Here is a 72,089-nt window from a genome sequence, read left to right as displayed (position 1 = left end):
CTTCGTGAAATGAAATGAACTACATCAATTAATAATTATGCGGCAATTAAGGTGCAAATGGTTATGATTTTCAAGAATTACCAAGTCATGAATAGTTCTTTGATTTTGTTTTTCAATTATTCTTGAAAGAGACAAGATTAAGATACTCCAGACCACATCTTTCGGTGTAGCGGAGAATGTTGTTTGTAGTGGTTGAGAAACTTCTACAATGTCAATGGTTCAAGAAAGCATTTGAGAAGAATGAAAAGTCTAATCCTTCGATCAAAGATTGAATTCATATCTACAAGGAGAGAAATATATGGTAAGAAAATTTGAAGTATAAGGAAAAAAATTCAGAACATAATAATTAATTTGAGAGTTAATGCATATGTTGGACCCTAAAAGTGACTCAGGTTACTTAAAATTTAATTAAACCTCTGAAGGATTAAATTATTTTCAAATTTGACTTAAGCTACTTATATTGTCACTTTAAGAGATTAAATTGTATATTAACACTTATTTTTAATTTTCAGTTGATATGCTATTATTAATAATTATAAAAATAACAATTTATTTGGTTAATATGTTAACTTAGAGTTCTACCTTTATTTTAATTTTTTGTTTTGATCATTTAACTTTTTATTTTCATTTAGAATACCCTAAACTGACTTTATCTCTTTTGCTGCTAACACTAATAAACAAGGTAAACTGTTGAATACCAAAATTAGAGGATTAGAACAAAAAAAAAATAGATAAGTTTATTACAGGAATTAATTAAATGGCGTTAATAAAAAAAATTACAATTCAAATGTGTGAGAGGATTAAATTGAAAGAAAAATATTAGAGAATCAAAGTGCAAAGTTGAATAAAATTAGAGAAATAAAATGCTAACTTTATCAAGTTTTATTTTTTCTAAATTTAGTGAAACATGAAAATAATATTGATCGAAAAATACTTTTAATGTAAGAAACATAATGCACATAAGATAGTTATTATTATCAATACAAATAACCACAAGAGAACATAAAAATAAACATTACCATAACTTTTTATATTTGACAATTTTTTCGTGACATTTCTTTTGTCACATTTTAAGGAGTAATCTAAAGTCTGGTTAGGTGAATTATTATATATAGGCAGGATTTTCTCATATTAGTATAAGTTTAATGCAAAATTTAAATTAAATGTAAAAAATTGTAAGCTTATATTAATATAAAAAATCATTTCTCATATATATATAGGTTCTCACATTTAAGGTGCATTGATTGCATTTGTGGATTTTTAATAAAAATATTAATTACACAAAATTTCATTTATTATTTTCAAAATGACAAAATGAAATATTATAAAAACAATTGGTGAGAAAGGTAAAAAAATAGAAAAATAAGATATTAAAAAAGGTGTCCATATATATATATATATATTATTTGCCTCATAAACAATAAAATTTGGGCGCAAAATAAGTTTGACGACAAACTTCTTCAGATACAATAAATACTTTTGAGAATAATTTGCACTTTTAAAATTTAAGCCATGGCATCGATTGTATTTATAAAATGATAATTTTAACTTTATCCAACGCGTAGCAAAATTAAATGCAAATGAATTTATGAATGAAATATAAATTAAGCGTGTTTTGTGCACGAAAACTTACCTTATTTATACACATTTATTGATCTATTTATGAAGAGTCATGTTAATTCATGTTAATTCAATTGATGTTATTTAATAAAGGTTACACTATTTTAAATGATATCTATTCAATGAATAGTTTCACTTCTTTATTTGGTATATTATATGAAAATTATTTTTATTTTAATTTATATATTTAATGAATAGATATCATTTTAATTATATTTATTCATGCACAAATAGTTGCATATTTCACTCAATACCAATTTATTTAAAGACTTACCTTTTAATTTACATATTTACGCCAATCTTTATATTAAATCAAGAGAACTTTTCAATATGAATCAAGAAATTTTTTTATTTAAATAAATTATTACAAGCTTTCATTTTAAACCAAGAAATACAACCCTTATTCATGTTTAATTTTGCTTTTTTAACAAAGTATTGCAATTTATTTTATTTTTTCAGAAAAGCTAGTTTCATTAGCATATATAATACCCAAAAGTCTCCGGCTCCCATGGTCAAAACCTGAAGAGAACCCAACCTTGGTGTGTATTTTAATCAGCTAGCGCCTGGGATTCAAGTTGGCCCAAGTTTAACTTGTCGCTGAGACCGAGAGAGAGAGAGAGAGAGGAGGCTATCCTTTGAAAATGGTGAATGAATGTAACTAAAGTTTCTTAGAGTACTTGTCATATGTGGTATGGACATGGCGGTAGATGTGTTTCCAAGGACAGCATCAAAATCCAGGAAGACACACTCTTTGTCTGTTGGTGGAAGAAGACAACACAAATGTGGACAAACACACACAAAAAGAAGGAAACGAAGTTTCCCAACCTTGGATTTCAGCTTCTGTTTGTGCTCTCCAATCATTTCCCTCCTCGTACATTTCCTCCTTGTTGGTTCTACCCTTTGTCTTGTTCATTCTTCTGAATTGGGTACCCACCCAATTGCCAATCAAACTTTTCGCCCAAACGAAGAGTTGAACAAATTAAAGACCATAAGAAACCGTCTTCAGCAAATCAATAAGCCTGCTGTTAAGACAATTCAGGTTTGTGAAAATTATGTACTTTTTTTCTTTCTTTCCAATATTCATTCACCTTGTTTTTTGGACCATGATTTATGCGCTTGTGACTTGTGTTTTGTTTTGTTATGTTGTGTTCCTTTTGGCAGAGTCCTGATGGTGATATAATAGACTGTGTGGTGTCTCATAAGCAACCAGCTTTTGATCATCCTCTACTCAAAGGACAGAAACCATTGGTATTTTTGTTTTTGGTTCATTGTTTGTTATGCGAAGCTTAATGTGATTTAGCTAAAATGTATGGAATTTTTATGCATGTGAATATATTCAGGATCCTCCGGAAAGACCAAGAGGTCATGACCAAATGGGTGATTTGAGTGAGAATTTTCAGTTGTGGAGCTTATATGGGGAATCATGTCCCGAAGGAACGATTCCAATTAGAAGAACAACAGAACAAGACATGTTAAGAGCTAGCTCTGTTAGCAGATTTGGAAGAAAAAATATAATTAGGCATGTCAGAAGGGACACCAGCAGCAATGGACATGAGGTATGAACTTCAGAGCTATCATCATAGAAAGCAACACAAACTCACATGCTCTTATCTCTCTTTTGTTTTTCTCTTTTTCTCAAACAAAGTAAAGTCAGAAATAAACAATCAACTGGACAGAAACCAATAAGGAAAATTGGTAAAGCAAGCATGTGTCAGTTGAATATTTCATTTTTCATCATATGCTATTGGAAGTTAATACAATTTAAACACTTCAAGCTCTCTTTTTACCCCTATTTTAAATGTGTTAGTCTTCCAAACTATGAAACTCAACATAGTGATGAACTTCTCTTTATCCTTCACAAAAACATAAACAATGTCTATCCTTTTTTTAAAAAATATGTATATTCTTTATTTGACCGTGAAACATCATCTTTTTTCTAATTTTAGATATGACAGAATTTTATGTTTTTCACACTCACTAAGTTAATTAATTTCACTTGCTCTTCTTTATGAGAAATTTTATTTTGTCCTAATATTGCAGTTTACAAATCTTCGTACTCACAAAAAAAAGTGGCGCATGCCCTCTAAAGAAAAAAAAAGTAAAAACTAATTAATATTTTTCAAATGACACGTCACGCTTTTTGTGAGTAAGAGGATCTATAGACTAAAATAGCAGAAGGATATAACATTTCCATTTATTTATTTATGTCTGTGCTCAAACAATCTTTATCTTGTATAGAAACACAATATAACTTTGAACTTGATTTCTTCTATGAATCTTATTGCATGCATCTTGAAAAAGATTATGAACTAACAAAGGGTTACAATTGCGGCACACTGCACAGCATGCGGTTGGCTATGTGACAGAAGATCAGTACTATGGAGCAAAGGCTAGCATAAACGTGTGGGCACCCCTTGTGGAAAACCAATATGAATTCAGCTTGTCTCAAATGTGGGTCATTTCTGGTTCATTTGGGGATGATCTCAACACCATTGAAGCTGGTTGGCAGGCATGTTAATGTCATTACTTCACCTTATTTAATTATTTCATTTACTTTGTACCATTGTTTTCCTCTTTCTCTATGTTTCAACATTTTTCTTAAATGCATTCTATTTGGTTACGCATTCAAAAGGCAGTTAGCATATTCAACTACCTACCTCTCATTTTCATACATGTATTTAATTTTGTATTTTAGCCAATCAAGCTAATTTCAAGTAATTTTCTATGCAGGTCAGCCCGGAGCTATATGGGGACAGCTACCCTAGATTCTTTACTTATTGGACGGTATGTAAATTTATTGAAGGAAAGGAGGTGGAAAAGTATTCTACGTATTATCATCTTTGCTTCATGTGCAAGATACCCAGTAATAAAATTTTTATTCAAAAGCAATAGTAATGATAATAAATAATTATTGTAGTAGTAATTGTTGTTGTCATTATTTTATCTGCAGACCGATGCATATCAAGCAACTGGGTGTTACAATTTACTGTGCTCAGGCTTTGTTCAAACCAACAGTAAAATTGCAATTGGAGCAGCAATCTCTCCAACTTCTTCATATAATGGTGGGCAATTTGATATTAGCTTGCTTATATGGAAGGTATTTTTCTGCTCACTTTACCAAATTGACCTTGGAAAATTTTGGAGAATAGGATAGATACATCTCTCTCCATGTTCCTTTTGTTGTTGTTTTTTGTTTTTTGTTTTGGTTACTTTTGTCTTTCTTTCTTCTTTTTCTTTTTACTATTTCTTTTAGACAGTTACAGGCAGTTTTTACTGTTGAGGAGGAAAGTTAAGGTTTGTCACACTAGTCATATAAAACTATTTAAGGATTCACGTTCTCGATTTACAGTAATCTCCTTGCAAGAAAATATATGTTTTACACAAGATCAACTTATGGGTCCCATCTATGAGATAAACATTTGATCTTGATGATAGGAGACTGACGTCTACCATTTGATTTGAATACTCTTTCAAGTCAAGCAAAATATATGCAAATCTCGTAGTCAAAGTCTTAAAGGAGCTTAAAACAATAAGGAAAATCTAAACTGAAAAGATGGTCAATGGTGGGGGCATGGGGCTCTCCACAATTTTGGAAGCCTCTTAATGCCATCGAATTTTGTTGTATAGATTATAAAAGAAGCAAAGGCAAGTTTCGTATAAAATTTGTTTAAAAAATTTTGAGTTTTTTTTATTTTTTATTCTTAACATTTCAATAAGTAATATGATTTTAATCATGAAAAATTAAAAATATGCTTTTTATAATATTTTAGAAACCAAAATTTATACAGACCAGAACAAAACCAAAAAAAAATCATATTTTTAACGACTAAAAAAATACTTAACCTATATTGACACGACAATAATTTAATTTAAAAATGTAAATCAATGACAGACAAAAAGGGAAAAACAAAATTATGGTGCAAAAGTTTTTCTTCAGTGTCCCGTCTTAGTTAATATGTGCACCACTTCACTCACTTTACTACTTTGGAAGATTACACGCGTGCACTGGGTGTATACGAATAATGTACTGTAACTCCTTATGCTTTACTCCTTTTAAGATTCTTTTCCTTTTTCCAATTAAAGAGCTTATATTTCTGAACTCATCGCCTTTTCTTCTCCTCTAATTTTCTATTAATTTGATTAAATCCCAACATTTTGAGTATTTCATTCACCACCTTTCTTGCTCCTCTTTTTGACCTGGCCAACATCAACATGTTGCTGTTAATAATAATTGTGTCTATGTTTGAGTAGCTTTGCTTGGTCATACTCCTTCGTTCATGTTTTTATTTATTTATTTACACTTTAACGATTTGGTTCTGATCACTTTTCATTATCATTTTATAGCATTCAAGAATAAGTAATGCTTTTTTTTACAATTTTATCCTTAATAATGATATTTATTTGAAGGTTTCCTTTGTTTCATTTTTTGGGCAGGATCCAAAGCATGGGAATTGGTGGCTGGAATTTGGATCTGGGATCCTAGTTGGTTACTGGCCATCCTTCCTGTTCAGCCACTTAGGGGATCATGCAAGTATGATACAATTTGGTGGAGAAATAGTGAATTCAGGGTCATCAGGGTCTCACACTTCCACCCAAATGGGTAGTGGACATTTTGCTGAGGAGGGTTTTGCAAAAGCTTCATATTTTAGGAATTTGCAAGTTGTGGATTGGGATAACAACTTGATTCCCTTGTCAAATCTCAGGGTTCTAGCAGATCACCCTAATTGTTATGACATACAAGGAGGGGTTAATAATGCTTGGGGGAATTATTTTTACTATGGTGGACCTGGCAGAAATGTAAAGTGTCCCTAAGGAAATTAATTAATGATATAGAATTATAGATAGAGGTGAACCCTCTTTTTTAGTCTTTCTTTTTGTCATTTATGGGTTTGGGTGATTTGGGTTTTCTTCTCTCTATCTCATTCACATGGGTCATTTATTCTTATATTTAAATTAAAGTTCTTATTTGTTGATTTTTTATTTTATTTTATTTTGACAAGCAGGTCATCTATTGAACAACCATTACCACCTCGACTCTTTGTATATCTTGAAAGAGAAATAGTAAAAATATTTTACCTTTTCTTGCTATCCCTTCCCTGCCCAAATCCTCCAACAGAACTCATGTACTTCCTCCTCAGAATCAGAATCCTTTTTCTGGATATATTTCAATTAGTTATAATGATACCTTCAAAGGTTTTCATATAATTTTCCATCGATGAATCTTGCAAACTACAATGTCAAGGACTAAGAAAATATTAGAATATAGAACCATACTATTTATTTTCCGTGTGCCTTTTTGATAAAAATGTTATATGATCTCTTAAAAAATGACTTCATAGATTTTAATTTTGACAATACTGATTGGTATGAATAACTTCTTGTGAAAATTATATCAATTACTTTTTACCCAAAGGGAAGATTTTGTTTAAAAGATGCAAAAAAATGTATTTAAGAGAGAAGTAAAAGGTTATTTGAAGAAAGAAAATTTTCACTTTCATGTATTTGACAAAAACAAATTTTGCACCAATTAATATTTTCCTTAATTTACATGCGACGCAGCTTTTTTGGGACATGTAATCAAACATGACAGGTCCCTATTGTATTTGGTATATGAAGGAAAAGTTATTAATATTTAATTGAAACTAAACACCAACTGAGTTTACGGCGGAAAGTTAAATTTTAATGTGGCATTTAATACATTAAACAAAGGTTGGGTATTAAATTATTTCAAGAGTAATTTGACAAATGTATTTTAATAATTTTTTATAAATATTAAAATTTATTAATTTAATACTTCTTCCCATCTTTTTAATAAAAAAATAAAATACTAAATCACTAAAATAAAAATAATAATTAAATCAGTTATACTATTATAAATATAAATTTTATTTAAAATATTTATGATATTAAATAATGTTGTTGATGATTTATATATTTAATGACACTAATTAAATAAAAGTATTAAAAAAATTAGCAATTAATATATCTCAACCTTTATCCTATATTTCTTAAGATTAAAAAAATATTATATTTTACTCCTTATAAAAAGAATTGGAGTAATTAAATTAAATTTCTTTACTATCCAGACATATATCAACTAGAAAAAGTTCTTTCAATTTAATCTATAATCTTAAATTTGAATATAATTGAAAAGAGATCTTTATCGTTTATAATAATTTTACTTGATTCAATAAGTTTAAGTTACTTTGGTGAAAGATACTTACAGTGTAGAATAAAAAATTAATTTATTTAAATATTAAATTTTAAAAAAATATAAAATATTATGTAAATTAAAAATTATTTATTTATTTATCAAATAACTTTATTTTAAAGGTTAGTATATAATTTTAAAATATAAATAAATATTAATTATATAATTATATAATTTTTAGCATCTAATTCATGTAAAACTTAATATACATTATCAATATAAACATATAATCTTATTCTAAGTTAAATTTAATAAGATTTAATATCTATAAAGAGTCATTAAATAAAATAACTCTTATCAAAATTAAAGTAATATTATATTGACACTCAATTTGAATGTTTATACTAAATACTTTATATAATTATAATATAACTGCTTTTTAATTTATATAGTGTCTAACGTATACATTTAAACTGAGTGTTAAAATAATATAATTTATTATTCGCAATAAATTATTAATAAATTTTTATAAAAACATAGCTAATTCATTCTCTTGTGTATATATTCTCTGTTAAACTTTAAAATACTAAAATTTTATCTTAATTTACATATAAAATAGAAATTAAAAACTAAAATAATAATTTAAATTTAAATATTTTATTTAATTTATTTAAAAAAATAATTAATGAAAAATATTTTTTTTATTTTATATTTTTATTTTCTTTTTCATACATAAATATTTATTTAAAATTACCTGCACTCAAAAAAATTATTTATTTTATTTTTCATACAAAAATATTTAGGCAAAATTATACTTTTCATCCCTTAACTTTAGGGTAAAATTTAATTTAATCCTCTAAGTTTTTTTTTGTTCAATTTAGTCTTCTAAATTTTATTTTTTTCCCATCTTAGTCATTTCTGTGACAATTGTTAGAGAATGTAACAGAAGCATCCTATGTGGCACTAACGGCCACTACCAGAAAAGCGCCATAGACGGCCATTTTTATCTGTCTGTAATACAGACGACTTTACAGACAAGTTTGTGGAATTATTTTTTTAAAATTTACTTAAAAATCTGCCGGTAATGGTCGTCTGTAGTTTGCCTACCATTTGGCGTGAAATAATATAGACAGGTTGTAATTTGAAAATGGGAGAGAAATTTGAAGCTGGAGTTACAGACGGAAAAATATGTCTATAAATATTGCCCTTTTTGACTGACTTTTCATCTAGCAATTTACAGACGAAGATCGTATGATGTATTTTATAGACTTAAAATTTCTAAGATAGAGTTGTAGGATTGAAGATTGTATGAAGGGCGTAGAGGTCCTTCTCTAAACTTGATTATTGCGTGCTGTGGGATTGTTTGTGTTTGTGAAGTTTGTAGAATATGCATGTTGTGGAGTTATAAGGGGATGTGCTCTAGAACGGTTTAGGATTGTGATGTATTTGTATTTTATGCGTCGATTAATATATTGTTATATAATATATTAGTTATGTGTGGTGAAATTTTGATTTTTGTAAAAAAATGGTAAACAAATGTAAGGAAATTGACATGTACTAGGAGAGATTCTGCCAAATTTTATATTAAAAATTTGTGTAATGTATAATAGAAGGTTGATACAATATTGTGTATTTGTATTAGGTTTATATAGTTCTTGATCCAGATGTTTCTCAGAAATCGTCAGTAGATGTATGATAGGTTGCACCCAAGTCGAGGGAAATAAAACCTGAATTCTTTGAGAGTGTTGAGGAATTCATACTTTTTTGTTGTAATTCACAGCAATTTATCACCAACCAAAAAGTTAAGTGTCCATGTTCTAAGTGCAAGTGTAGAAAGTTTTTGGATATTGATTCAATTAGATATGATTTGTATAAGTTTAGATTTAAACATGATTATTAGATATGGACTGAGCATGGGGAAGTAGTTAATGTGAAAAATCAAGTAGGCGATTCAAATATATTGCAATCAGGGGAGGATGTAGGTAATGTAAGTTGGGAAGAAAGCAATAGTCGTTATCAAGAAATGGTTTATGATGTTGTTGGTCCTACATTTGAAATTTTTTGTGATTTTGAAATTGAACAAGAACCTAATAGAGAGGCTGCAAAGTTTTATAATATTTTAGAAGCAGCAAACAAGTCTTTATGGGATGGGTGTGTGTATTCAGAGTTATCTTTAGCAGTAAGAATGTTAAGCATAAAGTCAAAAGACAATCAAAGTCAAAGTTCATTTGATCAATGGACTACATTAATTAGTAAGCTTAGTCCCTAACCTGACTCAATCCCAAAAGACTTTTACCAAGCAAAAAAATTAGTTTCCAAACTTGGATTAAAAGAAGTCAAAATTGATTGTTGTTTGAAAAGCTGCATGCTGTATTACAAAGATGATGTTGTTTTGACCAATTGCAAATTCTGTGGAGAGCCTAAGTTTAAACCAAGAAGAGGTGGTAGAAGTGGTAAACATAAAGATGTACCACAAACTAGAATGCATTATTTGCTTTTAATTCCTAGGCTAAAAGATTGTATGCGTCTATGAGTTCAACTCCTTACATGACGTGGCATGCTGAAAATAAAAGGAGTGATAGGATAATGACTTATCCATCTCATAGTGAGGCTTGACAACATTTTGATTAAGTGTATTCTGAGTTTGCATCTGATCCTAGAAATGTAAAGTTAGGATTATGTACTGATGGGTTCGCTCCAAATAATCAATTTAATAAACCATATTCTTGTTGACCTATTGTGGTTACACCTTTTAATCTTCCTCCCAAAATGAGCATGAAAAATCCATATTTATTCTTGACTTGTATAATTCCTGGTTCAAAAAATCCAAAGACTAAAATTGATGTATACCTTCAACCTTTGATTGATGAGTTGAAAGAGTTATGGTGTGAGGATGTAGACTTATGACCTATCAAGGAAGCAAAATTTGAATATGAAGGCAACACTGATGTGGACGATAAATGATTTTCCTACTTATGGAATGTTGTCTGGATGAATGACTCAAGGAAAATTAGCATGCCCAATTTGTATGGAGGATAGAAAGGCATTTTCTTTAAAACATGCAGGACCCTCCCATCCGTTTAAATGGTCATCAAGTATGAGATAAAGTTAAACACTTGCCAAAAATAATATAAGTAGGAAAATTCATTAGGTTTCCTAGTTATGAGATGACACATAATTAGACCAAACAAAGTATATTCTGGGAGCTCCAATATTGGAAGGATAACTTAGTTCGTCATTGTTTAGATGTGATGCATGTGAAAAAAAATGTATTTGATAATATGATGAATACTGTAATGGACACTAATCGAACTAAAGATAATGTAAAGGAAGGCAAGATTTAGAAGAATATTGTAGGCGTCCAGAATTGAGATGAAGTAGATGATGAAGATGCATATCAAATTGATGACTCAATCCCTTCACGTGTAATAATAGACACTATTGTCCCTCCAATTTTATCTTCTCTTTTGAATGAAATTGAAATAATTGACCCTCCTACCTAAGCTTCAAGAAATAATGAATGATGACATGACAAAGATAAAGAAGAAAGATTTATGGATGACATTTCATCGAGTGATGATGAAGGTAGTCTTGAACTATCACAGTAAATAAGGTAAATTAAGTAGGTTTGTCAATTTACTATGTTTCCATGATTATTTATTTTGAGTTATCACCAATATTAACCATATTTTATAAAGATTATGGTATTTGTCTCTAAACATATATTGTATTTGATTCAGATATGACAAGTAAAGGTAAGAATGGTGTTGCTCAGCGTCCTGATCATAGCAACACTTCTTCACCCACCCCTCCCACTTCAACCTCCACACCAGTTATAGTGCAAACCTCCCAGGTTAAGGGGCAGGAGCAATTTATCATTGTGCCTAATCTTGGGTATATTGCTCTTCTCCTTCCAGTACAACGAGTTTCACACTCTGCACCGCCTCCTACACAGGCCACACAATCGCCTACTACACAACTGTTGTCCCAACTGTAAGTGGGTAGCAGTCATCATAGACCCAAGCATCATGGAGATTGTTAGAAACTTTGAGATGGGATAGGTCCACCTAGTAAGTTTCCTTCAAAATATGTCTAACATTGCGTATTTTATGTGAATGTTATAACAATTGTTTTATTTTATTGTGTTATCAGTTGGATACCACCATAGAAAGGTCTCTACCAGATCACAGATACCATTAAAAAGATATTTGATACGCCTTACACAAGTTTTGCAAAGGTGCCGAAGGATATAAAGATGGAATAGTTCAAAGAGTGGAAGGTAATAATAATGTATTAATTTTAACTAAGTGTAATTACATATGACTGTTTGTACCTCTTCTAATGAAATTGTGTTTATGTAGAGCAACTTCTCCATTCCCATAGGATGAAAAGATGATTTTCAAGGCTTGGAAGAGTCACACTGCAAAGCGACTAAGACATATGTACACTGTGGCTTGTCAGGACCCTTTTACTGCTGATTGGATAGCACCCAACTTTCTTCATGCTTTCCAGGAATATTAGGGTACATATGAGTTTAAAAATCTCTTTGTAAAGAACAAGACAAACAGGGCATCTAACAAGAGGGGATCATTGCATACTGGTAGCTCTATGACTTTGGTTAGCACTAAGACGAACTTGGTATGTGATTAAAGGTTAAAATTCATTTTACTCTATCTATAATTTCATATTTGAGATTGTGATTTATTTCAAATTGCAGGAGAATTCGTTAAAGAGGCCATCTATGCATGGAGAGTTGTTCAAGGAGACACACACTCACAGGGGAGACAAAAACCTATGGGTTGATACATGATCTCAGGCCACATATGTCAGTCATTCTTATTGATACTATATGTTATTATTAGTGATTTATTAAACAGTTCTCCAGACTAATATCTAATTATCTAAACTAAACTGTAGGATGACTATGTTCAAAGGCTTGAGGAAGCATCTTTTCAGAATCCAGAGTTAGTTGATGAGGATGCTATGTAGTCACTGACAGTGAGTGACCTTTATAAAGGTCGCATTTATGGCATAGGGGCCACTTTATAAACTCTATGTCCACTGCATATGTCACCGGAGATGCCCCTTCTCTTGCACCTGAGGAAGTGGAGGACATGGTCTGCACCTAGGTCCATGCCCTCAATGAAGAACTCCAGAAGCAGAATGAGGAGATGTGGAAGAGTAAGGAAAGTGCATGGAAGAAGAAGTGGGCAAACAAAATGGAGAAGAAGATAGAGATGTAGCATCGAGGATGCAAAGGGAGGTTCAGCAGCAGATGAAGCAACAGCATATGCAGATGCAGCAGATGGATGCATATTTTGAGCTCATGAGAGCAAACAGCTTCACCCCTCTTCCTCCTCCTCCACCATCTCCAGCACTACCGGTTTTCAGCTCTATGCATCATTTTTCTTCTGACTTCTCGTTTGCTGATGATGCTGCTCCTTTGGATGATAAGCATACTGATTATTCATGATGAACACCTATATTTTATTTTTAACATTATTTATTTGGATATTTTTGTCTTCATTTGTAATGACATTTAAATTTTATATTTTATAAATCATTTTTGAATTTTAGATGCCCAATTTGTAGTTTTTATTATGTTTATAAATTGTGATAATCAGGAACAGGCAAAAATAACTATGTATATAAACAAAAAATAACAAAAATAGTAAAATATATCACAGACGGATTACAAAAGGATTCACAATTCGTCTGTAACTCTTTACCGATGAGGATATTACAGACGGTTTATGTCTGTCTGTAAATTCTTCTGTAATTTCAAAAATTGTCTATAATGGTTTAAAAATTCATCTGTAAATTCGTTTATATATGCAGGTTTTGTAGTAGTGGACGTTTATGTTATCCTACCTGGACTTATAAACGGAAGTCTGAATTGGAAGCCATTTCACGTGGAGATTGTAGTTACATGAAACACACTCAGCGAGGAGGGAAATAGTACGGTTACTGTGTTATAAAGGGAAGTTGAGAAATTGAAATAAAAAAATCAATTCATAAAGCAAAATATTGAAAAGCTATCAAGGGTTATTAAACTTTCTTATTGGTAAAAGGTTGAAATTTTGAAGTGGAATCGAACATCAAGGTTATAAGGTATGTTTCTATTTCTAAAATTTATTCTCCACATGTGTTGGGTATATTATTTTATTTGTGTTTTGTGAGGTTATAGGAGTTAGGACATTGTCCAATATTTGAAAGATTTCATCTTTTTGAAATTTAGGTTGTGTTGTTATTACCTTTTTTGAGTCATAGGAGATGGATAAATTTTGCATAGAAGTTTATCATGGTGAAAAGTTTGAAAAGTCACAAAAAATTAAGTATGTTGAGAGGTCAGACAAGTATTGGGACTGCGAAGAAGATTTCTTGAGTTATTTGGTGGAAAAAGTCTTGATATTGGATTGAAGGAACTAAAAGATGATAAATGAGTTATGGAGATGGCCACAATGTCGAAGTATTATGAAAAAGTGGAGTTATATGTAGTATATGCAGTTTCACAAGCTAAGATATGTATGGATGTTCCATTACTTGAATATCTCATGAATGTTGATGCGGTTCAAGTTAGGGAGATGGATGGTGGAAAACAAGTAGCAGAAGAAAATTTTGAAGTGGATAACACAGTTGAAGTGGAACAAGAAAAGATTCAAGTAGAAAAAGAATAGAGGCATGTGGAAGAGAAAGAGGTTCATATGAAACAGAGAGATCATGACCAACCAAAGAAAGTTGATAGTTGTGAAACAAAGAAAAAATCTTCTGCAAAAAGGAAAAAAACTAAGTCAAAAAAAAGGAAAAAAATAGAGAAAATGTCTATCAAAACATCAAGAATAAGTCACAATACAAGGAACAAAATAGTAAGATCAAATGAAAAGAAAACAAGCAAAATAAAAAGAATAAAAGAGAAAAAATAAGCAAAACAACAAGAAAAAGTTAGGAAAAAAATAACCAAAATAACAAGAACAAGCGAGAACAAAAAAAGAGGAAGGCAGCAACTTCATATGTTGAGTTTCATATTGATTCTAGTTCTGATGAAGACTTTGAAGTTGAATCTCAATTTAAGGTTAATTGTACTTCTACTAATCCAATGCCATTTGTTGCGAGCAATGAGGATTTTGATGTTGATGAGGATTACAGCACTGAGGGATTAGAGATTAATGTAGATTCTAATAGGAGCAAGATAGAAATAACTTTAAATTATTTCAGTTGTCATAAAAAATGACTATTTACAAATTGAAAATAGATACATTATTTGCATCTGGAAAATATTTTAAAGAGGCTGTAAAGACATATGTTATTCACTCTGGTAGAAACTTAAAAATTCAAAAGAATGATAATGAAAGAGTGAGAGTGGCGTGTACAGGTGAATGCAAATGGATGGCATTATGTGCCAAGTTACCAAGAGAAAACACTTGGCAATTGAGAAAAATTATTGATGAACACACATACGACAGAGAATATAAGGTGAAGATGTTAAGTTCGGCTTGGTTGAGTAAAACATTATAAGATAGTGTAAGAGAAAATCTCAACATAAAGGTTAATGACATTAAAGAAAAAGTATAGAGAAAGTGGAATATTGGAGTAAGTCCACAACATAAAGAGCAAGGAGGAAAGCAATTGACCTTGTTGATGAGAGTTTTAAAGAGTAATATAAAAGATTGTATGATTATTATCATGAGATGTTAAGGTCAAACCCTGGTTCAACTATAAAGTTGACACTTGAAGAAATTAGTCATGCATTTGAGGAAGGTAAAAATATCCCAAGATAACTTTTTCCCACTTTTCAGAGACTATGTTTGTTTTCAGGCTTACAAGAGGAGTTTTTTAATGTGTAGACCAATCATAGGATTGGATGGCTATTTTCTGAAAGAATATTATTGGTGGACAAAGTTTGGCTATTATAGTTAGGAATCCTAATGAGCAAATGTTGTTATTAACAATTGTTGTTGTCGAAGGTAAAAATAAGGACTCGTGGCAATGATTTTTACACCTACTTATTTTTTATTTAGGAGGTGTGGGAGTATGCAACACAGTGACCTTTATGTGTGACCAACAAAAGGTATTATCATTACATGTCATGGTTCTTTTTACCTGATTCATTATATGCTAGTTAACTTATTGATATGACACTAAATAATTCATATTTCAAGGATTATTGCCAGCCATTGAGGAGTTGCTGCCTAGAGTAGAACAAAGTTCTGTGTCAGGCACTTATATAATAATTTCAGAAAGATATATCCAGGTAAACAAATAAAAGAGCTTATATGGAAGGCAGCAAAAGCAACTTATCCATAAGAATGGGAAAGGCATATGAAAGAAATGAGGAACATCAATGAAGAAACATTCAAGCATCTCCTCAATATTCTTCCAAGATATTGGAGCAAGTCAAGATTTTCTTTCCAATCTAAGATTGATGTGGTGGTAAACAACATGTCTGAAACCTTTATGTTATTTTGGAACATAGAGCAAAGTCTATTGTTATTATGATGGAAGACATAAGGATTTATTTAATGGAAAGGTGGGCTGCTAATAGAAAAAGGCAACATTGTTAATAGGAGAAATACTACCAAATATACAAAAAAGGCTACAAAAACATCAAGTTGAATCAAGATGGTGGTTGTCAAGGTATAACTTTTATGATACTTTAACTTTTTAATACAATTTATTTTAGTCCTCTAAGATCATTTTAATCCTTAATTATTTGAATTGAATTATTTTAGTCCTTTAACTATTTCAAATTGATTCATTTTAGTCCCACATTACAACTTATACTTATTTTCATTTCTGCAAGGTGGTCTGAACAACATATGGTCAAAATCTAACATATTAATTTAAAGGGAGATAAGTTTGTGGTGAACCTTAAACTAAAAGAATGTTCTTGCAAAATATGGACGCTTGCTGGAATACCTTGTTGTCATTCAATTGTTTCCATGAACCATGTCAATATCAATCTTGAAGATTATATTCCTATTTATCATAGGAAACAACATTATGCAGTCGTTTACAAGTCTATCATATATCCAGTAAATTGACCTAATTTGTGAGAATCTACCGACTATCTCGACATTTTACCCCACCAATCAAGAAACAACCTGAGAGGCCAAAAAAGTCAAATAAAGATGCATCTGAGAAGGTTGTTGAAGGAAACAAATTGAGTAGGAAAGGAATGGTTGTTAAATGCAGCAAATGTGGAGTAAGTGGACATATAACAAAGCTATTTGCAAAGTAACACAACCTGTTAGAACAGAGGCATTAGCAAGTCATACTCAAAGTTCAAGCACTTCTCAAGTTCCAATTAATGGTCAAACAAAAAGGAAGATGTGTACTTGAAGACATCAACACAGTTAAATATATTATGTAGGGACAATGTGTTTTTTGGCTTTTTGCTTTACGTTTTGTGCAGTTTGGTTGGAAAGCATATTATGTGAGGCTTGTATTTTATCCTTGTTCTTTTGTTAATCAATTTTTATTCTCAATCCCAGCAAAGATTTCTTATTTTCACATTCATATTTCAAGATAATATATATGTTGAAAATATTATTCCATTAAAGATAGAAGAATCCATAAAAAACAATAACACAACAGCAAGACCATGACTTAATCAAAACACTCTTTCATAGTACATTTACCGAAATTAAGTTCCTAAACAACAGTGGTTTTCTACTAAATAACATAAAAAATAATAACATTACTACTAATACATTAATAAACATACTAATACTTAAAATACAACTTAAAATCTTAATTTTTTTATTGCTAATTTTGAGTAAGTTCTGAAGATGCACAATTCTTCTCCTTTGTCTTAGTACAACAATTTCATTATCTTCAACTTCAAGGTCTTTCCTCTACTTGAAAAACCTACAACTCTCATGAAACTGAAAAATGATACAATAGATTATTAACACAAATTGGTTGAACTTATTTATATACAAATATAAAACTCGATTATTTAATCTTACAAAATTATCTCATAGTTTCTACATCCCAAAAACCCCTTCCCATATTTATTGTTGTAGTTGTTATACGATAAACACTCTTCACACTACAGTAACAAAATGGATAGTCAACTCCTTTGTGAGCAGATGTCGTCATTGAAGATTGTGAGTCCATTAAACCTCCAGCATTTGTTATGTTGTTTTCAAGAGACGTAGAACCTTAAGCCCTAACTCATATAGAAGAAGAAGACACCTAATATAACATTTTTTAATCAATTTTCAAATAAAAATTTCTAAGTATAATTAAATAAATGCCATTAGTATCACATAGAATGTTTCTGTTATGTTCTCTAACGTTTGTCACGAAAAAGACTAACATAAGAAATAAAACAAAATTTAAAAGATTAAATTGAATAAAAAAAAAAGATATAAGATAAAGACGAGAGTCAAGAAACTATATAAGATAAAGACTAATTTTATCAAATATTTATTTAAAATATTTTTACTTGAATTATATGAAATTATCTATCCTAAAAAGTAAAGACGAGAGTCAAGAAACTAAAGACAAGATAGAAAATTCATGAATAGATTAAAAATATTGGTGAAAAGTATAATTAAATTATAAAAAGTATATATTATAGATAGTAAAGAGAGTAACACGCTTTACTTGAGATGAAATTCCATAAGTTTTACTAGATACGGAAAACTAATGCTTAAGGCATTGGTTAATAAACTAAAAGTACAAAATTTTTATTAAAAATATTATTAATATATTCTAGCATAAAATTTTATTTAATTCTATTGTAATTTTTAATAAAATTTGATTTATTACCTTTTAATTAAATATATTTAAGATTGTAACACCTTAATTCCTACTAAGACCCTATCTCATAATAATATAATTTAAGAGTTCTATGAAATGGTGCACCCAAAATAAACGTGAACAAGAGATCATTCAATCAATATTATAGCGAATCTACACGATGATTACAATTTATATCACAGAAAGGTAAACATCATCTTTCAATCCTCACAGTTTATTCGAAGATGAAATCACGGTTATTCATAATCAAATCTCTTCTCATACTACTCAGCACAACTGTATTAACCTACAACATTCTCAATTTAACCGTAAACCAGTTTATTGCACAACTCCAATTAAATTGAGATAATAAACACAACAAAGTACCTTCATTTGAGTCTGTCACTACAAAGTATATATTTTAAATTAGTCCAGCATTTTATCAATATGTTAGTCATTTTCGTCATTCACCTTAAATTTTCCCAGAATGGTCTTATAGAAATAGTAGAGATAAACGCTTAACATCACATACCATTTGGAATAAAATTCTAAAATCAAAACAAGAAGTATGTCGATAAAAAAGAAAGTATATTTATATAAGTCCTCTATCCAAACGATCCAAGGTAAAACTACCTCAAAACAAAAACCCCAAAGTCAGTACTTCAAAAGTAACGATAACAACCTAAAATCCTATGAGCAGTGTTCATCCATGACAAAGTAAAGTAACAATCTACAAATAAAACTCTAATGAAAGGGAATCCTCACTAGGATCGAATTCCATTCCATCAGAATCGGATGAATCGTCTGCAGGCTGAGGCGAGGAGAGGGTGGTAAGTCGTCCGGGTCACTATCGATCCAACCAATGGCAGGAGGTGGTAATTGCGAGGTAGGTGGTGGTGGTGAAGGGCGTCGGGTGGAAGGTCCAGCTTCATTGGAAGGGAGTGCTTGAATACCCCCCTTTTAAATGTGGCTGACGGTTCTAATCATTTGGGGGAGAGAATTGGGGTGTGTGTCTATTCATTTTCTCGAGAGTTTGAAAGTAAGTGAGAGGTAATTAAGGCAATTATGGTGCACTTAACGGTTAGGTGAAAGGTTTTTTGTGGGAGTGAATAAGCATGGTTAATTCCTCAATAAATGATCACTGGAATAAATGTCAAATTGAATCAAATTGGTCAGCTATGATTAAGGGCACGAGAATAGGAAGAGTTTACGTTTTGAGAAGGGATTTGGGCTCCAATCTTTCTTTAATTCTCGACTGCACCATCAATGAGGGAATCTCAATGATTATCACGCAAAAAGTAACAGTTCAACAAAAGAAAAATGGCTGCATCTACTTAGGGTAACTAGGAAATTAATAATCGCATTAAGTGCAATTATTTATGCTCAAAATCTAGGTCATTATGGCCGATTTTTCTCTCCCCTTAATATGCAATAAGCGAAAATCTGGCTACCCTAATTAAGAGAGATGTGTTTGAATAAAATCATAAGGTGTCTTAAAGGAGTAGGGTAGAGATTTTCGTGAGTGCCAAGAATATGAAAAACTGTCTTAATAATGGTCATTGGATCCCTGCTAATCTCGAATTAATCCTAATTAAATGCATAAGAATGTGGAAAGTCTACTCTCGAGAAAAGGATTATAGCTCTATTTTTCAGTTGCACCATAAAATGGAAATTTTTAAATAATGGTCAATCAAAGTGTAACGGTCCAAGGGGTGGCGGCTGCATGTATTTAGGGTAACTTGGAATAATGAAATTTGCATTAAGTGTAGTTAATTTGGGTTAGAATCTAGGCTATCAAAACCGATTCTCTCTCTCTCTCTCTCTCCCCCCATATGTATTAAATGAAATTCAGTCATCAAACTTTAAAGGAATGGAGGTTTACAAAGTGTCTCTTGGGTTCCTTGTTTTGCACGTGGAATCTAAGGCAAAAGGGTGGCTTTCTTTAAGTGGCCATCTTAGTGCGCATGGTACTAGGATAAATGGAAAGTTCATGAACATCCATTACTAGCGCCAAGTGGATATTTAAGATAGGTGAGGAAAAAGCCACACGTGTAGTTCCACTTAATTTAAGAAGGTATATCACACAATCAAATAATATGAATTAAAAGGACAATGTAAACATTAATAATAATAATCAAGAAGTAAAATGGGGTCCACTTATTCGACCCAAAAGACAAATTTCGCCCGAGGGTTAATCTCACTAACCTAGGGTTATTTAAGGTAATTTCATCACATGATCATTACGACCCATGCACATAAAAATACATCAAACATTACTACGAAAGAAAGAAGAAGAAAAAATAACATGCTTTATTGTGCAGCAGGGACTCTAACAATTTAGACAATCATCATAATAATAATAAAAAAAAGAATATTCATAAAAATCAACTAACTACAAAATTATTAAAATGCAACGAGAAACAATCAAAATGATAATAATAGTAGTACTAGTAAAAGCTAATTAACTCGGTCAACCCTAAGTATAGAAACCAAAATTGATACTATTTAGAAACCAAAAATTGGAGATGTTACAAAGATAATATTTGATAAAATAAAAAAAGTTCCATAAATGAGAAAGATTCACATTATTTAATGACTCATAAAATTCATGTAAAAAAATTAAAAATATATTATTTTTTATATCCTAAAAGTAAGAAAAATTAAAATATTAAAAAATGTAATATTTAATAGTATTAAAGTGTTTTATCATAATTTTTAATTAAAAATATTCTTAATAATTGTTTCAAAAGGCAACAATTATTCTAGTAAGAATATTTTAAAATTTATTATTAACATTTTTCATATGCTAATATTATAAAATTGAGGCATAAAAGTTTGAAATCTTCAACCTTAAAAAACAAAAGAAGCTACTATATATTGCTGAAAAATTAAAGCTACCGTTGAATAACTCTTTTCCAGTCAAATTTTTGCGTTCCAAAATATATTATCTGGGAAGAGGAATGGAGATCACAAGTGTCATATTAACGAGTGTAGTTTTAAATTTAACTATTAAAGTATGTAAAAAAATATTATTTAATTAAATTTAATACTATATTAATATAATTTGAATGGATAAGACCCGATGCAATGAAAGTATCATTATAGAATATTCATTTCTCTATGAAAATCGTTACATTGTCGTTCGTTTTTCGTCGTCAATTTTTTCAAACACGCAAACATTTCAGTGATATTTTGTAACTAATATAATTTTATAACATTAAAAAAATTAAATTGAAATAATTAATGTTTAGAAATATTTACTTTAAAAAATCAGAAAAATCTAATATTAAAATCTGAACTTAGTATTTTTTTTTTTTCACTTTTAAACAAATATGCTTTTGAAAGCAACCTTATCTGTGAAAAAATACAATGAACGTGATTTTTCATCCGTAAAATCATAAACCAGAATGTCAATAGCATTTAAATGTGTTATCGTGAATAATAAATGCAAAAATTTACTGACTAAAGATTATTATTATTAAAGTTGAATTAACTTTAAAATTGGATTTAAGCATTTATAAATAAAAAATTTTATAAAAAAATATATAGTTATTGTATAAAAATTTTATTATTATTAGTTATTTATCCTTAACCTTTAGAGTTGAAGTTAAAAAATAATTCTTATTATTATAGCTTAATTAGGATATCAAATTTCAATTTTTGAGAATGTATCTTTCTTGACTCAATTTAGGTTCGTTGAATGTGAATGTACATAAATACATGTATATAATTGTGGTTGCGGATATTATTGTATCTTTGAAATATCTGACAATCTAGCAATGCATTTATCATTGATATAAATTTCATTAACTTGAGTTGTGTTGACTTGTTTGCGATTGAACATCAACAACTCTTTAATATGGAGTAACATATGCATCAGCAAAAAGATTTTTAAGTTTCCAACTTGTATTGAAAAAGCTGAAATATGGGGTGTATGTGCTTTAGATGAACTTGACCAATATGCATTTATCTTGGTAAACGAGATATTAATTCAGATTAATTAACAATTGTATGAAAAAGAGCATAACAAACCGACACAAATGGAGGACATTGTTGCGGTGTCACAGAGCAAAGCCATAATTAGTAGAATAAAACTTGGGCCATTTTGATAAGTACGAGAGCATTCATATTTCGGAGTAGAATTATAGTGCTCGCACGTGAACATGTCCACCTTCATATTTATGTTGGCATTTAATTACCAGTTATCCTCTCCTTAAAGCTTACGTTACTATAGGAACAGCTATCATTGCCCCATTAGCTTATCATTCTTACCAATCGATGGAATAACACTTTTTATACCACTCGGATTCTACTATCATTATCTGTGAGCCACCGCTCTACACACATGTAATCAATCATAGTACTGTTTCTTCACAAAACTCAAACACCACTAAAATATAACAAAAATAATAAAAACTTGTACTTAAATTTTGTCCTAATTATATTCCTCTATGTAGTTATATCAATAATTCTAGCACTGCTCAATGGCTTCAGGTCCTTTCCTTTTCTTTTCTTTTCTTTTCTTTTCTTTTCTTTTTTTTGTCATTTTTGTCGTTCAACTATTGAAATTATTTCAAGATACATTTTATTTTAAAATTATTTATATTTTTTTCAAAAGATTCAGTAGCCAAGATTGTGGTCATTTCCAAAGGAAATGGGGATAGAGGATCCATTTCCCTGCTCAATTGTGAACCATATATGAAGCATTCAGTTATATTCTATGGTGATTACTTTTTACTAATAGTTTTAAACATATAATTTAACAAAACGAAGGGTGAGATTGAGAACTGCACCATGTACAGTTAATTTTTGAACTCTAGAAGATATTGATCCAATTGACTACTATATACTATCTTATCTCTTATGATTATAAGAAATAAATAGTTATTATTGAATACATTAATTATTAATTTTTATATATATTTTTATTTATTGTAAAATTTGTTTTAGTGATATATTTATCTTTAATTTATAATATTATAAATATTTTTAAAAATATAGAAGTAGTAATGAGGGAAAAAAAAATCACGGACGATTAATTATTAATTTACCATGAATGAGTAAAGAAAGAATTGACTTTGAGGGCAATCATAAGTCAGTGACAGTGACCAGATCATTGACAGAAAGCGTCTGACTTATGGGTTTGCGTTTTGGATCTTTCACATTATGGAGCACTTTTTACCAAAATGTTAATCAATAGATATTAATTAAAGAGTTAAAATTAAAACATTTCTATAATTATCAATATATTTTTTTAATATTTTTTATTTTAATTTGTGAATCCCTGTCTAAAACTGTGTGTAAGGGATGAAATTTTTGGACAATGCTTACATGTAGATGTAGATCTGTCAAAACAGCCGCTCGCTCGATACGGGGCTTTTTTGTCCTTTTAGGGTTAATTTAAAAAAAAATTATCTAAAAATGGTTTCATGAGAACAAATTTCCGGTCTGGGGCTGGGAAATCTACGTGGCAAGAGAGTCGTCCTTCTTCTGAACGACACTAATTAAATGAAAAAAAAAGTTAAAATGATTCAAAAACAATCAACGGATGGGGAAGAAAAGGAGACGCGTGTGTAAATCGTAGGAGTATCGGCTGGTGGCTAGGCGTCTTCAGTGTCGGCTACTCCAAAGCTGTCTTCAGTGTCGGCTGGTACAGAGCTATCTTCAGTGTCGGCTGCTTCAGAGGCGACTTTAGTGTCGCCTGCGTCAGGGACGACACAATCGTGATTGGTCCACGTGGCGGTGCAGTTTGACCGTTTGGGCACGGCTCCTTCTTCCTCCTCCTTCTTCTCCGTTAGCGTTTCGTTTCAGTTGCAGAAAGGGAGAAAGGGTCCTGGGAAAAAAATCATAGCATTGCCTACGTTTTTGGGTCTGAGCTTTCAGAAATTGGAAGAAAAAATTAGTAGAAGGTAAAGGAAATAATAAATCAAATATAGTTTAGTTTTTACATATGAGATTGGTTGCATTTTACATTGAGATTATGGTGCAGGGCATTTTCTGGGTGAGTGGGTGGCGGTCGGTGGCGGTCAGTGGAGTTGCTGAAGAAGAAAATATATATTGTGTTCAGTCTAACACAAGTGCACAATTATTTTTTTATTTTAAAATATTTAAAAAACTAATTTCTGTATTTTGTTAGCTAAAATTTTAGATAGTGCTATGAAAAATTGTATAATATAATTGTTATTGTTTTATAATTAGTTGTTTAAAAATGTATTAAATATAAATTATAGTAATCCATAATATGTGTTTAATTATTAAATAACAAGAAATATTTTGATTGTAATAAATAGATAAATTAAGAGGAAAGAAAAATATATATAAATAAATATAGTTAAAAAAAAATAAAAAACATGATAATGAAGAAATATATATTCACATGCAGTAAAAATATTAAATAATAAATGTAAGAGAAATTAATTAAGAATTTTGTTCTTTGCATGATAGATTGCTATATAAAAAAATTTGTTGACACAAAAAATAACGTTAGTAGTAAAAAATTAATATTTAGTTTTTGAATATGTGTAAACACAATATTTTTATTAAAACTATTGATAAAAATAACATATATAGTTATATTATAAATATATATTAAAAAATAAGTTTATTAAAAAATAGCAATAAATAATATAATAAATATATCATCAAATATATTTAAAACATTACATATCTACTTGAAAGTTTATGATTTAAAATTTTAAATAAATAGTATTAAAAATTGTATAATATAATATTAAATATTTATAATTTGTTAGTTAAAGAATGTATTAAATTTAAATTTTAGTAAGTCAATAATATATTTTAATTATAAGATATTAAGATAAATTGTTATAGTAATTAATTGTTAAATGAAAAGGAAAGAAAATTTGATATTAAGATATACAGTTCAAAAAAAAGAAATAAAAAACATAGTAATGAGAAAAAAGTATATGAAATGCAGTAGAATGGGCAAAATTTTATATGACCCTAAAGAAATAATAAATTTTTATGTTTTGATGATAAATTAAGATATAATAAAGAATTTGTGACAAAAAAATATTAGATGTAGTAAGAATAATAATTAGTTTTTTAAATTTAGAGTAAATAAAACATAGTTAATCAGACTTAATTGAGTGCATGTAATTACATTTATAACTATTTATTATAATTATAAATTAATATTTAAAAGTTTTTAAATTGTTAAAATTTATTTAATATAATAATTAAATGAAAGATTTTTTTATGTTAATTTGAAATTTTGTTATTGTTATAGCTAAATAATTGTAATAAAAATTAGGTAGTAATGAAAAATAAGATGATAAACTTATATGTTTATTTAATCTATTCATTTTAATGTACATAATTTCAGTTGAAGTTGACAAATTTTATTTCAGATGGCATCATCTTCATCGCAAAGTAGAGTTTTAAATCCTGGCCCGGAGGATGGTTCATTATTGAGGTATCAGTCTGTTCACGTATCAGAGCATATTTGGGATGGACGTGAGCACCCAGTTTTAAAGGTGAGAAGGAGTCACTTCATACCGGCTGGCATGGAAGGGGTTCCAGTGGAGATACTTCCTTATCTAACCTTAGCTGGATTTGCTGGAGTAGCTCAGTTGGCATGCTTTCCTATTGATCGACATCTTATTACAGCCTTGGTTGAAAGATGGAGGCCAGAGACACATACCTTCCACATGCCTCCTGGAGAGTGTACTATAACTCTTCAGGACATTGCTATTCGGACAGGGCTTCGTATAGATGGAAAGGCAGTAATTGCAGCTGTAGGAAGTGATAAGACACAAATTGTGGAAGATTTGCTTGGTATTAGACCACCTGCTGATGCATTTATGGGGAGTAGTTTGAAGTTGAGTTGGTTGGACCAACACTTTACACATGTTGCAATACATAATCATAATGAACTTCAGCTTACTCGCTTTGCTAGAGCTTATATTCTAAGGCTGATAGGTGGGTTCATGTTGGCTGATCATTCCTCTAGCAGAGTCCCAGTTAGGTACCTTCCATTGCTAGAGGATTTTACTATCACAAGACAGGATAGTTAGGGAGCTACAGCATTGGCATTCCTATACCGAGAGTTATGCATGTCGACCAATATTGAGCGTTCTGGTATTGGAGGATTAACCCCATTACTTATGATGTGGGCATGAGATAAGTTTCCATTTTTACAGTCTAATAATCCTGTCCACACACGACTAGAGCTTCCTTACGGTGCACGATATGTTCTGAATGATTGTATTTTGTCATATATGTATAACTTTTCAAACTCGTGTAACGCTGATTCTGATTTATATGTATGTCTTGCAGGTGGTTAGTGAGTCGAAGTTATGGGAGGGGGAAGAGAGATCTCGCTTACTACAGATATAAGTTTGATCATATGAAACGTGATGAGGTATTTTGTTAATATACGTGGAACAAAACATTTTACTTGACTTATTAATATTTACAACTTTGTTATTCATTTGAGGAACTTTGAAAATACAGCTTGTATGGCAACCGTATAGTATGCAGTTGATGAATTCTTTGCCTGCCATCTGCATTGAAGGAGCGAATATTTGGAGGTCAGTTATGCCACTTATATGTTTTCAAATTTGTGAGTGGCACCAACCTGACCGTGTAATGCGGCAATTTGGGATGGTTCAACATATTCCTCATGCTCCATACCAACCTGACTAGTTACACGACATTACTTTGAGAGGAAAGACTGGTGAGAATTGGTCAACCAAGTTCAGAGGCATAGTGGAGCTATGGGACATGCGACAAGCCTGGGTAATGACTAATGATCCTCAAATTGGGTTGTTAAGTTCTAACTCTGACTATATGAGGTGGTACATTACTCACACCAGACGATAGATGACCAGGGATGCAGCTGTATTTGTATTACTTGTAAGTAATATTAACAGAATTGCACACTATTTGAATAAAATTTGATTTCACATTTGATCAAGATTTATATTGTCTTATTGCAGGGAGATGCTCATGAAATAGCATATTACTTGTGTAATGATGGTAAAGACTCATTTTCATTTGAGGAGATGAACGAGTTGTGTGAGACCATGCTCTCACTACAGAATGAGCAGGAACGCATCTTAGAGCCTGCTTCTTCGTTTGACCCTCCTATTCAGAGTGGAAATCCAGCTGATCCAGACATTGACATTGGTCAACCTGCAGACCGTAAGGAAGGAAAAGGTTTGCAACGTCGTCGAATAGAAGTTAAGGTAATACACTATTATATTTCTTTTTACCATCTTATGAGTATGTCTTGTGTGCTTAAATGTTTCTCGTGGGACAAATTGTAGGCGACAGAGTGGTCACTTCCCCCTTTGGCAGAACGCAGAGACGGTATATATCATGTCCCACCACAGTTTCCCTTCAACCCTTCCCAGGCTACTCAGACATCCTATTTTCACGCATCACAGTACACTTCACAGCCTACTGTATCACCATTTAGCAGTGGTCAATACTATGTCCCCGACGATAGTCTCTACATGACACCTCCTCCATATGAGCCATCATTCTTTACGCCTGATGCACCAGCTGTACACTCTCATCAGAGTGACCAGGGATGGGAAACATCATCAGTCCAACCACGTGAGGAGCATGGCATTGATCTTAATGCAGATTTTATAATTGCTGCTGATGCGGAGGTCCAAGAAGTGCGTCGGAACCCTCATCGTGAAGCACGAGATCGTCGTCGACAATGCATACTCACACCTCATGAGGCAGGGCATACGGACCAATCCTTGGATTCAGATTGATGTCTTGTTATTTATGTATTTACCATCTTATGAGTATGTTGCACTTTTTATTAATATTCTACCACATGATATATTACTATACTATATTACTTGACTTATTACCTAAAACAGTGTTGTTAATCACATTAATAAGGAAATATGCGTTACACTCTCATTGACATTAATAAAAATATACGTTAATACAGATGGTCACATTAACAACATAATATCACAGTACACTTTAATAACATTAACAACAACAATTTGAAGTGAAATGCAACAACTTCTTACACATGGTGATGATTACGATCATTCTGTTGAGGACATTGACGTTGATTATGACCAGGCTGTCTACACAACCTACATCTTTGTCGTGGTTGTGACTCGACCTAATCCATTTCATTCCTAATTCTAGTAGCCTTTGGTCTTCCTTTACCTCGTGCTCTTTCTACATCTGGCACTAACTTCCACTCAGTATTTTGTAAAATATTATTTTCATTTCCAAGAGGCCACCACTGAGATGAATATGCATTCACAACATTATGTAAAGTATAAACAGGATCCACAAATTGCCAAAAGTCTATACTTATATGAGCACAAACAGCTATGACATGTGAGCATGGATATCGGAGAGCCTTAAATTTCCCGCATTCACAATAACGTGTTGATAATATGACTGTCCACTTATGACCACCCTTTTGTGTCACTGGATTAAAAGCTTCCTCAACCTCAAACCTTGTTCTTTGTATGTCATACCGCCGAACTTGATGTGAAGATGCTTCTTGTTGATTTTTTCCCATAGCTTCCATTAATTTCTGACAGTATCTTCCTCCATTGTTAACCTCATGCATTGCAGTTTCACCACGCTTCACAAAATATTCTACCAATCGGGCATACGTAGCTTTGACCAAGGCAGTAATAGGAAGGTTTCTTGCCCCTTTCAAAACTTTATTTACAGACTCAGACAAATTAGTAGTCATGTGTCCATAATGACGTCCTTCTTCATCATAAGCCAAGCTCCACTTTTCCTTTGATATATTATCTATCCAAGTCTGAATTTCAGGTGATTGTGATCGAAACGTATTAAGTTTAGATTCAAAAATCTGTTTTGATGGTGTATATCCTGCGTTTAACAGAAAAAGGTATAATGTACAGGTTAAATATTCAAAATCTATTAAAACTTAAATGAATCAAATGGGCAGAATATGTACCTAATTGAATTAGTTTTTTCTTCAACATGGTATTTTTGAATCGTCGATTGAAATTGCTGGCAATGTGACGAATGCAATAAACATGATAAGCATTTGGAGGTTGTCAACCTAGATGTGGGTTAGAGACTGCACCTTTTATACTTTGATGTCGATCTGAGATCAAACATAGCCCTGCCTTATTTGTCACATGTATACGAATCATGGCTAAAAACCATTCTCATGCAGATAACGTTTCTCCTTCGACAATGGCAAATGCAATGGGAAGCACACAGTTGTTACCATCTTGAGTCGTAGCAATTAGCAAAGTTTGTCGGTACTTACCGTACAAAAATGTTCCATCTACCTGTATTATAGGCTTACAAAAGTTGAAAGCTTCATGACATTGCTTGAACGACCAATACAACTGATGAAAAACTCGATATCTATTATCCACGGTGTGACCTTCAACACAATCATTTGTTTCAATTTTGTATACAGATCCAGCAGCATGTAATTGCATGTACTCTAGCCATCTTGGCAATGCAGCATAAGATTCATCCCAATCACCAAAGACAGTAACTATTGCTTTTTGTTTTGCTTTCCATGCCTTCTTGTACGAAATTGAATATCCAAATTGACCACTAATTCTCTCTTGAATTAACGAAATCGGGACTGATGGTTCTTCTTTCACCATACCTGCATCGCATATAATGATAGAGTTTTTAAATTTGTTGGGATGTAATAGGGTGAAAATTAGTTAGTTTTTTCTATTTCAAAATAATAAAATTTAATACAAGATTAGACATACCAAGAATGCATGAGCAAATAAATTTGGAATCTAACTTTTGGTGGTCTTGAGAGATTGAAACATTTACGCATGTATGAGCACCACCCCACTTTATAATTTTCCACTTGTCTGCATTTTTTGGCAAGGATGCTCGAACTCTCCAAGGACATCCACTATTGTGATTGACACACTTCACAACATATGTTGTTGCTTTTGACTCCACCACAAAAAAAGTTTGATGTTTCCTCATGGCGTAATGTTTTACAGCCATTCTTACATCTTCTTTAGTGTCAAATAGTTATCCAACATATAATGCATCTCCTTCCTTCCATGATTGCGCGTCATTCATACCAACAAAATCTAATTTTTGATCAGGGTGTTCCCAATTAATATAACTATAATGTGGACTTATATTCCAAAAGGGCAATGTTGCTTCTGTATTACAACAATCATTCGTCAAACTTATACCCTAATTAATAATTTATACATTACTACAAATATAAGTAATGAAAATATATTATTTAAATCACTATCTAAAATCATACCTCCTTGTTGTTGTTGTGTTGAACTAACTCTTACAATACCTTCCATATTGATCATTGAATCACAATCATCATCTGTCTCAGTATCTGACAAATTATTTAATGAAATATCATCTTCATCTTCATATTCATCATCTTCATCATCTTCATCTGTAAATTATACATTGTAAACTTATATTATTAATTAATATTGCAGCGTCAATTTTAAAAATTTAAATTAAATAAATTCATATTACCTTCTCTTGTGGCATAATCATCATCATCACTTCCATGAATATGTGAGAGTGATAAATTCACTTCTAACGGACGTGCCACAACAGAAGATGTTTCACCAACCGCAACATCCACATATATCTCAACTACATTCCTATGATGTAGTTGTTGACAAGCACTTATCATGCAATCTATATCTTCATCGTCACATACATCTAGAGCTGTATGATATCGACCATTTGTTCCAACTAAAATTCGTGCAACTAATCTAGAAATTACGTGACAACTAGACAGTTTCAGTTTTGTCTGGATCTTCCTTTTAAACATCTCAAATGTGATCCCACGTTCTATCTTAATCATCTTTTTCTCCCCTTCAAAAATTATACCCTCATTTCCTTCATATATTCTACCATTTGAATATAATATAACAACAATTTCATTCATCCTGCATTAAAAATAAGCCAAGCTCATTTCAAAATTAATTTATAATATAATAAATTATATTTATAAGTTCATTTTTAATTACAAATATTTACATATTTAATTTTTAAATAACACAAAAAAATTAAATTACAACTTTAACACTTAATAGCCATTAAATAAATATTTTAAATATTATTATGCAAAGTAAAAATTCTTAATAACCATTAAAAATAAATTATATATTTGTAATGCTTAAAAACTAACCTGATTGAGCTATGATTGTGATTTCTATCCCTGCTACACACTTCCTATCTCTTCCCAAGCCAATGCAATTTTTTCCCGAGCACCATGGTCATATTTATACAGATTCTAACTTGGATAAAAGAATGTATCAAAATTTTTATCCACTGGTCGCAGTAAAATCGGCTCTGCAGTGAGCACTACTAAAATCGTCCCAAATAAGACGACACTAATTCCTCGCATGACACGTGGCGCGATTTGGTGAGTGTCGTCCCATTAGGAGACGACACTCTCATATTTCTACACATCAGCATCTGTGTCGTCCAGCAGAGAGACGATTCTCTTGCCACGTAGCTCACAACCCCAGACCGGGAATTTGTTTCCATGAAACCTTATTTACATAAAAAAATTTTAAATTAACCCTAAAAGGGCAAAAAAGCCTCGATACGGGGGACAGCGGGTTCAAAAAGTCGAACTTATTTAGTTTATAAAAAGTATATTTTTATTGTTTAAATTTTATCTTATACTGACTACGAGTTTTTTGGGGGTCTGTTTGAATAAAAAATATTTTGTTATTTTCTTTTTTTATATTTTTGTAATAGATTATTTTTTTATATTATTTTTATAATAACATGTCACTATTTTTTTAATTATTTTTAATATCTATAACAAGTTATTTTAAGTTATTTTTGTAACAGTCTAATAAGTCACTTTTTTTTTAATTTTTGTATTAGATCATTTATTTAGTTTTTTTAAGTTGTAATAAGTTACTAGTTTCATTTTTGTAACAATTATTTTTTATTTTTATACATATAATAAGTTCATAATATAAATAAATTTATAATTAAACAAAGTTCTAAAAGCAAAAAGTCTCTACATATAATAAGTTTACAAAAATATAAAACAAGTTCATAATATAAATAAATAAGTTCACAAAGATTAAAAAAGTCTATCAAAGATTTAAAATATCAAAATTTAAGAATATAAAGCTCCTTGAGAAAGCTTGGGAATCATCAAGAGTAATAGTTTCTTTTCTATTAACATCATCTTTATTATCATATTCTAAAAAAAAATTGAGTATGTCAGTAAATTTATATAAAGTAAATTTAAATCTTAGATATGACAATTTTGTGTTCTAAGAAAAAGAAAAGAAAAACATTTAAAGCCATATAACCATCCATGTGCACACAAGAGAGCTTGAACCGTTTCATCCGTCATTGAACTTCTATACTTATTTATTACTCGAGAGCCAATGCTAAAGATTCTGATGCTACAGTGGTTATAAGAATACTCATTATATCACAAACTAATCTTGCAAGATTAGGACATCTACAACTATGTTCCTTCCAATAAGATAAAATGTCAAATGCACTCAAAGGTGGAACTCTTGGCTCCTCCAAGTATATAACAAGTTTAGACATTCCAGTATTGATAACTCTTATGCTTTCAAATTCTTCAAATTCCTACCAAATGAATATTTATATAAATAATAATTATAAAAACATTTCAAATGAATATTACAACTTACTTCATATAAACAATTTGACACAGTTGTCTTTTCTTTATCTCCTCCTTCTATTCCCAATAAAGATGAACTTTCAGATAATACTTGTAATAATGAACGATCTATATTGGAATGAGTTCTAATATTAACATACTTGGCATAAAGATTATACAACTTTATCTTAACTTCCTCTACTTTCTTTTCACAGTTGTTTGGATCAATTTTGTAGTAAGTAAAAATTAAAATATTTAATTTTTTGTTAGATCAAGAATAGTCATTAATGCCAAAACTATACTATACTCACTCCAATACTTGTCAAATTTGTCTATCATCTTCGTTGTCATATTTTTTATCAAGTCATCTTCATTTGTCAAATATACATTCAAAAGATATTCAATTCTCTATATTTCTTCAAAATATAGATTTGACATAATGTAAGAACTAGAGAATAAGTTAGTGATATTGTAAAATGGCTTCAAAAATTGACATATCAATTCTACCCTTCTCCACTCATCACTATTAGGTCACCATTTTCTATGATTAGTATCATATAATGCTAAGTCATGAAAGGTACAATGATAATTGATTGCACTTTCAAGCGTTATATAAGTAAAGTTCCATCTTGTAATCACATCAATGAGAAACTAAAAAGAAATTTAAACTGCAAATAATTTAAAACATTTTTAGCTATTTAACAAAAAAAAAATTTTTAACAATTAAATTAAAATGAGAAACCAACAAGATAATGAATTAATTAAAAATAAATCAATGAGCATCAAGCTAAACTCAATTTGCCTAAAAATAAATAAACATTTAGTATACAAATGAAATACTGGAATGAAAATAAAGTATCTTATTCAACATTTTTGCATGTAGAAATGGAATACTTGAATTCAAATGCAATTTACAATAACAAATGTCTCACGTTCGACAACCAGCGTATGTGTAGAAATTGGAATGCAAATGCAATTTGCAATTTGTATCCAGCGACCAGTGTGTGGAGAGAAGTAGAGAAGCAACGCAAAAGTAAACAGTTAAGGCTTTTAATTTTAGGGCTCTAAAACTAAAATGTGTTCCCTCCCAAACTTCCTAAAACTCAGGGTTTAATCTCAGTGTATGTGTGTGTGTGTATATATATATATATATATGCAGCTTGTCCGAAATCACATGGGCTAGCCCGGTTAGAGCTCTACCAAGTACTGAACTTATCTAGACTGAGTCAAAATAGCTTGAAGTAATTTCGAGTCTTATTTTTTAGAATTCAAGTTTGTCCATTTAATAGATTTTTTTAACCCAATCCATCAGACTAACCCATTTTACCAGCTCTACTTACAAGTATTTCGACAAATGCCTATGGTATGGATTACGAAATTAAAAGTAAAAATATTTTGTTAATATAATTTATACGACTTTTAATATAATTTCAAATAAAATATTTTTAATTTTTAACTAGTATTTTAAATATATTAGTTAAGAAGACTCAATATATTTGTAGTGTTACTTTTTTTATTTTTCTTTTTTATGTTTGATATTTTGTTAAAAGTTTAAGAAAATAATGTGTTATAAATTTTGCGAATGAATATTCTTTGAATTTTTTATCATACACTTTAACTATATTAATTATACCTCACTTATTTATTATTTTCTCTAAAATAAGTACTAATCATTAGGGGTAAATTTATAAAAAATAAATATTATTTATAATTTTACAAAATAATTATAAATAAATAAAACAAAATTACTAGAATGTTAAAAAAAATGTTGTGTAACTTTAAGTAATCAAGTATTCTTAAAATAATTTTTAATTTTAGACAATAAAATTTATTTTTTCACTATGTGTGTAACGCCAAGTGAAATCGAATATAAGAAAAGAAATATTTATTTTTAAAGTTTAGTATGCTAAAATTATGATCCCTTTGAATTAAATAAAAGATGAAGGTAAGTTAAAATGCAGCGTGAGTTTGTCCTGTTAAAATTCAATTGTAAATGCATATAAGTTTATTTTCTCATTTTAAATTATATATATTTTTTATATATATGTTTACGTATATATTTTACTTTGAGTTTATTAATATGTAGGGGAAGAAAAATCTTTTAAGTTGAACTTATATTTAAATAAGACTAATAAAAATAAGAAATGTTAAACTCAATCTATATAAGAAGTTAAAAATAAATAATTAATAATAATAAAATTTTAAAAAAATATAAACTCTTCCAAAAGACACACATAGGTAAATTAAAAAAAAAGTGAGTTAGAATTAGAGTTAGAGGTGAGTTAACCCACTATTTTTAAAGAGTTATAAATAATTATTATGCTTTTTTTAAAATATATACATATTTATTTATTATTTATTTATTTAAATTAATTAAAAATTATGTTTTAAATATAAAAAAATATTTTAAAAATAAAAATTCTGTCAATTTAATTTATTTCACTTTAAAAATAAATTCTATCAAATTAAGATCATTCAAAATTTAAATTTATAAATATTTATTAATTTTTGCTAAGTTTGTAAGTTATTTTTCTTCCTACATAAATTATGTAATATTAAGTATCATATATGTTTGATTTTCATGATGATGGTGTTATATTTATTTTTTTTAACACATTAAATTGCATTTAAATAAATTATTTTGAGTATTTGAATAATAGATAATTTAACAAATTTAGCTAGTATTATTTTTTGTTATCAGTTTTGTTTTCTATTATATGATATTTCTAAAATAATTTTATAAAAATAAATAAATAATATAAAAATATTAAAACAAATAAATCTATAGTTAATACTCAAATAAAATTATAAAACAATATGTTAAAAAATTATTTGTAAAATTATTTGAATAAAAAATATTACTATAGTTTCACAATTATTAATAATACAAATAAAATTTAGATAAATATGTAATTTAATTTGATAATAAATTATTATATTTTATTTAATAATAATTTATTCTAAATATTTAATATTATGTCAATTTAATTTCTCTCTTTATCTATTTAAATAATTTTATTTGTTTATAAATTTATAATAAGAAATAAATATTTTAATAGATTATAATATTTTTATAAAAATAATTGGTTCATGGTTTTGCCTTTAACTCACTTATTCTTTAAGGCTTTTAGTCCTATGGACTTTCACATGATGAGCTTTGTAGTTCCGTGAACTTTTTTATCTCAACCTATATAGATTATGACCAAATTAATTAAAATTCACTCATTTAGTACCTCTATGTGATAATACATTAATACACTTTAAGTTTGAATTATTTGTTTATTTAAAATGATTAAGGAAAATTAGATTTATGCCTCTTAAGACTTATTTTTCTTTCTATAGTTGGGACTACTTTTTTTTTTCTTTTAAATGTCATAAGTCTAATTTTTTTTATTATTTCTGCTTGACCTTTTAAAATTTTGGATTTTTAATTTCTTTTTTTAGATTTGAGCTATGTTAGAATTTTGACTATAAGTTCAATCCAAAATTATTAAATTAACACAACCTCTTGTCAATTGATCCATATGTTCTATGATAATACACTTTAAGTTTACATTATTTGTTTATTTAAAATAACTAAGAAAAATTAAATTTATGCCTCTCATGTCTTACTTTTCTTTTTATAGGTTGAGACTTGTACTCCTTTTTATTTTTAATGTCACAAGTCTAATTTTTTTATTATTATTTTTGTTTGACTTTTTAATTTTATTTTTTTTTGTTTTTTAATTTGAACTCTGATACTATGTTAAAATATTGACTATAAATTTGATCTAATTTAGGAGAATATAAGCTGTAAATTTGAGTGGTCTATAATATTTTAGACAATATAATATAGAGTCACAATTCTCTTTAAAAATGCTGGTAACTTAATTTTTTAGCACACTTTTAATTTTCAGTGAAAATTCATTAAAAACCATAAAATATGTAAATTTCACTCATAATTTAATAATTATTTTTATATGCTTATAGTTTTTAATAAATTTTAACTTTTTTATATATATTCTTTACCGACTATGAATTTAACTATTTTAATAACAGCCAAGAAAGATAACAGGAAAAGGGGAGAGATAATCAATTGAAAAATTATGATTTCATTTGGCGACGGATCCAATTGTAGCTGCCCTTTTGCGGTGTCCACACTAAGTTGGAGCATCTAATTTACAGGTGGTGGCTGATAATAATGGATACTTGGAAACACTGTTTGTTGACTTCTGTGGACCTCCATTAAGACCGAACCTGTATCTGGACCAGCGCCACATCATAATTGGAATAGAGATACTCATGTGATGTCCCTGTCCAAGCTCCAAAATTCCCTTCTCAGACCTGCACATATTATAAGTTGTTACTGTAGTTGCAGTATTTAGTAGGACATGGTAACGTAAGAACATCCTAGAATCCTATGATTTATGATTTATCATTTGCCATTTAATTTGTTGCAATTCAATACTATATATTTGACCAACTAACGATTGATATCATCTGATCAAAAGTATAAATTTTATAATACATGAATAAATTAGTAGAATTAAGTGTCATTTACATAGATCACACAATTTAACAATCCATATAATATTATGATTAAGTTAGATGTGTAAATAATGAAAAAAATTAACGATTTAATAATAAAGATATTGTATGAGAATAAAAAATAATATTCGAAGTGTTTGTTTAAAGGAAATAATAAAAGATCAAATGTAAAAGTCACAAATTTTTTATATATTTTTTTCAATATTTCTCATAAAAGAAATTGAAAAGCCACATAAATTTATATCGTTAAAGTGCAAAGGAACCGAAGAAGCACTGCTAAACATACTCTCTAATTATTCAAATTTTTTAGAATTACATTCTTCTAAAATAAATTTACACTGTTCCTCATGTTATGCAGCACTACATTTGGTTAACTCATTGGTTTTTTTTTTTTTTTTTTTTTTTTTTTATAAATAGAAGCTTCGCACCCATCATTTATGTGGTATAATATCAAACTCATGTTACTGTATCTCTGAATTATGAAATTTCATCCGATTCAAAAATCAACTAAATGATTTACGATTTAAATTGCAGTTCAATAACTAGCATATATGGCAGTTCAGAAATGGATGTGCCCCTTTCTTGCAGCCTAGCTTTATTTTTGCTCATATGGATCCGAATGATTTGAAATGAAGATGAGATATTTGGTCATTTATTTCTCTACAAAAATAAATGCGAAAATTTGTCGATATTATTAGCGCATAAAATGTATGATTGTGACGTTGGTTAGTTTCATCCCTTGCTTTTTTTCTGTGCAGCTTTGTTTGGTAGTACTTCTCGTGTTCCATGCTTACTTCTTTTGGTTTGATCATTTCCATCAAAACAAAGATGCCAGAGATCGTGATCTTTCATTGGTTTTTTTCCCTTGGCGTTATAAAACTTAAGGGCATGCTGAACATGGAACAATATAAATATACAAACTTGACATTAATTTTAGTTTTTTTTCTCTTGGCTGATCCGTACTTTAAATAAGTTCATTGTTTATCTGGCAGCTAAGGGTTAAAATACAAGTAAACTGTATACCTAATCCAAGATTTAGAAAAATCAATTAATATAATTTCCTTGGTGTGTGAATATACATGGAGTTTGAAAAAAAAATATTCACCTAGTTTTTAGAAGCAGGATTTTAACGAATTAAACTTTTGGTGTATTTAAAAAAATTTGAAGTTTTAGTAGGTTAATATACTCTTTCTATAAAACTAGTAGGTGTACGATAACAACCATAAGTGGTAATATACATCTATTTATCTTCAACAATCAAATTAATGTTTTCAGAAGTTGAATAGATATTAACACACCTTTCACTGACTGAAACGTTTTATGCTTAGATGGTTAGATCCCATTTGTGATGCACTTTTCTTTATAGCACACAGGATTCACTGTGAAAGATGAATGCACCTACGCAGCTCCTGCATTTCATTATTCAATAATCAAATAAGATTCCTTCAATGCCAATACAGCATGCATTCCTTCAATGCCAATACAGCATGCGCCCCTTCATGATGTTTAAATTGAAATGCCAAATTTTCTCACCAGAGCATAATCTGTAAGAAAGCCACGGCATCTCAATTTACAACAATTAAAACTTGAAGAACGAAAGTATTGTGAGTTACTCCACAGAAATTGCTTCAAGCAACTTCTGGGTGTCTTCACTCACATCTACATTCTCCATCTTCAATCGCCGTTGCATAGCTGAACTGGTCCTGCCAGCAGCTGCATAAGTTCTGATCAAGGATTCAAACACCTTTGCCCCTAGAGAATCCACAGATTTCTTCAAAACCTCTAGAAATTCTTCTGCACCATTGACATCCTTCTCTTGCTCAAAATGCCTCATCATGTTACCAATGATCTCAGATGATGGAACCCATTTCTCACCATCCCCTCTACCGATTGATATTGCTTTGTCTAAACAATCCACTGCCAACTTCAAGTCTCCTTTTTGCAAATGGTAATCCAAGAAGATTTCCCATGTTTTTGCATTAGGCTTGGCCCCTCTCCTCCGAGCACGCTCCTTGAGATCTTCAGCTTTCTGTAGCATATCTAATTTAGCGTATGCACCTATCAGAACATTTGCAATTCGAATATCATAAGTGGGGCAGCCAGATTCCCACTCCCGGAAACACTTTTCTGCTCCTGGGAGATCCTTCAATTTAACCAATACTTGAATCATATTCAGATAGCTTATATTTGCAGTTTTAGGAAATGCCAGCCTAAGAGAACGCCAGACCCTATAAACCTCATATAAGCTACCTGTTCGCCCACACAATGTAATTAGAAACTGGTAAGCAGAAAGATCTTTGAAAGCATTTCTCTTCTCCAATTCCTTAAGAGCAACTTCTGCCTTATCAACCAAACCAGCATCTACAAAAATAGATGCTAAGTTACTAAATGTTGTCCAATCTCCGGTGACTCGACCATCCCTCTTCATCTCATCATGAACCCTTTCAACACCTGAAATATCATTAACAGCAGCAAGACCTCTCATCCATACATTATAAGTGTAAGCATCCAACGCGATATTACCAGCCTTCATTTCTTGTATGATGGTTGGAATCTTTTCTGGCTGCCCTACTTTTGTATATAGAGTCATAAGACTGTTGTAAGGGATGGAACTTAAAGGAAGGCTAAGCTCCTTCATCTTTTCCACAAGACCTTCCGCCTTTTCAGTCATCAATTCCTTGCAGTAACAGTTTAAAAGGGCACCATAACATAGATGATTCTTAGCAGATTCGGTGAGATCAACAAAATAATTTTCAGCAGCAGCAATACCTCGAGCTTTAGCAAGTAGATCAAGATGTATAGCGTGATCACTGATAGTCTTGTTCATGTTCCTCTTAGCCATGATTTCTGACAGCTGTAACACGAGAAAATGATCATTTATTTTCCATCAATAAATGTTAAGGAAAAACTATAAACTGCTAACTATGAAATCTATATTTAGTACATGCACAGTTTTGTTCCAGACTTGCCCGGATAATCAGAAACAGCACATTATAGAATGTAAATCACACAAGACAAAACAATCCATTACTCAAATTTGAAAGAAGAGAAACATCAATTTCTTTTATTTTAATAAAAAAAATTGATACTCTCGTTTTTACTTTAAAAGTAAGTGAAAAGTTTACCAGTCTTCTATGCATCTATATTGTCTGCTTATGTGTGAATATGTTGCCAGCAATTACCACCATTAGCTCACTACCATCCCTTTGAATGCCTTTGGTACAGCCACGTTCATAAGCCATGACAACAACAGCGTTAATTCAAAATCCAAGGCTTATAAACACACCAATATAATTATTGCACTCTCCCCTTTACCCAATCTCTCTTCAAAGATGCATCAATTAATTAGAAAATCGAAACTATAACATGGAAATCGTATAATAATAACAGTTTCTACTGAATACCAGATCCAAAATCATACATTGTAAAAAAAAAAGTTAACAACAAAGAAATAAAAGTTAAAACAAGTAGGATCATTGACGTGCTCTGTGTCTAAACATTAAAGGCTTAGCATAAAGTAAAAAAGGTTTGAACCCAAAAATGCAACGATGCATATGAATGAGTGTGACCTTAAGAGCGGGTTGATAAAGCTTGCGTTGGCGAAGCTTCTTGAGCGTATCACCAACCTCCCATTTGTAAACGCGCTTTCCGCTCTTGATGAAGCTGTTGAGATTCTGACGAACGCTGAGTTGGGAACCATCTTTGAAGAGCTTTTGGTACAGTGCTTCGTCCAAGTACTTCTTCGACCGCTTCACCACGCTCTTGCTGCGCCCATATCGTTGTATCAACGACATTTCCGAGATTGACGATGTTCCCTGCTTCTTCACACTCCCGCGGATTGGAAACCTTCACGGCGGTAGAAACCAAACCCAAAATCCTAATAGCTCCAAACGAGAACAAGACAAAAAAAAAACTTATTTGGGCTCGTTATCAGGACCCAATATGAATCTTGTTAAGGGCTTCCTGGCCTTATTTTGGACCTCATCCTTCTACTTTCGATACCTTTCTCTTTTTTAAAATTAATATTTTTTTGTAATATTAAAAAAAAAGTTACTACTATTCAATTAAAATTTGAATTTCATCGTCATAATACACGTAATAAATATTAGTATTCAAGATCAGTATATATTATTTAAATAAAATTTTTAATTTTGTTTTAAAAAATTAATAAAAACATGCATAAAAGTTTTGTTCTTTTTTAATTTTATTATTTTGTTTTATTAACTGAAAATAAAATTTTGAAAGGTATTAATTACTCTCAAAAAATAAAATAAAAAATAAAATGACTGTATAAAGTTATGAAGTAGATATCAATATGTTTGATTATATTTTATTAGCCTAACGTTAATTTGAGTGAATTTTTTATTTAAAAAAAATAATTATTACTAATGAGAAAAATTAGCATTCTTAATTTTATATGTCAATTTTTGGACACACTTTATTTTCCTTCAAAATAAAAGAAAATATTTTACTACAACAAATATTTTTTTTTTGTCTATTTTCTATATGCTTCTAGATGAATTACATAATTTCAAATATTAGATGGAATCATTTCTAAGATCACTAGATATAAAAATAATATAAATTTTGAAAGTAACGTCAAGTTTCCATCAACATAAAATTATGTAATTTTCCTTGTCTTTAGATTTTTTTTTTATCACATTCTATAATTTTCTTTTATTTAATAATAAAAAATTAGTAATGAAAAAGTAAAAAGAACATATAGGCCCTATGTCTTGTTAATGTATGTTTTGTTGCATCTTAATTCTAAAGAGATGCTAAACCATTCATAATTTTTAGTTTTTATCTAAGAAAAACTGAAACAACTAAATGTCCAAAAAAGAAACTATCATAAAAAAAAAGAAGGTAAAGATGTACTACCAACATAATTTTACTTTTTTAGATCTTGGAATTATGTTATTTTTATAGTGAATAAAATATTTTAAAATAAAAAAGAACTCAATTATATTTTCTACCATTTGGAAGCTTTTCTTTAGCTAAATATGAATTCTAAAATCAATTGACTTAGTGTTGTTATGTAATATAGTTTTAGATAAATAGTCTAAATATTCATTAATTTGTAAGTACTAAATAGCAAGAAGTCATATATGCACAATAAACATAAAAATGTTTTCTTGCATAAATACATGTATAAAGATATACACATGATATATACATACAAGTATATATAGTACCTTATACATATATATAAGTATGCATTCTCATGAATCAAAGTTGTGCTACTAAATTACATTTTCAATTCAATGAAGAATTGTTGAAGTTTTACACTTATTTAATGAATAGGATAAGATAACACAAAATAACAAATTTTAATCATATTCCTTTTTTTTAACATTTATTTAATTAAGTTTAACGTGACATGATAAATCTATTTATTAGTCTTATTTTATTCTTTCTTCTTATATATTTTATTTGAAGTCCTAAATTTGAAATGTAAAGAAGAAAAGCATTATATATATATATATATATATATATATATATATTGTTGTTGTACTTTTTAATAGATAAGATAAAAATATATATTACTTTATATTATTATAATCTTAATAATGATGATGTGTTATTATTATAATCTTCTTTTAGTGCAGCGCGCTAAAAGACAAAATTGAAGAATTAATCAAGGAAGGACATTTAAAAGATTTTGTACAGACAAAATCCATGGGGCAACCTAACAAAGGAAGAGACCGTTACCCTAAACCACCAAAGAGATCTGACGACAAAAAATTTGAACGATACAGGAGCAGGTCCAGGGAACCCCCAACTAGAAGATATGATGAGCGAGAGAAGTATCCCAAAAAGGTCATTAACACCATAGCTGGAGGGTTTGTCGGTGGAGGACTTACCCATTTGGCCAGAAAGAGGCATCTCAGACATGTCCATTCTGTTAATAATGTTTCATTGGGCAGCAGAATCCGGATCCTGCCTATTATGTTCACTGACAATGACTTTCAAGGAGTCGATCCGGTGCAGGATGATCCCATGGTCATTAGTGTAGACATTCTTAATTGCACTGTTCGGAAAACACTAATTGACCAAGGGAGCTCGGCTGACATCCTGTATTGGAATACGTTTAAGCAACTAGGCATCTCTGAAGAAGAGATCAAAGAATATAACAAACCGTTGGTCAGTTTTTCTGGGGAACGAGTAGAGCCTAGGGAATGTATTGACTTGTATACCTCGTTTGGATCAGAACATGAGGAAAAATGTATAAAAATTACTTATCTTGTAGTACATGCGAACACCTCCTATAATATACTACTCGGCAGACCATCCTTGAATAAGTTGAAAGCCATAGTATCCACTCCGCACTTGGCCATGAAGTTTCCATCTGAAAGAGGCCGAATCGTTACAGTCCATGCTGATCAGAAAACAGCCAGAGAATGTTACTTCGCAAGCTTACGTCTTAGACCCTTTCATGGCAATAGCTGAGACGTCAATATTATATCTCGTCGGTTGGGAGAGGACTTGGATGTTGAACTTGATCCAAGAATGGATGAGGGATATCGGGTTGAGCCTAATGAAAACAAGCAACCTTTCCAACTTGGAGCAAAACCAGAACAAGTTGCTTATTTAGGGGTCGGTTTGAATGCACAAGAAAAGCAAATTTTTCAGGAAATGCTGCTAAATAACGCCGATTTGTTTGGTTGGACAGCCTCAGACATGCCTGGCATCGATCCGACATTTCTTTGTCACCACTTATCGGTCTATAAGGGGGCCAAACCGATAGCTCAAAAGAAGAGAAAAATTGGTGGCGATAGAGCAAAGGCAGTAGAAGAAGAAACCGGCAAGCTAGTACAGGTTGGCTTTATCCGAGAAGTCAGGTATTCAACATGGTTAGCCAACGTCGTCATGGTTAAAAAAGCCAACGGCAAATGGTGAATGTGCACGGACTTCATGGACTTGAACAAAGCATGCCCAAGGGATGCATACCCCCTACCAAACATTGATACCCTAGTAGATGGTGCAGCCGGTCACAGAATACTGAGTTTTTTGGATGCTTATTCTAGATATAATCAAATACGAATGTATCCCCCGGATGAGGAGAAAATGACATTCATCACAAATTTAGTAAATTTTTGTTACCGAGTGATGCTGTTCGGTTTGAAGAATGCAGGGGCAACATACCAGCGACTAATGAACAAAATTTTTGAGAAGCAAGTGGGTAAATGCATGGAGGTGTATGTGGATGACATGGTGATTAAATCCCTCGTATTGAAGCAACATCTTGACCACTTGGAGGAGGTATTCGGCGAAGTCAGGAAGCATGGTATGAGGTTCAATCTTGAAAAATGCACATTTGGTGTAGCTGGCGGTAAATTCTTGAGTTTCATGTTGTCCGAAAGGGGGATTGAGGCAAACCCCGATAAATGTAAAGCCATCATTGACATGGCTAGCCCGAGGAATGTCAAGGACGTTTAACAACTGGCCGGGCGGATTGCAGCCCTTGCTAGATTCTTGCCAATAATGGCAGAAAGGTCTCGGCCTTTCATTGAATTGTTGAAGAAATCCCAAAAATTCACTTGGTCCAACGTATGTGAGGACGCCTTCGTCCAATACAAACATATGCTAGCAGCGCCGCCTGTGTTAACAAAACCAAAAACTGATCAGGAAATGATTGTTTATTTGGCCGTGTCTGATAATGCCATCAGTTCGGTTTTACTTTAAGAAACACCTGAACCGGCCCCCGTATATTTTGTCAGCCGAACACTCCAAGGTCCTGAATCCCGGTATTAATTAATGGAGAAAGTGGTACTTACCCTAGTCTACACAGCTCATCAGTTAAGACACTACTTTCAGAGTCATCAGATGGTCGTACGTACAGATTGTCCAATGGCCAAAATTTTGAGGAAGCCAGAATTGGCTGGTCGGTTGGTAGCATGGACAATTGAACTATCTCAATTTGACATTCATTTTAAGAACCGACGCCCCCTTAAAGCTCAGGTGTTAGCCGACTTCATCAATGAATTCACCGTACAACGACACACTACCTCGAACATGTGGAATCTGCACGTCGACGGATCATCAAATCGACTGGGTAGTGGAGCTGGGGTCATACTCGAAGGGCCGAACGCATTCGCCATTGAGCAATCCATTCGATTTGGATTCAGGGCATCTAACAACCAAGCAGAGTACGAGACTTTACTTGCCGGTCTTAGACTAGCAAAGGAGATGGGAGTTAAACGCATTACCAGTTGGAGTGATTCAGAAATTGTGGCCGAACTGGTTAATGATACATATCAAGTTAGGGACCCGATTATGCTTAAATATTACCAAGAATTCAAGAAAATAAAAGATGAATTTGACGAGGTATGTGTTCGGCACACACCAAGAAACATGAACGAACAGGCCGACAGGCTTGCTAGGCTCGCTAGCCAAAGGAAACCAGGGCAATTGCACAGCGCGGTTCATCAAGAAATCCTCCAACCCATCATCACCAAACAAGAATGCATAGATGTAGAAATTTCATCTCATAATTGGATGACCCCACTCATTCGGTATATCATCGATGACAGCTTACTAGAGGATACAACTTCAGCTAAGAAAATAAAAATGCCCGCAGCTAAGTACCTTCTTCTCGGCAAGCACTTTTATAGGAAAGGAATTTCAACTCCTATGCTTAAATGCCTAGACCACGACCAAGCTAACTACGTCATGAGGGAAATCCATGAAGGAATTTGTGGTACCCATTCGAGCGGAAGAACTATGGCAGCAAAAATACTCAGAGCCGGATATTACTGGCCAACACTCACTCAAGATTGCCATTTGTTTGTGAAGAAATGCATTCCTTGTCAACAATACGGTCCTCACATACACCAACATGCCGATACCCTTCGCCCTATTAGCTCTCCTTGGCCTTTTGCCATATGGGGAATGGATCTTCTCGGCCCTTTCCCTTTAGCAAAAGGGCAATGTAAATTTCTCCTTGTCGCTGTGGATTAATTCACCAAATGGATCGAAGCCGAACCCCTTGCCACCATCACGGCCAACAATGTACAGAAATTCACTTGGAAAAACATCATTACACGGTTCGGTCTCCCTCATGCACTAATCACAGATAATGAGCTTCAATTTACAGATCGGCGATTCAATGAGTTCTTGGAAAGCCTGCATATCAAACACAGAGTTACGTCTGTTGAACACCCTCAGACTAATGGCCAAGCTGAGGCTGCAAACAAGGTGATCTTACATGAATTAAAAAGGAGATTGGGTTCGGCAAAAAGAGAATGGGCAGAGAAACTGCCCAAAATATTATGGGCTTATCGGTGCACGCCGCAAACCACAACAAAGGAAACTCCTTCTCGGCTTACCTATGGTACTGATGCCATGGTGCCAGTAGAGATTGGAGAACCTTCATTTCGGAGGAAGAATTTCGAGGAATAGGCTAATGAAGAAGCACTGGCCGTCAACCAGGACTTAATAGATGAGATACGTGACCAAGCTGTCATTATGACCGAGGCTAGCAGAAGAATGATGGCTAGAAAATTTAACTCCAAAATCAATCCACGACAATTTTATGAAAATGACTTAGTATGGCGAGTAACCAGAGATGCACGCAGGGATCGGCGAGAAGGGAAGCTGACAGCTAACTGGGAAGGCCCCTTTCGGGTAACGGCAATATTAGACAACGGAGCACACAAGTTGGAAACATTGGAAGGAAAACTAATACCGAGGACCTGGAATGTTACACATTTGAAGCATTATTATAGTTAAAGCCTTGTAATCTGTAAACGGTGTATTCTTTTCCTCTCTCAGGTTTTGTCTTCTTAAAAGAAAGTGAAAAGGGGTTTTCTTAGGAAGGTTTTTAACGAGGCACCTTATTAATAAAATACTTCTTTTCACCTACACGGTTTTCTATGCATCAGGGTTTTTCTTTCAAGCACTTCATTCAATTATTTCCCTCCTGAGTACTCCTACTCGGCTAAGGACAAATTATCATTTAAAATTCCCTCCCAAGTATCGCTTGACCAAAGTTGAATTAATTATTTCCCTCCCGAGTACCCCTACTCATCTAAGGACGAATTATCATTTAAAATTCCCTCCCAAGTATCGCTTGGCCAAGGTTGAATTAATTATTTCCCTCCCGAGTAAGGTTGAATTAATTAAATCCCTCTTGAGTACCCACTCGGTCAAGGTTAAATCACCATTAAACTTAAATATTTTTTAATTCGCTAAAGATAAGTTAGTTTAATTCCCTTCCGTGTACCCTAGTCGGCTAAAGATGAATTCATTAAGCATATCGTATGTTAGTACGAATTATATGACCAAGTTCTTAATACAAGGCATAAGAGAAGGAGAAACAAAACAGAAATTCTATTTCAAAGTTACTAATTACAAAATTAGGGCACTAATGACCCATGAATACAAAACAAAACTAATCTAACTTTCAATGATTGGATCCACAACTAGCCTTCGGAGCATCGCTATTGACCGTACATGAAGTTCTGCGTAGTAGTGCCAGAGTGATTCATATTCCAAGCTGTCGACCAATTCTTTCCCCGCATCAGATAACAAATTGGGAGCAGCTAGCCGTCCAGTATGTGTCTCGGTTGCCAGGAAACCCTCAGCAAGCATGTCCAAAGGAATTACAGGGGTGGAGGAACTGCTTCCTTCCTCGGTACCCACCACTCGGTTTTTCTTGCGAGCCCCCTGTATGCCACTAGGCCCACCCGAATGGGCATGCCTTCTCTTTCTCTCCCTATCGGGTTCTTTGCCTTTGCCCTTGTCCTTGCGTTTCTTGGAAGGGCCTTCAGCCGGAACAACATCTCGGGGACGAGGATGAGGCTCTGCTACTTCAGGAAGTTGATCAATTTGAGGATGACGATGTTCCTCAATGGGCGTCCCCTCCGACATTCTTTGCTTCAGATTATGACGGAAAGTCGGCACATCAACACCTCGCTGAGCCATTAAGCCTGCAGTAAAAATAGCAAGTCAAATCAATACAACTCAATTCCAAATACAAATTAAAAATGAGACGACACATACCCTCCATATTCCAGCGAGGATGCGGAGACTTAAGCACGAGGATTACATGTCGGGCACGTAGGTCTCAGGGAAGGGACTTCAAAAATTGTAAATCTGATAACTCCCTAGCCGATAACATGTCCTCAGGGAATACGTCGTATCGGCGCGGCACCTGAGTCCAGTGAAAAGGGAAGAGAGGATTATTCTCGCTATCAAAAAAATAATTTCTATCTACAGGGTCCACAATCACCTTGAAGTAACTGGTTTTGAAATCCTTGAAAGACGAAGCATATGGTTTAAACAAAGGCAACTCGGGTTGCCTTATTAGAGACACCCACCTTGCCAAGTCAGATGGACGTGTACAAAAGAAATGAAGAAAAAGGTCTACACTAGGTTCTATATAGTGGAATTTACAAAGTATCCTAAAGGCTTGTATTGCCGCCTATTCGTTCGGGTGTAGTTGTGTCGGCGCTACATTCAAAACCCTCAAAACCCCCATTTGGAAGTCATCAAAGGGCAGCTTGATACCTAACTCCCTAAACATGTATTCGTACATGAAGAAAGTATCAGCCATTCTGACACCTCCAACAAAAACAAACTCTGGGTTCTCGGTCTCGTCCCCTTTGCAGGGGTTGGGGTGTATCGGATACGGGTCAGAGGCTTCCCATAAAGAAATATCGCAATTATCTACAAAGAGTTGAAGACTTTTATTTATTCTAAAACGAGAAAAGTACGCGGCCACTTCACCGTGCACCCACTCATATCCAGGTATCATGCAAGGAGGAAACACCTGTCTTTCCCTAGGAGGACTAATACTCGGTAAGGGTTCAGAAGCGTCAGTATCACTTGAAGCTGACGACTCGGCTTCGTTGCTGCATTCCCTGACCTGTGCTTCTTCAGCCCTCCTGTTTAAAATGGATGAAACCTCGCTACTCCCCTCGGTTCCATTCATAATGTCTACCTCGACAGTACTCGGTCCTGAGGCATCTGACAGGGAATCCTCCCACTCAATAGGTTCAGCCATGAAAGAAAAAAGTGAAAAATTGAAACGCACCTTACAAGTAGTCGGTAGGGAAGAAAAGCTGAAGATCTTTGAACACTCTTCGGTTTGGAGCAACAATGTGTAGGTTTCGGTACAAAACAAAAGAGTAGAAAATGGATGCAAGGACCACCACATATTTATAAGGGATCTGATGTCGGGCAAATGAAAAGACGCCCTTTCGTTTTGAACCGTCAGATCCCTTTCAGATCAACGGATGAGGTGGGACACCCTTTCGTTTCATACACCCGCCGACAAACCCTAAAAACCAACATTCTAGAATATTCCTTTACAAATTTCTTATTTTTCTATTAAAATTTCCTATCTCGGCCTGTATCGTTTTGTTACTAAACTGATTACCTCTTAGTATAAACCCAACACACATCATTCGTTTAAATATAACCATTACTCATCCACTAAAGACCGAATACCCCCCCTCGGTGTAGGTAAAGACACCTTAACCGACTACCTATTGCAACCTTACCACTGATATTTAAAGCCCTTGCTTCGTACCTCTTTGGGCTTGTGGGGCTAGTGTACTGGATAAAGATCAACTCGGTCCCACTTGTAGGAAAAGGAAACCGAGTACCTATTCGGCATAATAGGCCGGATACCCCTCGCAGGATTAAAAGGTAATTACCCCAATTAAGGGTAATAATCAAAATATTATTTAAATTAGGAAAATGGGCTAAAGTATAAAGGCTGGCTTAGCAGGCCCATCAGCCCAATACAATGCTTATAAAAGGAAAGTAGAAAATACAGTAAGTGGTTGACTTCTCATTATTAAATAGCATTTATTGCTCAAAACCGAATCCTGACTTCAGCATTGGAGTGCCTTTTGCAGGTACCTTTCCACATCAGCATCAGTTAGAGAAACGTCAGTACGCTAAAGCAGAGACTTGAAGACCCGTGTTATCCTGATAGGAACAAATATTATTTAAATCTTGCTCCAATTGGAGTTGGCATCGGTCCTCCGAAAATGGTTGGTGATGGTGTTTTGTTTGTAATAAAAGAGTCCAACATATAGCAGAATCAGAGGAATGGTGCAACAGTGCACAGTGCAGCAAGTGTGGCTTGAGTAGAATCACCGATTGAGGATGCAACCACAGTATAGCGTGAGTGTGGCTGGAGCAGTATAAACATGGTTTCAGATTAAATCGAATATCAACTAAATTTAAATTTAAAACATTCTCTCTCCTCTTTCTTTCTTTCTTTGAATCATTCCCTTTCTTCTTTTCTTAACTTTATTTTTAAAGTAAAGATCAAATAGCTCTTAAAAAAATTATTTTTAAAAATAGAAATCAACATTTTTATCTATTTAATTATATTGTATAGTTTGATACATAAATTGAGTGACTATACTAGAATATGAATGACAAAAATAACGTTTTTTATGAATTTGATTAATAAAACAACACATGAACGATAAAAAAAAATGCACATTTTTTGAAAAATTTTATACTTTTAAGTTTTTATAAATAAATTTCACTTACAAGTGAAACTATTTCTAATTTTAAATACTGATATAATTTTTGAATTTCATTTGTAAAGCATGTGACACTTAAAAAAACTAATAAAAAAAAAGTTTTAGAGTAATATACAAAACTAACGTGCCAAAAACACTTCCATATAAAGTTAATTTAAAAATAATATAATTTTAATAATTAATTTCTTAAAAATATTTAAAAAATAAATAAGCCATAACACACATTAATTGAGATGATTATCTCATTAAGCACAAATTACCTCCCTTTATTTGTTACTGCTAGGGTTTCAGTTCATCAGGCGCTGAATCCAACTGCAGAATCTCCGACTCTGAATTTCGACCGTTACTTGTCGTTTAAAAAATTCACGTCCCTGTAGATCCATGGCGGGCTTCTCTTCTGTCTGAAGAAACGAGGTCTTTGTTATTTTTCTTTTTTCTTTTTCAGTTTTCCTTTTCATCTTTTGATCATAAGCTTAGCTTAAAAAAATCACAAATCATGTAATAAACACGATTCGTGGAACAAACATTTTTCTCGTTGATACTTTCTGCTTGAATCGTGTTTGTTACATGATTTGTGTGTTATTTTTTATTTTTTATGATTCTATGGTTTTATTTCTTTAAATATTTATTTTTCTGAGTGTTCATAGTTGGCGTGTTTGTATTTGTGGTACGTTGGTACTTTTTGCTTGAATCTTGAAATACAGTTTTGTTTGTGTGATAATGAGTTAGCAAATGCTAATAGGAAAAATGTTTCGTTTGCCATGTTCTAGCAGTAGTGAGGCTTGAACTGGCGCTGCTAATTGCAATTTGATCCGGTAATAAGTAATATTGTATATATTCACGTCATTTTGTAGTTCATTTTTGTGTAGATCTGTCCTTGGCGCACTTTTTGGCGTTTTTTTTTTTTTCCGTTTAAGGCCTAAAGAAATTATGTTACTATGATATATGAAGAATGCTAGCAACAAACATTTGAACATAATATTTTTAACTCACTAAAAATTCATGTGAGACCCACTAAGTGAGGTGACTAAATAAGGAGTGGGACTTGCGTCATTTAGTGACTCCTGCATGAAGTTCAACTGGTAGTGTGTAAAGATTATGCTAGGAAGAATGTGTTATTTACCATTCCTCATGAAGATATACCACAAGCTTTGAAGCCAGTTAAGCTTGGTCTTGTGCTGGGGAGCATCTAAAGGATGGTGTTTGTATTTGTAGGTATTTGTTATCGGATATGTGAATAGATTTATTAAAAGTATGTCATCCTAATGTATGAGTAGATCTTTCTTGAACATGTGATTGTCTTGTCTAGTTGCTGCACCTTGAAAAATGTAAATTAGCAGATGATGGCACTTGAAAATGCTGCTAAGTGCTAACTGTTGTAATTGTCTATCTATCTTTCATTTTATTGCATTCAAGAAAGAAGAGCTGCTTAGTGAATGGCATTTTCTTTTGTAAGTGACAACCAAAGTGCTGCTTAGTGAATAGCAAACCCTTGAATCTTATGAGTACAAGTTATCTTCTCACTAGAAAGTGGGGATGTTCCCGATTTTGGTTTGGTTTTAAGGGAAAATCCATCCAAACCAATCATCTTTAATTTAGTATGTTGAGCATGATGCTTACCAATTGCTGATAATACAAGGTACCCATGTTTGCAATGATAGTATTAAAAGAATGTTATCCATAAATCATCCACAAAGAAACAAATGCTTAGCCATTAAAATATTGAAGGACTGAAATCATTGAGTTTCTCTATTTACCAATAATGTACAACTGCTTCTATCAGAAACCTAGAAATCTGCTTAGGTGGTGCACAGTGTCGGTAATTTGATTACATTTTTTAGAGGAAGAATGAGGATCACATGATAGGTATAGCATTACAGAGTAATCTTGTTCATTGGATTGGAATGAATTAAAGGATATGTGCGTGTGCACACACTATGTATAAAGCCATGGTATTTTCCATGGTAAAATTGTCTTAAACCATAGTGTTGTATTTTAACTGCTTAGTTTCTTAAAGAGTTTATATTCATGGTTTAAGATAAATGGTGAAATGTATACTGTTGTTATTAGGAATGAGGAGAGAATCCTGTTCAACAACTGTAATTGTTAATGTTAGGACTTAGGATGCATTTGGGTAAATAACTTGAGGCCGAATGTAAATTTGACCATGAAAATTGTTGGAAGAAGCTAATATGATCTTATTTTGATTAGCTAAACCAAGAAGCTTATTGAAATAGACTAAAAGAAGCTTAAAAAAGTTATAAGCTATTTACATGAGCTCTCCTTAAGCTCATCTGAACACTCCCTTATTCAGGAAATTTATTTTTTATTAAAATATGTTCATGTGTTAAAATTTTTGCTCTGTGTTGCCAAGTGATGTTGATGACTCTATTTTGATAGATCCAGGATTTTTCCCACAAAGTCAAGTGTTTGGTATTATTATTGTTATTATTAAATTTCAAAGAGTTTGCAATGTAACAGGAATTTATTGGGTAGCTAATTATTATGTGCAATTGGGCATTACAATTTGTGGTTTATGTCGGGATTTCTATTTAGTGTTTAGTAATAAACTAAGAATATTTAGAGAAATAAGGTTAGTAAATGGGTTGTTCTGGTTAGATTTTGTGCCGCTGCTTTGGTATAAATGCTCAAACATGGTTTGTCAACATTGCTTATCGGATGCATCATCATGCTGAGTTACTATTACTGCATCTTTCCTGTATATGCAATAGATCTATAGTCATACAAGTTCTAAAATAAAACACCTGTTGAATTGTAGTCTGTTGCTACTTTTTGGGAAAACTGAAGTAATATTAAAACATCATTGATTGAGCTCAACCTCATATTTTAAGTTCTGTAAGTCTTGTTTGTAGATATTAGGGTTTCAGTTATATGACATCTTTTATGATATATATAATTAGATTAAATTATATATAATATATCATTACAATCATATTCAATTATAAAGTCATCCAATTTGGCCATTGGTTCAATTAGCTGAACTAATCTAACTGACAATTCAAACAGTCTGGGCTTAAAAGTAATGGCTTCTGCACCTGCACAAATTCCTACAAGCTTTGGGCATGAGTTGAGGGCTTGTCTTCGTTGTCGCCTTGTCAAAACCTATGATCAGGTCTTATTTCCCTTTCACATTTTCATTTACTTTTTTTTTATTCTTATTTGTTTACATTTTTTTACACAGTTCAGAGAGTCAGGCTGTGAAAACTGCCCATTCTTTAAAATGGAAGAAGATCATGAGCGTGTTGTTGATTGCACTACCCCCAATTTTAATGGGTTTGTCAGTGACTATTAATTTACATCAAAATCTCTTGGCCTTTGAATCTTTCAATACTCATTTTCTTTTTCTTCTTCCATTTAATTTTGCCACAGGGTCATTTCAGTTATGGATCCTACTCGGAGTTGGGCTGCCCGTTGGCTGCGCATTGGTATATTCATTTATCTCCTGTTATCATAAATTTTCCTTGCTTGACTTTCAGTTTTCTTCTCCATTACAATATTCTTATAATGGCATTTCTTTAGAACATACAACATCATGATTTTTTTCTGAAGTCTTTTTCCCATTTTATTTCAACTGCAAAGAGCCATCTAATTTTATAAAGAAATTTCTATTTATAATAATTATGTATAGTAAGATACAATCTAAGGTTTTCAGGATTTAAGTAACATCAGTGTACTTGTTGCAAAAGAACCTTCCAACATATCTAGTCAAGATGTTGAAGCTCAAACTGTATAAAATATACTTGCATAAAATTAAAAATAAGAAACGACTTTTGGTGGCTGTAATTTAATTTGATTTTATCGAAAAATCCAAATGTTATTTCCTTTGTTGTCGTCACTTGAAGGATCTATAGCTTGTTGGGTTCTTTGTTGATGACACTTAAAATGAATATCATAAAGTTCTCCTGGAATCACCTTCCAATTCATGTAAACTCTTTTATTTAGTCTCTTTTACCAAAAGAAGTCAATTTTGCAGTCTTACCAACCCTTTTCAAAAAACATCTCTTTCAAAAGAGCTCCTGAACCTACTTGCAAGGCATAAGCACTGATGATATTGATAGTATCGTGCAAAATTTAACCTTAAAGATTGGATCTTATCCTCAATCTGTTTGACATTCATGACATTTCTTTTCTAGTCCATATTGGCAAGGTTGTCAAAATTGAGTTTCATGGTTGGAGCGGAAGGGGGTTTCTCGGATCATAGGATTGGTGGATCGTAACATGACTCGTAAGAGTCAACTAAAATGGAAAATTATATTTAAATACATATCTATATGAATAGATATAATATATATGTATAAAACAACCCTTAAATCACACCAAACATTTAATTAAACTTCAAAAGATTCATAAGGCAGTATTATCAAATGGTGGTTATGGCAGCGTCATGGTGCCTAACGGTGGCATTTTCCCCCAGAATGCCATGAGCATGGTGGTTTTTAACGGGTTATTGATGGCAACACCATGGTGGCTGTTACATACCTGGCAGCCATGGCGGAAAATGTCAGTTTTTGAGGAAAAAAAATGAAATGGGCCTCTGATTTGACCCAGTTGAAAAGTGACCCAAGAACCCAAAACCATTCTTATCAATAATGCCACCGTCGAGCAGCTGTCGGTTGTGAAATACTTGCTGTTGTCAACTGGTTCTTCCATTGCGGAGGTCAAGCCCTAATCGCAAACAAGTTCTTGGTGTGGGTGTGCATTTTTTAAGCGGGATGGTCATTTAGGGCTTTTTTTAAAAGGCAAAATGGTCCTTTTGTCCCATTTAAATTTTTTCCTTCTCTTCTCGATCAAGTGGTACATACACATGCTCTCTCTTGTGCTCTGTTTTTCTTCCTTCTTCTTTAAAGCCAACTTCTCCTTCATCTCCTTCATCATTTTCGACATCCTTTCTGGCTGTCTTTTGGCATCTATTTTCCATTTTGCTTTGTGATCTATTTTTCTGCTTCATAGCTCTATTTGTCAGTCTTTTAAGTGTCTATTTTGCTTCTTCTGGTGCTATGTTTTTCTTCTTCAAACAGTGCTCTGTTTCTCACTTAGTCTGCATCTTCAGTTTCCCTCTTAGTTTTGCCCTCTCCTATTCTATTTTTTTTCAATTCTGTTTTTCCCTTTCCCATTGTGTTTTACTCCCCCAATTTTTTCGTTTTTCCTTATTATATTGTTTACTTAATTCTTTTTTTCTGTTTTCACTTCTAAGTTTCCTTCTCAATTTTTTTTATTCTGTTTTTTGGTTATTACTTCAGCTTTGTTTTCTCTATTTTACAGCCATTTTATTCTTTTTTTTCTTAAAACCTTCTTTCTTTCATATGTAGTTAGTTTTTTAGTTTTATATCACATTTTGTAGTATTTTGATAATGACTGCCATGCTTCAGCCATAACCCGCCATGGCATCCACCATTATTTTATGGCAGTTTTCTTGCTGTCCGCCATGACCCGTCATTGGCCATTGATAACATCATCATAAGGTCTAGTGATCCATCATCCATTTATGGGTTTTAACAAGTTTTATATTGGATGTTGATGGGCTAACACAATCCTCTCCCTTTACCTAGGCAGATTTGTAAAGCGAAAAAGAAAAAATAAATTTTTGTGTGCTGAATTTCTTTTTAGATTGAATCACGTATTGCAGTTGATTTGTAAAATTTTGGTTTGCCTTGATTTTGCTGCAGGAAAGTATGTTCCTGGTGTTTATACTCTTGCTGTCTCAGAGGCTCTTCCAGAAGAGATGCAGGTTCATATTTTTTAATTAGTGTGATATAGATTATTACAAAGTTGTTAAAGAGTGATTCATGGCTATTTCTTTTCTAGTACACGAATTGACAATTGAGAAATAATCATTTGGTCAATGCATCCACCCACATTATTTGACTGGTCACTATACTTTGCTCCTTTCTAGGAAGTTGTGAGATTTTCTGCTAATTATATGACAACAAAAAAGATAGTGGATCGTCCATTTTGCCCTCTTTCCCCTGCCTACCAAAATAATTATAAAAGTGATGTAGACCTGTTGCTGTTTTAGTTGTAGAATCCTTTGAACAAGCCGTTCTCTCTTTCCCTCCTCAACTTAACTATGATTTTGAAAACACTCCCAATGGTGAAAAAGCTCCATGAAACTCAATGTTATTATGAAACCAGTGGTGTGCTCAGTAACTAGAGTGGTTGTGACTAATTGGTGATTTATTTTGGTGTATTTGGTTGGAAGAACCATGTTTTCTAGGATTGGATAGTTCATAATGCATTTGACTTTGTTTTGGTGTTCAACTCATGTTTTTTATGGGATTGGAAACTGTTGTCATGACATTGCATTTAGTATTTGAGTCATAATAGACATGGTCTCACCAATAGAAGACTGGCAGCTTGATGGAGTGTTCTGTTGACAAGAGTTCTCTAATTGCCTATTAATATTGATTGCCATGCTTCTGTTGTAGGAAAAAAAAAATGATAAAAGTCTCAGGATAAGCATTATTTCTTTTCTGCCTGCTCTGATTAGGTTTGCACAAATCAGTTGATCCTGTGACTTTTGGTGGTTGATAATAAAAAAATATAGAAATCACTGATGTACATGACTTGCAAGATATTAGCAGCAGTGAAGTTCACTGGCCTAGGAGTGATGGTCCAGTTATGATTGTTTTATTCTGCCATCATTCAACTTTTAAAGGAGTAGTTGTATTATCAGTGTCCCAACTCTTATTGGATTTACTTTCACTGCCTAAGTGGCTGCTTTTCTTTCTTGTTGATGCCATTCTCTTTGTTTGCTGTTGCCAATAATAGATTTTCTGCCAAAGCTTTGCTCTCTTCTTACTAGTAAATAGAATCTTCTTTATATTGCTCACTATTTTTCATGACTCTCTAGAGTTGATTTTGTAATGCAGTACCTATTCTAAATTCTTTCATGTGTTAGGTGGATAGTGTCAGAAGAATATTTCAAATTATTGGAATTAGGAGTCTGTAACTCTGTATGATACAAGACACTCACCTAATCATCTTACTTTTGCTATAATTCTAGGTCAAGTATAAGCATAGTACAAATACAGCTCAATACCACATTCCTATCATAAAATAATCTGTTAGTAAACCATCCATTAAAAAAATGTTTACAGCAGGAAAAAGGAGTGGTAACAGAATACAAGAGCCACATGGAGTTATTAATAATAGTGATTGTCTGAATCATAAAATTGTACGATTTTGGAAGCCTTAGTGATTTAAATTGTGTAAAATCCTGGCTGAGTAAAATCGTTGAAAAATTCCAATTTAAATCTTAAAATCCCTCAAATCGTGGGATTTTACAATTTCACTTTGAATTGAAAGTTCCTCGAAAAGCCTCATTTGTTGAACCCTAATGCAGTTGTGGCCTCTTTCATATCTCTGTTTATTGAACTGAATTTGGCTCGAGCAGCTTTGAACCCTAACGTTGTTGTCAACATTCAACTGTCCTCCCAGTGTGTTTGCAGCCTGGTCTGCAACTAAACCCAGCAGTGTGCTTCTGTACTGAGTTCGAGTCTAGTGCTGCAGTTTTTGCATCTTTTCTGTTCTGGTGTAAATTTTACTCATGTTGATGCATGACATTCTTATGGAATATGGATTATGATTTGTGAGTGCTACTTTATTCAAGTGCTTTTACTGATTTAAAGGTTTTTCCCCCCCCCTAATTTATACTATTTTATATGCATAATATGAATTTATATGTATACATATAAATTTTGTAAAATCTTCGATTCAATTTACAAATTTCACTCCCCTTTATAATATAAAGTAAGATCCCAACTTTAACTACCTTGCCTGGGAGAGTTACTTTCTGTTTCATCAGTATTCATCATCTTTAACTCAGTTCATATATCCATTTGATATTCAGCTAGAGTCAGAGGCTTTGTTTTGAATATATTTTCCAGTTTCTTTTTCTACCATTTCTAACCAGTTCTATCATAATCCTATGTAACATTACTTGTCAGACAGAAGCTTACTAGTTACTAAGCTGCGGCTTCTTACAGACATAGCTGTTGACACCTGAAACTATAGGGTTTTATGCATAGAGGGAGGAAAAGGAGATATTAGAGACTGAATACACTGAGATTAATATTGCTCAATATGATATGATGTGTTACAGTGTGATACCAAAATTACTCTTATATATGGTAATACTAGATCATAGTCCTAACTAAATAAGGAAACAGATCATGAGATAATAAAGAAATATGGAAACTAATCCTAAATATAATCAAGATTCTCTACATTTTTCTAGGATTTAATCGAAGTACTATTTGGAGCAGGCCAGACACTTAACAGTAAATGTGGGATAGGGAAGCAGTGATCAAGTGAGGTGTGTGAATCTGTGACACTGGCCGAGGCTCCAGTTGAAGGGTGGTAAGCACAGTGGTGGGGTCATTGAAAAAGTGGGTTGGTGATAGGAACCCAATAACAGTTCTTGAAATGAGTATTCTTTCACTATTAGGAGTTAAAAGAACTCACACCAGCCTAGCTCACTACTATTTTCTTCTCATTCTCTTGCTTTTGTAACAAACTGCTAACTCAGCAAACTCGCTCATGCCTTTGGTGAGCAGCTCTGAGCACTTCTTTCTTGTGGAGTAAACTATCAGTGTCTTGGCCCATTTGGATTTTGGTGCAAAACCTGAACAGTTTAGAGCTTCCTCAACATTAGAGCTCAAAGTATTAGTTGGTCACCAATGGTGGTAGATAGGAATCACAGGGTGGAAAATACAACAATCAGACTTATTTTTACTAGGTGAGATCGGTATATGGATCACACGATACTATTGAACTCTGTCAAAAATCATATTTTCAGGAATATGATTAATCAAAATGTCTCTTTTATTAATTTCTTTTAAGGTTCTTTTGAGTTTCTTTCTACTCCTTTTTATTGTATTAAAAATCATGTGATCCAATCTTTTCATTGGTGCTTCCAAGTCTTCTTTGTACTTGACGAAATTACCTTAGACAATTTTTAGTCATTTTTTTTACTATAGGTGTTGCACTAATATTCTTACTTATACTATCATTTTTTTTAATTTTCCTTTCTTGGGCAACCACATATCCACCTTAACATTTTGATTTTTATCATCACACTTTTTCGTTGTGTTGTTCCTTTAAGGCTCAATATTCATTATCATGTAAGATATTTGGTCATATTGAAGTATGATAAAACATCACTTCCAGCTTAATGGGTACTTTATGATTATAAATAACTTTTGATGCCTTTCTCCATTTTAACCACTCAGCTTGTATTCTGTGCGTAACATCTTTATTAATTTCTCTATCATTCTGTGGAATCAATCCCAAGTACCTAAACTGGATATTTGTCGTATAATATCTCTAATTTTAAATTCTAATGCATAATTCTCATCTTATATTTTGCTAAACTTACTAAACATATATTCTATCTTTTTTAACTTAAGCAAATCCTCTTAGATTCTAAAGTTTCTCTCCCCATAACTCAAGTTTAACATTAAGCTTTCCTATTAAATCTTCAATCAACACTATGTCATCCGCAAAGAACATGCACTTAGGGTAATCCTAAATCTATCCCTATTGAGATGTCCTTAGATATGCTTACAAAAGTTCTTAGACGTGTTGATATCCTCTCGTATATGTCTTGTATAGTCTGAATATATACTATACGAATCTCTTTCTTTTCTGAAGTTTTTCGTAACATTTCTCTTGGCACACATGATCATATGGTTTTTCCTAATCAACAAAAATCATATGTAAGTCATTTGTTTTGTAGCAATACTTTTTCATCATCTTTCATAAAAGACATATAGCTTCTGATGTAGACTTTCTTAATGTAAGACCAAACTTCGTAGGGTAACTCGTAAGTTTAATCTCTTTATAGTTTGCACAATTTTGAATATTACCCTTATTTTTGTATATAGGGACCAAAGTATTCTTCTTCCATTTATTTGATATATTTTTATATCTCAAAATCTTATTAAAGAGCCTAGTGAACTACTCAAGTCCTTGTTTTTTCAAACTTTTCTAAATTTCAATAGGGATATTATCAATGTCAACTGCTTTAACATTGTCTATCCTCTTAAGAGCTTCATTTACTTCTTCAACTCAAATCCTATGGTAATATGCCAAAATTTAGATCATTTGCTTGCACTTATAATCCTGCTATATTTCCATTTGCTCCTTGTCTATCATTAAAAAGTTCATAGAAATATTTCTCCCATATGTCTTTGATGTCTTGATCCTAAACAATAATTTTTTCTTTTTTAATCTTTAATACATCTAACTTGATCTAAAGTTCTAGATTTACATTCTCTACTTTTGGAAAGCTTATATACCTTTCTTTTACCATATTTTTTCTCAAGATATTAATAGAATCTTTTAAAAGCCTTAAAACGTGGTTTACTCACTACTTTTATTGTGTCATTTATTGCATTCCAATACCTTGCGTCCTTGCCTAATTTTTAGAATTGTTGCATGTATGCAAAGTTTAAAAACACATCCTATTATCTCTAATCTTCTCTTGTACATTTTCATTCCATTACCATGATTTCTTGTCTTTTGAGTCCAAAACATCTAGATATAATAATTGAGAGTAGGAAAAGTTGTTGGACCAGAGTCTGGAAAGCTTTACATCACCTCCAGCATCCTTAATAGTTGCCATCATCTAAAGCTTTTATCATGTTAGGTTGATTGTGAAACTTGCAGAAGTTAGCTGAAAAGAGCTTAATTTTTTGAACTCCATGAAGTTTATTTGAGCAAAGCTTATCGTGAAGTCTTCAATTTTCATAATTGTACCTAAGCAACATCTGTCTGAAGAAAGATGCACTAGGTTGCTTGCTGCTCTGTTCCTTCCAGCCACCCATCTCTGGCAGGCAACAATTTTCTGGCAAAGCCCTTGCTTTCCCAGCTGTCCCAACATGTTTTGCTGTCCTGCCCTTATTTTTCATTGAAACATCCATGATTCCATTATGTTTATTTTAGCTGAAGAGACACATCCTATCCAACCTCCATTCTGTCTGTTTTTGCTCCCTTTTGTCTAGTGTAGCCATGGCTCATCTCGGTTGCAACCAGGCCAATAGAGCACTGCTGCTTCAGTCTCTTATTGTTATTGACTTGTTAATTATTCCTTTAGATTGACAGTGATTGTTTGTCTAAACTAGTTAATTATCCTCTGTTATATGTACTCTAAATTACATATATTATTTTAAGCTAAATTAGTAAATTGGTATCTTGACTTTTAATTTTGTTTTGGTTTGAACCTAACCTTTTCTTTCTTTTGATTATCTAACTTTCATTAGTGTTTTCTTGTGACTTTTCAAAAATGCTAACTCCAGTAAAAAAAATCACTATTCATCTTTTTCCCTATAACTTTTTCCCGTTGTAATCCTCTTAACTTCTTCCCTTTCTTTTGTTTCTCTTCCTCTTCTTTTTTTTCCTTCTTATTACTCCTCATCCATGTCTCCACAATATGTTTCTGTCTAATTCAAATTTTGACAATCCATAACACATTCCAATGGATTTTCCAGCTGGGTCTTAAGGGGAGTGAGGTAATGATGGTAGTGTCAACGCTGTTGAGGCTTTATCTCTCATATATCTCATTGGTACCTTATCCATGTTCACCACACCGTCACTTCCACCACAAATGCCATAACCACCGCATTCAACTCGTGTATGTTCTATGCCCCTGACGACACATTCTTCTGTGGCCTTTGCACCGTCATCATTACGTCACTCCTCGTCTTCTCCTACCACTCCAAGGCAGTAAGGTAGGAAAAAAAGGAAAAAGAGAAAGAGAAAATAGAGGAAAAGAAAGGAGGAAGGATAAGAGGACTAGAGAATGTATTTAAGCCTTTTTTTTTAATTATCTTTTATATAGTCGCTATCAGCCTTCTTGCCAGTGTTTTGAGGGTCACCTATTCTGCAGTGCCATTCAGTCAGTGTTGACAACCATAGTATGTGGGATGCACTTTTATTTTTCATTCACTTTAGACATGAACTTGTCATTTAACTCATTTGAACTAATCTGTTACTTCTGGTCTCCGTCAAGCATTTCTTGCCCGATATTTTTCCTTCTCAAAACCATAATTTAACCGTAGCGTCTATGGCCTTATTCCTAGGATGTGCATTTTACTATGATTCGCTGTTTGGGTTTTGTACAATGCAGTAGCCTTGAGAGTTGGCATTTTGATCAAGTGTTGAAAGTTATATAATGTTTGGTTATTTAAGTAACGAATTGATTGTACCATTATGAAATGGATAGTTGTTAAAACTTGCAAGCAGAGGATACACAGGTTCGTTGCCCAACACCCATGAGACGTGTGATTGATTATATTGTCATTTGTATCGTTGTATTTTGAATATAGTTAATATTATATGAAGTGCGTTTATTGATTTATTTATTCTTTTATACTCACTTGCAGGCTATATGTGAAGACGAGCGTGTGCAATATATCCCTCCCAAGCGTTTGTGAAACTCGTAAATATTGGCTGGCACCCTTTAGCTTAATCGGATTGTTTGTATTAATGTAGGTTATAATGTTTATATTGTTCTGGTGCATTCTCTTAAGTGATCTGTCAGAATCAACATCGCTCCATGACGCGTTTTTCTTCTTTTGGGGAGCTCAATTAATATAAAAATTTATCTAAACTAACTAAATATATAAAAATTTCTCAAAAGTTCATCGCTTTAAGAACTAAACACATCGCTCTATGACGTGTTTTTACTTTTTAATAAAATATTTTTTTCTCTCTAATTGATGTGGTTTAGTTAGAAGTTAAACACTTGATAATATAGCTAAAAGGATTGAAAGATTAAGAGTATATTAGAACAAACTGATTTATCTCGAAAAGTAATTTGATTGAAAAATTTTCAGGAGAAATTAATAAAATAATAATCTTGATTCCATCACGATGATTAGCTCTGTCGAAATGAAGTTTTCAAGGCAGAAAATTGCATAATTGATCTCTTTTACCTTAATCGAATGATCAGTCTTAAAGGCGTATAAATTGTAGAATATTTTGTTAGAACTAAAGTCCATCTCCTTACTCTACTATGAATGATATGTTTTGATAGAAAGCGCTTTATTATATCATGATTTGAAGTATAAATACATCGAAAAGCCTAATGTAATACTTAAATTTTTTATAAGAAAAGTACAAACATAAACATAACTTTTTGATAATACTATATCAATTTTTATTCCTATTAGCATTCAACTAAGATAAATTTTTAACACCATTTTTATCTTGAGCCAACGTGCTCATATTTGTTTATTTGATGCTGAACTCAATTAAAACCTTTCTAATATAATAACTTACAATTAAATCTCAAAACAGATTTTGTCTTGCTTTCCTTGATAGCCAGGGTTTCAAACACTTGGAACCCTATGATTCAAGCCATGAAATCTTCACACCGCAAGGATGGTGGCTAGGATTTCAACTCTTGAACCTTAATTGACACCTTAAACATGAACACTTCATGTTACGTAGGATTCTCGTTTTAGCATCGCAACATAAAAATACAATTATTATTTAATTCATGAAAATGCAAAGGTATTTGAAACAATGTATGACAAATCTTTATAAATATATTTTAACTTGCTAAATAAATTTATAGTTGAACGGGAAGAAAATATACATATATATTAGATTTTTATTTAGATATATAAGTAGGATAATTAAAAGGAATGTTACACCCCATAGTAATTTCTAAGATGAAAACATTATCAGACCCATTTTTCACTATCTATCACAAATTTATAATGACAAACACGCTGCCATTTCTTAAATACATAATTTCTACTATTTACATTCCATTCAGTTAGCCTAATGAGTCTCTGAGGTGTGGTTATCCTTGTTTTAAAAAAATATTAGTAAAGATGAATTTTTCTCTTCATTAATAAAACATAATCAACATAATAAATTTGAAGTTCTACAGTATCAATTACAATAATAAACATCCAAATTTCATAATTCATACACATTAACTATGTGATACAATCTATCACTTTCTTATATATGCACTTTCTCGTATACTGTGATCACAGTCAAATGTTGCTTCTTGCATTTCAAGAGGTCTGACACATATATAGGTAAATGGTTGCCGGTTAGTCCATGCACAGATACAATGTACACAATATTGAGTCTCTTAATAAAAGTATAGTTAGGAGTCTAATTGAGAAACGAGTGTGAGGCGTGTGATGTTTTTGCTTTCATTCAGTTTATGCATAATCACTATGAAAAGTATTCACTACTTTCATTTCCTCAAGATTTCCCAAATCATCTCTAAACTCTATACTCTTCAGTGTATCTTTGTAATCATCCATACTAATTCTTTTCACTACCGCTACTAATAATACATTTTCTTTCATCTATTTCTCATCATTCAGTCAAATAATTAGTGTTGAATGTCAAGCACATTTGAACTTAGTCTAAAACATGTATTGTAAGGAAACTATATTTTAATCATTCAAGATCAGCCAAACATACATCATCAACTTTAACAAATAGCAAAACTCTCATTTAAACGTATATGTAAGAAATAAAGAAGCACACTATCACACTTTCATGAGCACAAAATACATACAAGGTTTTAACGATGGGATAGAACTCTCTTTACCTCAATAAGAAGATTTGTGAGATTTGTTGAAGATATTGTCCAAAAGATCAAATTTTTTTTCTATATATTACAAAGTAGAGTAATTTTAAGAAAGGAGAAAACGGAAAAATAGAAGTGAGATTGAGAAACTAAGCTCTAAGAAACTTACTTGAGATTGAGTGGAACAAGTGTCTAAGTTTGGATTTGAGAATGTTTTAGAGTTCAAGAGAGTTTTCTTTGAAAAAGGGAAGAGAGAGTTTAGGGAGAAAAGTGAGAAGTGTTTGCTTGAATTGTAATGCAAGTTTTAGAAAATGAATTTTCTTAAATATATTTTTGTTTGCGGCCTCTCGCCCGAGCGAGTGGATTCTTGCTTGGGCAAGACCCTTCTCGCCTGGGCGAGAATACCAAATTGAAAAGTTTTACACATTTTTTTTGATAATCTTGCCTAAGCGAGACATAGTCAAGAGAACTCCTCATTTTCTGTGCTTTTTCGCTTGGGCAAGAGGATGGTTGAAGTGAGAATGTCCTAAAACGTTTGGTTCAGAAAACTTAGTCTCGCTTGAACGAGACATACCTTGCTTGAGCGATATCTCTTGTAGAACTTCTTCGATTTTAAAAATAAAATACAATAATTAAAATAAAATAAATATGCAATAAATAAAATAAGGGTGTTACACCCTTTTACTTGCTTTAACTCTGAAAAGATATCTTTTGTCTTTACCAATGATTTCAACCCTTAAACGACTTCAAATGTTATAAAAGGTTGGCTAGGAAAAGTCTATCTATATCAAGTTTTTCAGACTTTTACATAGGGTGTGAAATATAAGAAAAGATATTGATTTAGCCTCCAGAAGATATGTTTTATCTCTAACAAAGATATAACTTATTAATATAGAAAGATATGATTTTCTGTTGTCAAATTCAAAGTTCAAATTCTTTATCATAGACCCCTTAAAAATCTCTAAATCAGTTACACTAAGGAAAAAGCACGGCCGTGCATACCATGTAGCATGACTATGCATGGGAAAAAGAGGAAAATAGAAATCCTAGTTTGATGTTTGGGTGAAAAGATAAGAAATATAAAGTTCTAATTGAGAGATCTTTTGATTGCCTTTGTTTAGTGTTATTACTCTTTTTGTTCTTCTAATCTTGTAATTCTTCAGGTTCCTTTCTATAATAATATGTTTCAAGTCCCCTTTATATTAGCTTGGAACTTTGCTTGAGGACAAACAAAGATCAACTATGAGGCGATTGATAAATATATATTTTAGAGTGTTGTTTTAGCTTATTTTCATATACTTGCCTCATATTTAGTGAGTATTTTACATTGATTTTACTATTATTTGTTGCAGCTTAGCATGAGATAAGTAGTGAATTAAAGAAACATTTTGGTCTTAATTGGAGAAAATTTGATAGAAAATAGGGTCATGCATAACAAAAAGTATAAGTAAAAATTATGAGGTCTTGTTCAAGTTGTAATATAGCCAAAGAGGGCTTAAATGATTTTATGTGAGATAGGTGAAGAGAAAAGTCATACAAAAGAGGGGTAAGCCATGAAAATTAATAAATAACCTCTAAGTTTTTATAAATGAAGCTTTTAGATTATTTTACATATTTCATATGTAACTAATTTCTTACTTCTCCTTCCTTTTATTTGTATCTTTTTTCTTATCTTTTGTTTTCATATTCACATTTTCTTTCTTTTTGCACATAAGAGAAGAAGTGGAGGAGAATACATACAATAAAAGATTACTACTTCTTAGACATTTTCATTCAATTGTTCCATTCATAAATTTAACGTCATCAAAATATTTTATACAATTTATTGCATTGGATCAACAAAAAATTAATCAAGCTCAAAGGGGACAACTAGGTATATCTTAAACATGTTGAAGGCCAAAAATAAAAATCCTATTATGTCTCAATCATATTAAAACACATAATAAAATAAAAGTGGCTGAACTCAATTACAACTCAAGTTCTAAAGCATAAATCTAAAGAAAATAATTACACACAACAATAAGGAAAAAGAGGTATCATTAATTAATTTAGGATAAAAATATCCATAGAAGGCTTAAAACTCTAATATGTGGATTAAGTCAAATGTAGAGCAAAAAAAATAGGAAACTTAGTGTTGCAACGGTACGGCAAAAAAAGTATTTAAGAAAAATATTTTTCAAGAATAAAAATATTTTTCTAAAAATTATAGGAGTTGCTACCAAAGTTTATTTTAAGAAAACTTTGGAAAAACTTAAAAATAATATGATTTTTGAAATCAAAAATGAGTTCGGGAGTCATTTACGTATAGGAAAGGTATTAGCATCCTATAACGTCTGTTTAAAAACAGTTGCCTTAAATTATTGTGTAAATTTATCTTAATTTTAAAAAAATATTTATTTAACCCCTAAAATATAATTATTTTTTATTTTCATTTTAGAAGAAAAAAATTATTTATTGAGATATTGTTTGGGTATCTTAACAAAGAAAAAAATTATTTTGAAAATTATTTTGATTTAACAGGTCCGGTTTCTATTCCTACATATCCTCAAGTGCAATAGAGAACTTAAAGTCACATAGTTCTATGTAAAAATTATTAAGTTGATTGATTGAAATTAAGTTTAGATAAAAAAGATTATTTTTTGAGATTAAAATTAATTTATATGATAATATATAGGATATGATAACACGGTTATACATGTATCCTACGAGAAATAACACAGAAGGTGAAGGAAGATCATACAAATATATTACAAATCGTAAAAAAATAAATAATTATTTTTATTTGTAAATGAAATATTTAAATTTATATTTAAATTATGATTAATGTTGAAAGAAAATTTAAGACAGCGTAAGCCACACTTAAATCTCTGATAATTTTTGGATAATTGAAGGTAATGTAAATCACACATTGATGTTGTAAAATTTTGCATAATAAAATGAAGAAATGAATGATTATTTAATTTATCAAAATTTAAAAATGACTTAAGAAAAATAAAAATATGAAATTAATTCTATTTGATGAAAAGAATAACATTTAAATTGATTAAAAAAATTGTTATTTAATAAGAAGATTAAAATTTTATTTGATAAATTTATATTGTATAGGACCCAAAGTAACATTAGTACACAAAAGTCTTTACAATTTAAAGTGTATAAAAGTAGAGATGCTACACCACAACACCATAAATTGTTGCATTAATATGATAAAAGTGTTTTAATTTAATTAAATAAATGAATTTTTTTATAATAGAAAATAGAAAAATATTTTTAATTAGATGATACATTTTAATTAAATAAAAAAATCATGTAATTGATTAATTTTAGAAGTTAAATTTAATTTTTATGTAAATTGATGGTATATAAAACCTAAGATAACGTTGGTACACATAGACTTTGACAATTTATAACACATAAAGGTAGAGTTGCTAGACATTAATATTATAAATTGTTGTATTAATAAAATAATTTTAATTTTAATTGATTGATTAATAAAATAGTAATTAAAGAGAAAATAAAATGTAGAATATGAATATAAAATTAAATTATACCAACATATAAGATTATACAATACAATAAAAAAAATAACGATGCAACAAAAATTATAAAAAAAAAAAGGTAGAGTTGCTGGACATTAATATTATAAATTGTTGTATTAATAAAATAATTTTAATTTTAATTGATTGATTAATAAAATAGTAATTAAAGAGAAAATAAAATGTAGAATATGAATATAAAATTAAATTATACCAACATATAAGATTATACAATACAATAAAAAAAATAACGATGCAACAAAAATTATAAAAAAAAAAAACACAAACTAAGAAATTAAATAAAAGGTGAGACTAAATATATTATAAAAATTTGTATAATACATAAATCAAATTTGATCATTTATTATTATTATTATTGTTTTTGTTATTTGAGTTAATTATTAAATAAAATTAAAACAATTAAATTTGAAGACAAAAAAAGTAAGAGGTAAATTTTTTTATTTTTATTGAATTAAATCAAAATATACTAAAAAGAAAAGGAAACTTAAAACTTTAAAAAAAAGAAAAGGGTTCACAAATTTGTAAACCGTGAAAAAGTAACTTGGATAAAGTCAAATCCAAAAGCAAATGCTACAAAAGTAGCAATTCGCGAACTATATCTAATAAAAAAATAAAAAGGGCATGAAACAATATGCATCAAAAGCCAAAAGCTGAAACATAATTTCTATCTATCAAACTTTGTATATGGCAGTGCGATAACAATTCTTTTCATCTCACGATAGAAAAAATAATGTACTATTATTTAATAAAAATAAAATAAAATAAAATAAAAATGTAACAGAAATGGAGAGTCATGCTTTTTTCATCACTTAGTTATTTCGTAGTTTTTTAACATATAACTCCTTCATTCTATCATTTTGCATTATAGATACGTTGAATAATCATCATGAGAGTAAAGGAGTACCTCAAGTAAGACTTAACTTGATGAAGTGTAGCTAAAATGGTGGCTAAGGCTAACAGAAGCTCTTGTGGTGGTCAAATAACACTGATTTTTCTTTTTTCTTAATATTCTTTCTCTCTGAAAGCACTTGTTCCTCACTTTTGATATTTCCTCTTTTGAAATTTTTTTTCCTCTCTTGCTGGGTTTTGTTTTGAATAATTCTTTCTTTCCTTTTTTTTTTCAATTTCTCAAAGAAAGAATTTTTAAACAAAGTTGTTGTTCCTAAAATATCTTCCTCCCTCTCCAAAAGCTCTCCTCCTCAAATCCCTTAGAGAGACTTGTTGCCTCTTCTCTAAAATGTTTGAAAACTCGATATCTTCTCTTTAATATTTTTTTAGCTTTCTTTCTAAAGAAAAAAAGAACCTCTATGTTGGACCTCTTACTTGCGTTTTTATATTGATACATTTAGAGTTTTTGCAAAACACCAAAGGTCTTGAGTTTTTCTTTTTTCATGCTTAAAACTGGTTGGGGTATAAGCTTGTATAGTGTAGGCTTTTGTTTCTGGAAAACATAATTTTTTCAAAAATTTTCTATTTTCCTGTAAAACATTTATTATTTAATTTTTTTATATATATTTTAAAAAAATTTAGAGACAAAAAATTGGTTTTCACACTAGCTAATTATCAGTTTTTTAAGAGGTAATTCAATAATAATCACCTAATCCCTTTTATATGAAAACATTGAGTTCTTTGAGGATAAAAGTTTCAAATGGTCAAAGTAAAGTGAAACACAAAAATTCACTTAGAAACATAAAATAAAAATATATTATTGGTAACTCCTTCATACTTAAAACGCGCAATACTGCACTCAATGTTAAAAAGAAAAAGGAAGGATAACTAAATGAAAATAAGAGAACTTCTAATAAGTTTGCTGAAACTACGTGATATGGAAAGGGTAAGTAGTAGCTTTGGAAGAAGAACCCTCAGTCTCTTAGGTGCCATAGCCTTTGGTGGGGAAACAAGACCGTGCTGAGTGTTAAGCATGAGCGTGCATGTTGAATTTGTAGAAAGAAGCACGATGGTGCTTCAAAGAAGCATATCCATGCATATATGCGTCTAGAAACTCACTCCCTCATACTTAATTTTTCAGAATTCCTGCAAACACAATAAAATTATTAAAGATGCTAAAATTAATAAAGTAAATGAAAAAAGAACTAAAAGTGATATAAAAAATGTATGTTGTCTCCTGTGAGTGCTTTTTAATGTCACGAGCTTGACATATCATTTTCTGAACTAAGTAGAATAGTAAGCAGGCTTTATTTCATGAGATCCAAGCATCCTTGAATTTACCTTTCTCAAGCTTGGAAGGGAGATGTTGAAGATACATTTTAGAAGATTTTTGGTTTGATGATTTGCCTTTTGTCTAGTTGCGCTAAGTACTTTAATTTGCTTATGCCCTTCCAAATCCCCTCACTTGGTCCAGTATCTAAGGCCATGAGCTTCTTTTTTATGTCCCTTGGGTGATGCAGGTGATCCTTTCCAAGCTTTAGCAGCCTTTTCAATTTATCCCGTGTACACATATTATGTACAAGAGGAGAATCAATAACACTTAGGGTATTTAAAGCATAAATAGAGAAACATTTGTCATGAGTAGATTAGTGCTTCAAGGAATCAAACACTTCAAACACCACTTCTTCATCATTTACTCTTATAGTTTTTCTTGCTGCACATCAATCAGTGTCCTATTTGTAGCCTGGAAATGTCTCTTTAAGATAGTTGAGACTTTTTTATCTTCTTCCATATCAAGTACCACAAAGTTCGCAAGAAATATGAACTTATCCACTTTCACAAGTACATCTACTATGCCTTTGAGATATTTTATTGACCTATCTGCGAGCTGTAG

At 31.6% G+C, this 72,089-nt stretch overlaps 4 protein-coding genes across 6 annotated transcripts; 3 read left to right on the top strand and 1 right to left on the bottom strand.

Annotated features, from left to right (window-relative positions):
• Positions 1 to 2,233: 2,233 nt before the first annotated feature.
• Positions 2,234 to 6,654, top strand: LOC113858531. Its single transcript, XM_027491218.1, has 8 exons — positions 2,234 to 2,659; positions 2,782 to 2,868; positions 2,961 to 3,176; positions 3,965 to 4,129; positions 4,351 to 4,404; positions 4,571 to 4,717; positions 6,055 to 6,467; positions 6,624 to 6,654. The coding sequence occupies exons 1-7, from the start codon at positions 2,312 to 2,314 to the stop codon at positions 6,430 to 6,432; spliced, it is 1,395 nt and encodes a 464-aa protein (XP_027347019.1). The 5' UTR covers positions 2,234 to 2,311; the 3' UTR covers positions 6,433 to 6,467; positions 6,624 to 6,654.
• A 32,492-nt stretch (positions 6,655 to 39,146) lies between these two features.
• Positions 39,147 to 41,532, bottom strand: LOC113858963 (pentatricopeptide repeat-containing protein At1g60770-like). The gene is made up of 2 exons (XM_027491776.1): positions 41,234 to 41,532; positions 39,147 to 40,518 (listed from the first exon to the last, which is right to left on the bottom strand). Exons 1-2 carry the CDS (start codon positions 41,456 to 41,458, stop codon positions 39,274 to 39,276), a joined length of 1,470 nt encoding a protein of 489 aa, XP_027347577.1. The 5' UTR covers positions 41,459 to 41,532; the 3' UTR covers positions 39,147 to 39,273.
• A 3,890-nt stretch (positions 41,533 to 45,422) lies between these two features.
• Positions 45,423 to 47,066, top strand: LOC113859584. The gene is made up of 2 exons (XM_027492319.1): positions 45,423 to 46,596; positions 46,741 to 47,066. Exons 1-2 carry the CDS (start codon positions 45,423 to 45,425, stop codon positions 47,064 to 47,066), a joined length of 1,500 nt encoding a protein of 499 aa, XP_027348120.1.
• A 4,403-nt stretch (positions 47,067 to 51,469) lies between these two features.
• LOC113859102 (transcription elongation factor SPT4 homolog 2-like) lies at positions 51,470 to 63,800 on the top strand. 3 transcript variants are annotated; one of them, XM_027491918.1, is made up of 5 exons: positions 51,470 to 51,586; positions 54,200 to 54,466; positions 54,563 to 54,618; positions 56,860 to 56,921; positions 63,577 to 63,800. In XM_027491918.1, exons 2-5 carry the CDS (start codon positions 54,216 to 54,218, stop codon positions 63,625 to 63,627), a joined length of 420 nt encoding a protein of 139 aa, XP_027347719.1. In that variant the 5' UTR covers positions 51,470 to 51,586; positions 54,200 to 54,215; the 3' UTR covers positions 63,628 to 63,800. The 3 variants fall into 3 exon arrangements, with proteins under 3 accessions (XP_027347719.1, XP_027347717.1, XP_027347718.1); XM_027491916.1 differs by lacking the exon at positions 51,470 to 51,586 and having other exon boundaries at positions 54,166 to 54,305; positions 54,375 to 54,466; positions 63,577 to 63,702; XM_027491917.1 differs by lacking the exons at positions 51,470 to 51,586; positions 54,563 to 54,618 and adding an exon at positions 55,146 to 55,162 and having other exon boundaries at positions 54,166 to 54,305; positions 54,375 to 54,480; positions 56,820 to 56,921; positions 63,577 to 63,702.
• Positions 63,801 to 72,089: the final 8,289 nt, after the last annotated feature.

Source organism: Abrus precatorius, unplaced genomic scaffold (genome assembly GCF_003935025.1).
Source record: "Abrus precatorius isolate BTA unplaced genomic scaffold, Abrus_2018 Scaffold2, whole genome shotgun sequence".
Classification (NCBI taxonomy): Eukaryota; Viridiplantae; Streptophyta; class Magnoliopsida; order Fabales; family Fabaceae; genus Abrus; species Abrus precatorius.
This window is presented reverse-complemented; position numbering and strand designations above follow the sequence as displayed.

Bases quoted from the DNA above. Each gene is read 5' to 3' on its own strand.
- LOC113858531 (XM_027491218.1), top strand. From the start codon at position 2,312: ATGGACATGGCGGTAGATGTGTTTCCAAGGACAGCATCAAAATCCAGG. The intron at 2,660-2,781 runs GTTTGTGAAAAT...TCCTTTTGGCAG, and splicing joins CTGCTGTTAAGACAATTCAG to AGTCCTGATGGTGATATAAT. The intron at 4,130-4,350 runs GCATGTTAATGT...TTTTCTATGCAG, and splicing joins CCATTGAAGCTGGTTGGCAG to GTCAGCCCGGAGCTATATGG.
- LOC113858963 (XM_027491776.1), bottom strand. From the start codon at position 41,458: ATGTCGTTGATACAACGATATGGGCGCAGCAAGAGCGTGGTGAAGCGG. The intron at 40,519-41,233 runs GTCACACTCATT...CTCGTGTTACAG, and splicing joins TTTATCAACCCGCTCTTAAG to CTGTCAGAAATCATGGCTAA.
- LOC113859584 (XM_027492319.1), top strand. From the start codon at position 45,423: ATGGAGAAAGTGGTACTTACCCTAGTCTACACAGCTCATCAGTTAAGA. The intron at 46,597-46,740 runs GTAAATTTCTCC...CACTAATCACAG, and splicing joins CCCTTTAGCAAAAGGGCAAT to ATAATGAGCTTCAATTTACA.
- LOC113859102 (XM_027491918.1), top strand. From the start codon at position 54,216: ATGGCTTCTGCACCTGCACAAATTCCTACAAGCTTTGGGCATGAGTTG. The intron at 54,467-54,562 runs GTTTGTCAGTGA...ATTTTGCCACAG, and splicing joins ACTACCCCCAATTTTAATGG to GGTCATTTCAGTTATGGATC. The intron at 54,619-56,859 runs GTATATTCATTT...ATTTTGCTGCAG, and splicing joins TGCCCGTTGGCTGCGCATTG to GAAAGTATGTTCCTGGTGTT.